General features: G+C 45.5%; 1 protein-coding gene and 1 non-coding gene across 2 annotated transcripts; one reads left to right on the forward strand and one right to left on the reverse strand.

Annotated features, from left to right (window-relative positions):
* Positions 1–5,654: 5,654 nt before the first annotated feature.
* On the reverse strand, positions 5,655–5,726 carry trnae-cuc. Its single transcript has one exon. It is a non-coding gene; the product is annotated as a tRNA-Glu (tRNA).
* A 28,300-nt stretch (positions 5,727–34,026) lies between these two features.
* tbx18 (T-box transcription factor 18) lies at positions 34,027–55,788 on the forward strand. The gene is made up of 9 exons (XM_038799290.1): positions 34,027–34,078; positions 34,410–34,631; positions 35,016–35,190; positions 35,813–35,914; positions 37,278–37,449; positions 39,853–40,020; positions 40,440–40,504; positions 51,783–51,877; positions 53,875–55,788. The coding sequence occupies exons 2-9, from the start codon at positions 34,421–34,423 to the stop codon at positions 54,588–54,590; spliced, it is 1,704 nt and encodes a 567-aa protein (XP_038655218.1). The 5' UTR covers positions 34,027–34,078; positions 34,410–34,420; the 3' UTR covers positions 54,591–55,788.
* The last annotated feature ends 16,301 nt before the right edge of the window (positions 55,789–72,089 follow it).

Genomic DNA, 72,089 nt, shown 5'->3' on the forward strand with positions numbered 1-72,089 from the left:
TGGGCGCAGCAAGGTGGCGCAGTGGTTAGCGCTGCTGCCTGATGGTGTCGAGGTCCCAGATTTGATCCTGGCCCTGGGTCACTGTCCATATGGAGTCTGCGCATTCTCCCCGTGTTTGTGCAGGATAGGTGAATTGGCCAGGCTAATTTGCCCCTTAATTGGAAAAAATGAATTGGGTCCTTCAAATTTATTTTTTAAAAGTGTCATTTGGAAAACCAGGTCTGGATTTCAGAATGCAGATCGTTAAGGGAAAGCATATTGAATTTAAGAGTGTGTTCCTGGGAGTGAAGCTTGGATACTCTCATGGGGATTCTGTGCAGAAATCCACAGACACCAACTTGGTTTAAGAGCGGAGCGCATGTATTTGACCACAGCCATCTTGTGTGCTTAAAAGGAACTTTTTGTGGCAATGAAAACATTGTAGTTTCAGGTGTACTTTGTAATCCATGTTAATGTTTACATTGTGTGCATTTGTTAAGCTAATGGGGAGTAAAGGAGTATAGTATTGTACAAAAATCCAGCTTTTCATGTTTCATAAATGGTTTTTTTTTCTTGTGAAAACAAATTGTTGGTCCGGTGAAGCTGTTCCGCCATGTTTTATTAAAGAAAAGTTTGATCTTTTGAGCCAAGGTTCCATTCTGTGGGCGTCCCGTCCAGCTAGAATATCAACTGGGATTGTAGCAATGACTGCAATGTACCACCATCTGTACTCACAGACAAGCTAAAGACTGATTCATTTTTTAAAAAGTTTTGGTGAACTTTTAACTTCTCAGCTGATCAGTATGTGATTATAACTATTTTCTGTTTTTAGTAGCTAATAAAATTATTCTTTCTTTGACTCAAGAGAGCCATGTTTAAATGTGTTCCTTTTGAAGAGTAAATACATGTGGACTGGGAAAAGGTATCCACAGGGGAAGGAATTATTTTTAAATTAACCCAGTTGCGTCCAACTAATGGGAGGCGGGGGGCTGAATAAAGGGGAGACAGCTAATTCCTCCTCACCTGGGACTATAACAAAATAGTGGTCTCATTTATGTAACAAATTAGGCAAGCTCATCCGGAGACCAGTTATCACACCACCTTGAAGGGCAAAGGCAGCAGCCACATGGGAAAACCATCACCTGGAAGTTCCCATCCAAGCCACTCATCATCCTGATTTGAAAATATATTGCCGTCCCTTCACTGTCGCTGAGTCAAAGTCCTGGAACGCCCTCCCTAACAGCACTTTGGGTGTACCTACACCAAATGGACTGTAGCAGTTCAAGAAGGCAGCTCACCACCATAGAACAATAGAACACTAGAACATTACAGTGCAGTACAGGCCCTTCGGCCCTCAATGTTGCGCCGACCTGTGAAACCAATCTAAAGCCCATCTACACTATTCCATTATCATCCATATGTTTATCCAATGACCATTTAAATGCCCTTAATGTTGGCGAGTCCACTACTGTCACAGGCAGGGCATTCCACGCCCTTACTACTCTCTGAGTAAAGAAACTACCTCTGACATCTGCCCTATATCTATCTCCCCTCAATTTAAAGCTCTGTCCCCTCGTGCTAGTCATAACCATCTGAGGAAAAAGGCTCTCACTGTCCACCCTATCTAATTCTCTGGTCATCTTGCATGCATCAATTAAGTCACCTCTTAACCTTCTTCTCTCTAACGAAAACAGCCTCAAGTCCCTCAGCCTTTCCTCATTAGATCTTCCCTCCATACCAGACAATATCCTGGTAAATCTCCTCTGCACCCTTTCCAATGCTTCCACGTCCTTCCTATAATGCGGCGACCAGAACTGCACGCAATATTCCAAATGCGGCCGCACTAGAGTTTCTCTCATGGGTAATTAAGGATGGGCAATGAGAGCTAGCCTAGCCAATGAAGCCCATGATCAAGTGTTTAAAAATATTTCCTTCCTTATTGGACTTCAGTGAAACCAAAATGGGTTATTCAGACACCCCTTGGTCACCAAAATGGAACTATCTTTTTACCCCAGATTTAATTATTCAATCACGATTCCCAAGCTATTACGATAGGATTCAAACTCACCTCCCCAGACCATTTCCATTGGATTAGTAGTCCAGTAATGTAACCACTGTGCTATCATATCCCCTCTAGTGTACTTTTGTGTTTTAATCACGCCCCACCCTGACTGGAACAAAAAAAGAAAATACTAGATAATCCCAGCAGATCTGACAGCAGCTGTTGAGAGAGAAGGGAGCTAACGTTTCGAATCTGGATGATTCTTTGCCAAAGCTGACTGGAATGTGCATTTCACTTTCTCTGAAAACTTACTAATGATAGATGGCCATTTTAATGAAATGCTGAAGGTAGCCACTGTCCATGGCAAACCCTAACATTAGTCAATGGAGAAAAGGAGAGAAGAAAGTACAGAAATTAGTTAAGAAGCCAATCTTGTGGAAACAACATGTAAAAGCTATCCCTTAAGTAGGTTTCTTTGTGCAGTTTTGAATTGCAGTTTCGTCAGACATTGTGAAATGAATAAGCAAAAAACTCAACTGGAAAAGGGAATATTTCCAACAATGTGTTTTCAATCTATGCATTTATATGTGTATATTTATATATGTGCATCATAATCAAAGTCAACTACAAACAAGAATAATAAGGTGGATCCTTTGTTTAAGGCTACGTTGACCTTTTGGACTTTTACCAATTCCACCGTTTTACTGGCTTTCTGCAAAGACAGAATTCAAGATGCTTGCTGGAGCTGTACTCTTAATCAGCTTTCGTGTTAAGAAAACAATAAAGCCCAACAGAAAATTTTACTGGATAACTGTGATTTTGTGCAAAGTATAACCAAATGGTCTAATTGTATTTTATGAGCTGTTTTGTTTCTTTATTTCCTATTTCCAAGAAGGGTGTTAAACTGGAATGCTGGAGCTGGGAATTATACTGAGTAACAAAAATTCAGGGATAAATAATTGACACGATATTCCCAACCACTTCAACTTTATTTTGGAACAGAATTATCCATTAAACACAGGGATATTGACTTAACTTTTTCCTATTGGCACAACACTGAAAATCTTACCCAATTGTCTAAAAGAAAACGACTTGTATATATTTTTAATTTACTATAAACAGCAATTACTTGCAAAAGAAACCCGTAACGAGATCCTTTTAAATACCCTGTAAACTGAAAACTGGCACAAATAGTTAAATAGGTCAAAGTGTTCTGGTTCGAGCCACTACATAGCTCAATGTTATTTGTTTAAAAAAGAGTAAATGCTGAAATTCACACCGTCTGAAAGAGGAAGGTAGGTTAGTGTTTGGTGAATGCCCTTTCATTGGAACTGGCGTGGCCAAGATGTCCTCCTTTAGAGGACTGATCAAAGCATAGAAGAGTGAAGCGAGGAATTACATTTGTGTTCTGCAGTGTATGTTGAAGTGTCTTTTCCCTGGATTGTTTTATCTTTTGTCTTAATTAATTAAAATGGATGAGACTGTTGTCAATTGTCAGAGCAATTTATTATCTTAAATGAAATTTCGATAGTTGCTTGAAAAAGAGCATTATTAAAGGGTCTGGGGAGTGAGTTGAGTGAAGAGACTAATGGATCATACTGAGAAAAATCATCCATGCCGACCTGGTAAGCCAAATACACTGGAGTGTTTTATGAATCTTTCAAGGAGCCAGCATGGGGACAGTGGTGAAACTGTGTGCAGTGCTGCACAGAGATCAGAGTGAGGGATAATGCACCATGGTCACAATAGCAGAGAATTCATTGGTTACTTTGGTTCGGGTCATGTCAATGCAAACATAAGAGGGACAAAGAGGGACTTGCAGCAAAGATAGACGCATGTTTGGGAAGTGAATCCACATTCATGCGGTTTGGAGAACAAAGATGGTTTGTGTTTTGTTATGCTCTTGACGTAGCATAAGCTGCTTCCTTGATGTGCACTCTGACAAAGGAAGGTTCAGACTTGGAGATAGCTTTAACACATTTATTAAATTGTTAACGATTCTCCTACTTGGATTTGACTCTCCTGTTAATCTTGCTATAGCTACTCAGACTGACGGACCAGTCTGCTACAATCTACGTGGTGGGTGTGATGTGTTCCAAATCAACCCTGTCTACTCACTAAGTGTCTCCACTGGAAAGAGGAAGATCATGTGTGCTGTGTCCTTTTATATGGGTTGGTGTAATGCCCCCCTGTGGTAGTGTCACCTCTGTGTGTGTCGTGAATGCCCATTGGTCGTGTCCTATCTTACTGGCCTATTGTGTGTTATGATGTCTCTGGTGCTCCCTCTAGTGTCTATCTAGTCTACGTGTATTTACATTAACCCTTGTGTATTTATAGTGATGCATATCACCACAGTTCGCAGTGTTACTATGCAACTGCCTGGCCACAATTCTTATGAAATCAGTTCCTGCTGAGAGAGTAGTCACGGAAATGTCCCATCGGCTTTCGGTATCCTCAGTACCTTCCAAGAAGACTTCACTGAGTCAAAGTAACCTGAACCGAGTTCAACTCGCTTGGCTGAATTGGAATATGAAACTGGCATTCTCACATCACCTTAAGATGGTGTTAATCAATATGAAATACTGTACTGTACTCCTGTGCTCCAGCAATTACTTTGTTGAAATTAACTATCAAATGCTTATGTGACATTCGCTCTTTAAATTAGGGCTGCCAAACCTTCAAGATTGTTTTGGAATCTCTAGCATTTACTTGTCTGGATATTGCTGCGAGCAGCCCGAGGGAATAACTTGGGCATTTAAAAAAAAAATTACACTGTCTTTTTCATTTCCTTTCAAATTATTATGGGGAACTGATAGGATGGACAGAGAGAAGCTATTGCCACTGGTTGTTTTGGGAGTCTAAGACTGGTGGAAATAGCCTTAAAATTAGAGGCAGGACTTTCTGGAATGAGGTTATAGTGTTCGAAATTTGGAACTCTCTTCCGCAACCAGCAATTGACGCTGGGCCAATTGTTAATTTTAAATCTGAGATGGTTAGATTTTTGTTAACCAAAGGTAAGGGCAGTGGGGAGGCGGTACATGGAGTTAAATTACAGATCAACCGTGATCTTTGTGATTGGCAGAATGGAGTCAAGGGTAAGTAGTCTAGTCCTGTTCCAATGTCCCTACTTTTGATTGTTATATCTGGAAATTATCGAAGGTGTTGAAGAAGAGGAGCAAGGTTGCTTGGTCAGGCAAGGGGGGGGGGGGGGGCAAGGGAGTGAATTTTCTGCCTCCCTCGCTGTGTGTTTCTTGCTGGCATACCGTCATTGGCATGGGAGTCTCCGTTCCCACCGCTAGCCAATGGGATTTCCCATTGTAGCCGCTACACGCCGCCGGGAAACCTGTGGCCAGCGGTACGCTGTTGGTGGAACAGAAAATCCCGCCTGCAAGAGTTGGCAAACATTATTATCCGTTGATATTAAATGGTTTAACACCCGTATGAAAGAAATAGAAGGAGGAACATCATGAAATGAAATGAAATGAAAATCGCTTATTGTCACGAGTAGGCTTCAATGAAGTTACTGTGAAAAGCCCCTAGTCGCCCCATTCCGGCGCCTGTTCGGGGAGGCTGGTACGGGAATTGAACCCGCACTGCTGGCCTGCCTTGGTCTGCTTTAAAAGCCAGCGATTTAGCCCAGTGTGCTAAACCAGCCCCTGAGAATAAACTTTCATTCCCTGACCGGGAATCGAACCCGGGCCGCGGCGGTGAGAGCGCCGAATCCTAACCACTGGACCACAAGGGAGGTTGGTGCAAAAGTTGTTAAACATGCATTTGCTATTATCACCAACACTTACAGATGTGTGATAGGAGGAAGTGCAATACTGTAGAGAATCTCTGTTGTCCTAGGGTGATATTCAAAAGCTGATAAAGATTTCCTCTTCCCCATAACTCTTCAAAATTGAATAAGCATTCTCAAAATGTTTCCCCCTCCCTGACTATTCAAATGAATAACATGAAGCTAATATGTCTACTTTCTATGGTCATTGCTTTATATTACATCACAATGCAATCTTCGTGATATTACTTCACCTCAATTCTAACTCGAATATATACTATATTATTCAGCTCTGTTTTTGTGAGTCAGAAGGTCATTTGTTTCCTCGGATGTATTACAGTATCATGTAGTTATACATTTGAATCAGTAACTTTCTATCAGTTCTTGCATTCCTCCACCTTTGTCACAGTTAAACTATTCAAAAAGCTGCTCAAGTTCAAAGAATAAGCGTGTAATAATGCACATTGAGAAGCTGACATTATTTACTCCCAGTCTACACCTTCAGGTTTCTCCTTCAGGCTCAAAACATTGGATTAAAATGCATTTTCTTCCATTTAGAATTTTGAAAAAAGATACATTGCCTGTAAGTCTGAAAATCTAGTAACAACTTGAGGGCAGTCGCTGGAGAAGTGAAAATGCAAAACACACAGGGCGAAATTCTCCGACCCCCACGACGGGTCGGAGAATAGCGGGAGGGCCTTCCCAACATTTTTCCCGCCCTCCCGCTATTCTACCCCCCCCCCCCCCCGCCCAACTCCCGACACGAATCGCTGCCGCCGTTTTTTTTACGGCCGGCAGCGATTCACAGCTGTTCGATGGGCCGAAGTCCCAGCCCTTTATGCTGTTTTTACGAACGGCAAACAGACCTGGGGCGCGATTCTCCCAAAACGGGAGAAATCGTAAGGCTGGCGTCAAACTCGGGTGGGTTTGACGCCAGCGCGCCCCTTCCCGACCGGGAACCGATTCTGGTCCCCGGTCGGGGCTAGCAGCCCGACGCCGCAAGCTCCGGCATCACGGGCTTAACGAATTTCGTTAAGCCCGCTTGCCGGAGTTAGCGCCGGCTGACGCGTCATATGACGTCAGCCGCGCATGCGCGGATTGGAAGACTCTAACCCGCGCATGCGCGGATGACGTCATCGCGTATTTGCGCGAAACCCGCGCATGCGCGGGCCGGGATGCCCCTCAGCCGCCCCGCGAATGGATACTGCGGGGCGGCGGAAGGACAAATAGTGCGCGGGCATCGGGCCCGCTGCCCGCGATCGGTGCCCACCGATCGTGGGCCCATGGCACCCTTGGCACGGCCGTGGTACTGCCGTGCCAATCGGTGCCATGGTTATAAAAAGCGAGTTGTTCCCGCCATTTTTACGAACGGCCAGACCAGGTCTGTTTGCCGTTCGTAAAAACAGCGTAAAGGGCTGGGACTTCGGCCCATCTATCAGCTGTGAATCGCTGCCGGCCGTAAAAAAACGGTGGCAACGATTCGTGTCGGGAGTTGGGGGGGGGGGAGAATAGCGGGAGGGCGGGAAAAATGTCGGGAAGGCCCTCCCGCTATTCTCCGACCCGTCGTGGGGGTCGGAGAATTTCGCCCCTGGTCTGGCCGTTCGTAAAAACGGCGGGAACAACTCGCTTTTTATAACCATGGCACCGATTGGCACGGCAGTACCACGGCCGTGCCAAGGGTGCCATGGGCCCGTGATCGGTGGGCACCGATCGCGGGCAGCGGGCCCCGATCGCGGGCAGCGGGCCCGATGCCCGCGCACTATTTGTCCTTCCGCCGCCCCGCAGTATCCATTCGCGGGGCGGCTGAGGGGCATCCCGGCCCGCGCATGCGCGGGTTTCGCGCAAATACGCGATGATGTCATCCACGCATGCGCGGGTTGGAGTCTTCCAATCCGCGCATGCGTGGCTGACGTCATATGACGCGTCAGCCGGCGCTAACTCCGGCAAACGGGCTTAACGAAATTCGTTAAGCCCGTGATGCCGGAGCTTGCGGCGTCGGGCTGTTAGCCCCGACCGGGGACCAGAATCGGTTCCCGGTCGGGAAGGGGCGCGCTGGCGTCAAACCCGCCCAGGTTTGACGCCAGCCTTACGATTTCTCCCGTTTTGGGAGAATCGCGCCCACAGATCTAGATTGCGAGGAAGGTGTTCCACATTATGGCCCTGATTGTGTTTGGATTGGATTGATAGACACTCGTGAAAACACTGAGGAAATTTAGACATGTTGCACTTGTGTATGTAAATCACTTGCATCCAAAATGTGGCGTCCTTCTTATACGCATTTGTGAGAACGGTTGCATAGGAAATCCTAGATCTTTTTTTTAAAAGTGTGCAGGTTCTCAGATAATCGAAACAATACAAGCTGCATATGATATACCACAGATGACAGGGTTATATTTGCACTGCAAACAAATAAACAAACTGGTCTCGCTGTAAGAATAATGCATCCAGAAAAATTTAATTAACCGGAAAGAATACAGACAGTCTGGACAGAAAATGTTTTTGCATTTTTAATTTCTATTGACTTAACAGAAATATTTACAGTGTTCACTTTAGTTTAATTTGATGTACAAACAAACTCTCTCTGCAACAAGCTGAATTATCCAATATGAAACTGGGCAGGAACAGCTACCCCCACTTTATCATTCTGTCAGTCTCTCGGTGAGCAATTTGGACACCTAACTTGCAGCATAGGAAAGCCATTAGATCGCTGATTTTACACCAACGCCAACAATATTGTGCATTGGTGTCAATGGAGAGTAAAATTAGACAGGATTTAAAACCAACATTGCCCCAATCCTGTCAACAATCCCATCCCAACAGGTGGGATGGGTTAAACGTGCCAACACTGTGCGTGCTGCGAAATTAGCATTCCACCTAATCCAGTGGGTTTCAGCTTGCATTAAAGTTATCTCTACCTTGTAAGCATTTAGGAAATCAAAGACTGGGGAAAGGTAATTTAGCTTTTTAAGCCTATCCTTGTCCCAGGACATGTACCACCTGTTCCGTCATAGATTCGATGCAATTAGTTTCCCCGTTCCTGTTGCAAAGATAAATTTTTCTGAACATAAATACAACATAAGTGCAACATAAATACATCCTGTGTCAATTGCAATTGCAGCCCAGTGATCCATTAAATGTGGTATTGTTCTATTCTTTAGGGATGAATTTAAACATACTTTTCACTCCCAGCATGTGCAAAAATCAAGACTGAAACATTTGCACATCTTCAGCCAGAAGTCTGAGTGGATGATCACTGTGGCCTCTTCCTGAGCATTATCGACGCCAATCTTCAGCCATATTGATTCACTCCAGTGGTATCAAGACTGAAGGCACTGGATACTGCAACATTCCAGCATCAGCACTGAGGACTTATGCTCCAGAACATGATATTACTCTTTCTACTCCTTTCATGCAGTGCAGATAACAGGCTGGCATCTACCTAGTAATGTGGAAAATTGCCCATATGTCCTGTCCACAAAAAGCGGGACAGATCCAGTATATTAGTGCCGCCTCTCTACTCTCAATCATCAGCATAGCGATGGAAGGTCACTCAGCTCCTGACCTCATTACAGCCTTGGTCCAAACATGGACGTAAGAGCTGAACTCAAGAGGTGAGGTGAGAGTGACTGTGACATCAAGGCAGTATTTGGCCAAGTGTGGCATCAAGGAGCCCTAGCAAAACTGAAGTCAATGTGAATCAGGCCGAAAACTCTCCCCATATCTGGCACAAAGGAAGATGATTGTTGGAGATCAATCATCTCAGTCGCAGAACATCGCTCCAGGAGTCCCTCAGGGTAGCATCCAGTCACAACCACCTTCAACTGTTTCATTACTAATAAGGTCAGAAATGGGAATCTTTATGGATGATTACACAATGTTCAGCACTATTTGCGATCCTCAGATACCAGTCCATATCCATACGCAGTAGGACATGGACAATATTCAGACTTGGACTGATAAGTGGCAAGTAACGTTCATGCCACACAAGTGCAAGGGAATGACCATCTCTGACAAGAGATAATTCAACCATCTCTCCTTAAACAATGGCATAGTGGCAGCACAGTGGCGCTGTGGGGTAGCCCTGCTGCCTCTCGGTGCCGAGGTCCCAGGTTTGATCCTGGCTCTGGGTCACTGTCCGTGTGGAATTTGCACATTCTCCCCGTGTTTGCATGTGCAGGCTAGGTGGATTGGCCACACTAAATTGCGCCTGAATTGGAAAAAATGAATTGGGTACTCTAAATTGAAAAATATATATATTCAATAGCATTATCATCACTGAATTCCCTTAGGGCAGCACGGTAGCATAGTGGTTAGCACAGTTGCTTCACAGCTCCAGGGTCCCAGGTTCGATTCCCGGATTGGGTCACTGTCTGTGCGGAGTCTGCACGTTCTCCCCGTGTGTGTGTGGGTTTCCTCCGGGTGCTCCGATTTCCTCTCACAGTCCAACGATGTGCAGGTTAGGTGGATTGGCCATGCTAAATTTCCTTTCGTGTCCAAAAAGGTTAAGTGGGGTTACTGGGTTATGGGGATAGGGTTGGGAAGGGTGGGGTAGGGTGCTCTTTCCAAGGGCCAGTGCAGACTCGATGGGCCGAATGGCCTCCTTCAGCACTGTAAATTCTATGATTCTATGTTCTGCGATCAACCTGAACGAGTATGCCACTACAGTAACTGACTTCATTAGTAAGTATGTAGAAGACTCTGTGCCAAAGAAACAAATCCGCATGTTTCCAATTGGAAACCCTGGATGAACAGGGATATCCACTGCTTGCTGAAGTCTAGGTCTGAGGCATTCAAGACAGGCGACCCTGACCTATACAAGAAAGCCAGATATGATCTAAGGAGATCCATAAAAGATGCCAAAAGACAGTACTGGACCAAGCTCGAGTCCCAGGCTAGCCACACGGACCCCGCCGCCTATGGCAAGGTCTGCAAGACATAACGGGCTACAAGATGAAGGCATGTAAAATCACCGGCTCAAACGCACCCCTCCCTGATGAGCTCAACGCATTCTATGCACGCTTTGAACAAGAGGTCAGTGAGAGCAAGCCCTCCACCCCAGAAGCCTCGGATCAACTTGTATTGATATCACCATTGCAGATGTCAGAGCAGCCTTCTCGAACGTCAACCCTCGGAAAGCCACTGGCCCGGATGGGGTACCCGGACGAGCTCTCAGGTCTTGTGCAGAGCAGCTGGCGGGGGTATTCGCAGACATCTTCAACCTCTCTTTACAACAATCTGAGGTCCCTATCTGCTTAAAGCAGACGACCTTCATCCCTGTACCAAACAAAATCCAAGCAGCGTGCCTTAATGACTATTGTCCAGTGGCTCTGACATCGATCATCATGAAGTGCTTCGAAAGGTTAGTCATGGCACGAATTAACTCCAGCCTCCCAGATTACCTTGATCCACTACAGTTCGCCTACTGCTGCAACAGGTCCACAGCAAACACCATCTCCCTGGCCCTGCACTCAACACTGGAACACCTGGATAACAAAGACACCTATGTCAGACTCCTATTTATCGACTACAGCTCAGCCTTCAACACCATCATTCCTATGAAACTCATCTCCAAACTCTGTGGCCTTGGCCTCGGCTCCTCCCTCTGTGACTGGATCCTGCACTTTCTAACCAACGGGCCACAACCATTAAGGATAAGCAACAACACCTCCTCCACAATCGTCCTCAACACCGGTCCCCCACAAGGCTGTGGTCTCAGCCCCCTACTACACTCCTTGTACACCTATGACTGTGTGGCCAAATTCCCCTCCAACTCGATTGTCAAATTTGCTGATGACACCACAGTAGTGGGTCGGATTTCAAACAGTGACGAGACAGAGTACAGGAATGAAATAGAGAATCTGGTGCGCCGACAATAATCTCTCCCTCAATGTCAACAAAATGAAGGAGGTTGTCATCGACTTCAGGAAGCGTAGTGGGAACAAAGTAGAAAGGGTCAAGAGCTTCAAGTTTTTAGGTGTCCAGATCACCAACAGCCTGTCATGGTCCCCCCATGCCGACACTATAGTTAAGAAAGCCCACCAACGACTCTACTTTTTCAGAATACTAAGGAAATTTGGCATGTCACCTACAACTCTCACCAACTTTTACAGATGCACTATGGAAAGCATTCTTTCTGGTTGTATCATAGCTTGGTATGGATCCTGCTCTACCCAAGACCGCAGGAAATTACAAAAGGTTGTGAATGTAGCCCAACCCATCACGCAAACCAGCCTCCCATCCATCGGCTCTGTCTACAATTCCCGCTGCCTCGGAAAGGCAACCAGCATAATTAAGGACCCCACGCACCCCGGACATACTCTCTTCCACCTTCTTCCGTCAGGGAAAAGATACCAAAGTTTGAGGTCACGTACCAACCAACTCAAGAACAGCTTCTTCCCTACTCCCATCAGACTTTTGAATGGACCTACCTCGTATTAAGTTGATCTTTTCTCTACACCTTGCTATAACTGTAACATTATATTCTGCAGTCTCTCCTTCCCTATGTACGGTATGCGTTGTCTGTGCAGCATGCAAGAAACAATACTTTTCACTGTATACTTATACAGATGACAATAATAAATCAAATCAATTACTCTGGTGGTCAAGGATAATTCCATTAGCCTTAATTACTGGGGCTGTACCTGCAAACTAACCTTTTGTGACTCACGCACGAGAAAGCTAGATCCCTCTGTAGCTCAGAATTCTGTTTATGTAATACTTTGCTTGTTTATTCTTCCTGCCAAAGTGAACAACATCATTTTCCCACAGTATACTCCCTCTGCTAGATTTTTACTCACTCACTCAACCTCCATCTGCAATCACCGTATGTCCCCTTCACAACATATTGTTCTGCCTATCATGGATGTGGCACATTGTCAAATCCCTTCTGAAGATCCAAGTACATATACAGGCTCCCCTTTATTCACTGGGCATGGTACTCCTTCTCAGAACTCCAATAAATTGGTGAAACAGGGAATGGGATTCTCCAGTATCTGACGGCGAAATTGCGTTCGCTGATTGGCTAGTGAATCCACGTTGGTGCCGAAATCGGGGCGGCGCCGCTTTTACGATGCTCCGCCCTCTCCAAAACAGCGTACTCTAGGACTACGCTGCATGCCGTATGGACGGCCTCAGGATGTTACCTGAGGCCTTCCCCCCGATGCTCCGCCCCCGACCAGCCGAATTCCCGACGGCGTAGGTCTCTCATGCTATTTATTTCAGGAACTCGGTGTGGCGGCTGCGGACTGAGTCTAGCATCATCACAGTTGGGGGAGAGCAGATCCATGGGCAGGGGGGCTTTGGCAGGGGCTGGCGGCACTGGTGGGGTGGTCCGGGGATGGCGAGCCTGGCCAAAGGGTGGGGGGCACTATTTGGAAGGCTGGGTCCATTTGCGGCCGGCGCCATGTTGCACAGCGCGGCTGCTGCAGACCGCTACTGTGCGCATGAAAGACCACGAACCAGGTAATTCTCCAGCTGTATCGGCCGCTAGAGACGGGGGGGGGGTTCTACGCTGTGTGTCTGCTAGCCCCCCACCAGATGGAGGATCGGCGGCCATTTTGCGCCAATTTTACGGTCATAAAACGCCATCATTCCCACACTGGCGTCAGGACATAGTCTCCACATCGGAGAATCCAGCCCATGATTTCCCTGTCACAAAACCATGCTGACTTTTCCCAATTACATTGCGTTTCTCAGCTTTAACCTCCTTAATGGTTGATTCTAACACCTTCTCAATGATGTTGACTGGCCCACAGTTTCCTGTTTTCTTCCTCTATCCCTTCTTGAATAAAGGAGTTATATTTGCTACGTTCCAGCTTGATGGAACCTCTCAAGAATTTAGTGAATTTTAGAAAATTAACTTCAACGCATCTACTTCCTTATTGGCCACCACTTTTAAGACCCTAGGATGAAGTTCATCAGGACCAAGAGATTTGTCAGCCGACAGCTCCATCAGTTTACTCAGCATCACTTTCTTAGTGAGTGCAATTTCACCAAGTTCCTCTCCTCCCTCCACCTCCTGATTTACAAATATTAATGGAATGTTTTTCTATCTTCTATACTAAAAGCAAAACCTTTGTTCAGTTGATCTGCCATTTTGTTACTATTAATAATAATAATCACTTATTGTCACAAGTAGGCTTCAATGAAGTTACTGTGAATAGCTCCTAGTCTCCACAATCCGGCGCCTGTTTGGGGAGGCTGGTACAGGAATTGAACTTGCGCTGCTGGCCTTGCTCTGCATCACAAGCCAGCTGTTTAACTCATGTGACAAAGGAGCTGTTAATAGTGCCATTAGGGACTGAAGAGTGTTAATAGTGACAAAGGTGGGATAGAAGAATGTGTTAATAGTAGAGCGGAGGTCAGTGCTCAGTGGGAGCAAAACTGAACAGCAAGTGGGGGTGGCCATGTGAGGGAGGAAGGGTTGTGTTGGGACAAGCCAGTGGAACCAAACAACAGACAACAAAAGGGGAGAGTCAAGATGGAGGGGAAAGTTCAGTCTGAAGTTGCTGAACTCAACGTTGAGTCCTGAGGGCAGTAACGTGCCGAATCGGAAGATTCTTCCAGTTTACGTTGGGCTTTCCTGGGGCATTGCAGTAGGCTGAGGAAAAACACGTGGGCATGACAGCAAGTCGCTGCTTTGATATGGCAAGCAGCCAGAAGGTCAGGATCATGCTTGCGGATGGAAGGAAGGTTTCCGCAAAATGGTCACCCAGTCTGCATTTAGTCTCCCCAATGTAGAGTAGATGGCATTGGGAACAGCGAATATAGTATACCAAATTGAAGGAGTTGCAAGTGTCTCCTGAAAGAAGTGTTTGGGGCCTCAGACAGTCAGGAGGGAGGAGGTAAAGGAATATGTGTTGCACCTTCAGTAATTGTATGGAAAGGTGCTGTGGGAAGTGGTTGAAAGGTTGGGGAGATGGAGAAGTGCATCATGGTATCACGGAGCGAATGGTGGTCCTTGTGGAATGCTGATCGGGGGAGATAAGGGGAAGATGTTTTTAGTGTTTCTTTACCCTTTTACTTTTTAAATACCTGTAGAAACACTTGCTATTTATTTTTACATATCCAGCTAGCTTCCTCTCATACTCTAATTTCTTTCTCCTGATGAATCTTTTAGTTATTTTCAGCCATTCATTATGCTCTGACCAATCATCTGGCCTGCCACTCATCTTTGTGCAATTATTAAGGCAGCACGGTGTCACAGTGGTTAGCATTGCTGCCTACGGCGCTGAGGACCTGGGTTTGAATCCCGGCCCTGGGTCACTGTCTGTGAGGAGTTTGCACATTCTCCCCGTGTCTGTGTGGGTTTCGCCCCCACAACCCAAAGATGTGCAGGTTAGGTGGATTGGCCACGTTAAATTGCCCCTTAATTGGAAAAAATAATTGGGTACTCTAAAAAAATGTTTTTAAATCTTTGTGCAATTATGTTTTTTCCTTAAGTTTCATGCATTCCTTAACTCCTTTAGGAAATTCACAGATAGTGAGTCCTCCTCCCAGACTTTCTCTTTATATCAGGAATATACTTATTTGAGTATTCTGAAATATCCCCTTAGAAATCCTCCACTTCTTCTCTATTGATCTATCCTCTAGCCTTATATCCAGATCGCCTCAGATAGCTCAGCTTTCATGCCCACATTGTTATTTAAGTTTAAAATACTAGTCTTCGATCCACTCTTCTTCCTTTCAAACTGGATGTAAAATGCAATTATATTTTGGTTGCTGCTACCTATGGTGCTTTTACTCTAAGGTCATTAATTAATCCTGTCACATAACACAATACCAAATCTAATATAACCTGCTCGCTGATTGATTCTGGAATGTGCTGCTCTAACAAACCATCTTGAATGCTATGTCTACTCATCCAGGATACTACAACCAATCTGATTTTTCCAATTCATATGTAGATTAAAATCAGCCATGGTTATTGCTGTCCTTTTGTCTTACAATGTGGTCACAGTTAGGGGGCCTGCTGACCACTCCCACACGTGACTTTTTCCCCTACTATTCCTCATCTCCACCCAAACTGATCCCACATTCTGATCTCCTGAAAGAAGGTAATCTCTAACTATTGCACCAAAGCCATCCTTGATTAACCACGTTACCCCCTCAACCTTCTTGCTTCCTATTATTGTTCAGTGTCATACACCCCTCAATATTCAGAACCCAATCCTTGTCATCCTGCAGCCACATCTCCACTGCGACTCTCTGGCCAGTTTAGCTCAGTTGGCTGGATAGCTGGTTTGTGATGCAGAATGAGGCCAACAGTGTGGGTTCAAGCCCTAAACCAGCTGAAGTTGTTTATGGAGGCTCTGCCTTTTCAACCTTGCCTGAGGTCTGATGATCCTCAGGTTAAATCACCACTAGTCAGCTCTTCCCCTCAAAGGGGAAAGCAGCCAATGGTCATCTGCAACTATGGTGACTTTGATTTTACTATTTACCTCAATGTGTGCTATCCTGAATAAATTGTCAGGATTTTCTCAGAATAAATCCAGTCTTTATCAGACCTTGCCCCTATAATAAGATCCCCACTGTGGTGAATGTGATTCACACTATATATAGTTGCCAATATCACTCCATGTATATATGTTCGTTATCTACCTGTTGTAAGATCAATGTATATAGTTGCCAATATAACTCCGTGTATATCTGTTCACAATCCACCATTGTAAGTGCAATTACACTATCCGACCACCAGGGGGAGTCTCTCTGGGAGTACGCGTGAGTTTGTACTGGGCTCCTCCCTTGGCTCCGCCCAGGACTCCTCCCCCTGGGACCGATGTATAAAGATCAGTGCCTTAGAGCCAGCCTGCAGTTCATCTGGAGTTCAACGATGAATAGGCTGGCTCTGTTGTAAGTGTATTAAAGCCTCTGTTCAGATCCAACTACACGTGTTCGCTGAATTGATGGTTCCATCCCCCACCCCATCTGGCAACCAGAGTCTCCATACAGTTCAGCCTTCAGCTTATTCTCACCTTTTTTTCATATTCTGGGTGAATTTCTCTAAGTTGCCACCCTTACATTTACACCCTTACACCCTTGCATTTCTAAGACGCAGCAGAATAAAGCATTTGAAATAAGGTTAAACATGAAACAAATCATAAAACACATGATGAGAGAAAATTGTCAAAACAGTTTAATGTGTGACATATTTAATCATATTTCACACCAGTGAAGTTTCACAAATAACTATTAAAAGCAGCATTTATATTTGGTTTATGAAAATAACAGACACCAAAATATGAAATGAATTTTCAACTGTATTTTTCTAAAGTCTGACTTTGAAAGTTAGGAATATTATAAATATTATTAATAAATAATGTTTGCTTCCTAAAATGTTGTTGTTTGTTCAATCCATTAAGATGGTATTTTATTATAGTGAATTCTATTGCAAAGAGATTAATATTATGTTTGCCGTGAAAGACAAGGAGACCTTTGGGGCAGCACGGTAGCATTGTGGATAGCACAATCGCTTCACAGCTCCAGGGTCCCAGGATCGATTCCGGCTTGGGTCACTGTCTGTGCGGAGTCTGCACATCCTCCCCGTGTGTGCGTGGGTTTCCTCCGGGTGCTCCGGTTTCCTCCCACAGTCCAAAGATGTGCGGGTTAGGTGATTGGCCATGATAAATTGCCCTTAGTATCCAAAATTGCCCTTAGTGTTGGGTGGGGTTACTGGGTAATGGGGATAGGGTGGAGGTGTTGACCTTGGATAGGGGGTAGGGTGCTCTTTCCAAGAGCCGGTGCAGACTCGATGGGCCGAATGGCCTCCTTCTGCACTGTAAATTCTATGTAATCTATGTAAACCTTCTTTTGCACCCTAAGGATATGGTCAAGATGCTTTGAAGTCACTGTTGTTATTTCTGTATAATTTTTGAAATGCTGGTTAAAAACAGTAATCTTGGCTGTTACTCTCACCCTCTATAATAAATAATAAAATGTTTGGATAAAAATCATGTGCTAACTGCTCAGTGACTTTTGAGTCAATCGTCTCTAAGGCATCTTTCTGCAATTGGCCAGCCGTTTTGCAATTAAAAACAGAATTTGCACGGTAGCACAAGTGGCTAGCACTGTGGCATCACAGCCCCAGGGTCCCAGGTTTGATTCCCTGCTGGGTTACTGTCTGTGCAGAGTCTCCACGTTCTCCCCATGTCTGCATGGATTTCCTCCGGGTGCTCCGGTTACCTCCCACTGTCCAAAGACGTGCAGGTTAGGTGGATTGGCCATGCTAAATTGCCCCTTAGTGTCCAAAAAGGTTAGGAGGGGTTATTGGGTTACGGGGATAGGTTGGAAGTGAGGGCTTCAGTGGGTCGGAGAAGACTCGATGGGCCGAATGGCCTCCTTCTGCACTGTATGTTCTATGTTCAATTTGTGACAGGTCAGTCAGAATTTGGAAGCATGAAAATGTTTGACATTTCAAATGAGTCTAATAATCAGAAATGGCATTGTCAGTCCAGAAAACTCCCAATAAAGGGTTTTACCTGAAACATTTAAACTGCTTTTCATTTCAGTCACCCCTGGGCAAGGTCTACATTTCCAACTTTTGCAAGTTTTTAAAAATTATCTCACTGTTGTGTATTGAAAGTTGCATTGTGCATTTTTTTTCCACATAAGGTTAACACACCCATATACCAGCAGAGGGAGTCTAGAAGGAGAATAAATGAATCCATGCTTTAACAGTATGTGCAGTTGTGATTCTGAATGCTTCTTACTGAATCTTATTGTTTCTTCGCAACTTTCTGCAGGCAGCATTTTAAGCTGGAGATTGAGGGAACACGCTGAGGTTGCAGCCTGTTGTTAGACACACATGAGGCACTCCAGTTCTGAATTAGCAAGAGGAAGGCCTGCACGATGTCTACACGCACACTAACCTCAAAAATACCATCCAATAAAAAGAGAAGATCATTACAGGGAAACTTATTTTTGAAAAGAATAAGATCCTGGATTGTTGATCACACATGATCACTGCATTGATGATCATTGCCTATTCCCAATCTATCTTGTTTTGATGTGCATTCGGGACCATCATCTGCATTCCCTCATTTGCAGAATTGGCTGTGATAGTTTGAAGATGCAGTGCCAGGTTTCACAATCACAGAAGACAAAAGGAAAATGGCGGTTCTTCTGTTTTCTCCATCATGGAAGTGAAGGATTGGAAGATATTTTCGAGATACATATGCCTGAGCAAAGTGACTATGACTCAGCAAAAAATGCACTAACAACCTACAACACCCCCAAGAAAATGAAATGAAATGAAATGAAAACCGCTTATTATCACAAGTAGACTTCAAATTAAGTTACTGTGAAAAGCCCTTAGTCGCCACATTCCGCCGCCTGTTCAGGGAGGCTGGTATGAGAATTGAACCGTGCTGCTGGCCTGCCTTGGTCTGCTTTAAAAGCCAGCGATTTAGCCCTGTGCTAAACCAGCCCCTTAATATAGAAAAATATAATATATGAAACAAGTCTTTTCACATACTAAGTAAGAGCCAAACAAGACAAATACCATAGAATTCCTACAGTGCAGAAGGAAGCCATTCATCCCATCTAGTCTGCACTGACCCTCTGAAAGACCATCCCACCTAGGCCGACACCCCCTCCTCATCCCCATAACCCCAACTAATCTGCACAGCTTTTGACACTAGGGGGAAATTTTATCATAGATAATCCATCTAAACTGCACATCTTTGGACTGTGGGAGGAAACCAGAGCACCCGGAAGAAACCCATGCAGATAAGGGGGGAAACTCCACACGGTAGGTCACCCAAGGCTGGAACCGAACCAGATCGCTGTGAGGTAACAGTGCTAACCACTGTGCCAATATGGCTAATATTACATGAAATTGAGGCAACTAACAACCAAATGTGTTTTTAGTAGGAACAGGGCCATCTTCCTCACGTTGCTTAATTTACTCATATCCACTGGATTCCCAAAGGAACCTTAATCCAACTGCAGGACAGGTGAACAAGGTGACATGTCAGATAAAAGTTCAAGGTTAATCATTAGCATTAGCTCCAAAGTAAATTTGAATTATAAGATAATAAAAAGGTGGAATGGTACATCTCTTTCTAATAGGAAGCCGAATGATCCAGAACTAACGTCACACACGAGTGATAGCCTTTCTCTGGTAGGGACGTCCAATCAAACAGCATGCCATGTACCCAATGAAAGTTTTCACGAGCTCTTAAAGCTATGATTGTAGAAGACACAAGAATGCACTGTACCTTGTCTCTGGTCACAAGAGGTGTCTGAAGAGGGACATAAACTTCATTGCACTTATCATTGTGTACAATGTGTTTTGCGAGTTGTCAACTGAGCCATTGCAAAGGACACCTACCTGAATATAATCAGCACTCATCTATGCTCTTTGGAAGGCATGCTGCTATCCCTTTTTTTGCTTTGACAGCTCAAATTCAGCTTAGGTCTATGGAATTTGAACTATTTTGTTTTTGCTAAACCCTGTTGCTCTATTACCTAATCCATAAACTGGGACAAACTCAGACTGTATTAAATTACTACCCACGTGTTCTGTGCTGTAAATGGGGAGAGAAATCCAGCAAGGAAGTTGAATCATGCTGAGCATTCTGTGCCTTGCAGCTGCTTTCAAGCTGACAATATGAAGTGTGTGTTTTTGCTCATGATTAAAGTAGTGCAGAAAATAAATATGTGTTTCCATGGTGCATTTTAATGGGGAACAGCTGCAAATTCAACACAACACTGAATTAGTTACTGCCATGCGGACAGGCTCCGACTTAAATCGGCATCATCTTCTGAGGCAAGAAAATGATCCTGGGCCCTTAATGTGCATCTTTGGACATTAAGTCATTCTCCCACTTGTGACTGAGGATGCTTTAGCATGAAAATGCTTATGAGGTTGTATAAATCTTTGGCCCGACTTGTCTGGGTTGCAACAATTGACGAGCAGAGGAAAGGTGATTTTCTTTTTAAAACCCCAGTTAAAAGTAAGTCAACAAGTGCTAATTCTATTTATCAGATTTACAGTGGTTATTCCTGATAATTACAGAAAGTGAGCTGTGATTTATTCTGGTGTTTGAAGCAAAATACCAATATCCTTTTGCAAGCTTAGATGTTCCAATCCATTTTAATACACATGGGGTCTTTAACACATGGCAGTATTCTTGTCTAAATCAGTAAACTCCATTAGTCAAATTAAAATGGTCATAAATTGTAAATCAGCTGCATCAGTTAGATTAAAAGAAGCGTTTTATTAGACTGTTTCCTCAGCAGTGGGTGTGAATAAGGCTTAAAACAGGCCTGTTTCACCCCAGATCACATCCTGCTGTAGCTTTATTTCTGTTACTGATTACTTCTTCCATATAAGTGCCTTCAAGGCTTAGAGGAGGTAATGGTTTTCCTCCATAGCACCTTTCAGGGATACACTCAAGGATGTCTACCACCTAGCTTTTGTGCACTCAAACATGACTTGGTGACTTCATAATACGCACAAGAATGAATTGGCAAGAAACATGTAAATCAGCACTGTATGCATTGGGGTGTATTCATCAATGCCTTTTGTTCTTTTTCTCCCAAATTTCTCATCTCCTCTTCTAACGTCACTATTTTCAGGCTAGGATATGCCAACAGTCTTCCAGCACGGCGTTGCAGTGCCCATTCTTCATGTCTGAGTTTAGACTGTGAGATTGGTTCAGTTGTCAGCATGTGAGTCGGTTCAAACCCCCCCAAAAAAGTGAGGGCCTAATTGTTCAGACACGCCAGTGTGGAATTGAGAGAGTGCTGCCCTCTACTGAAGGTGCTGTCTTTTGGCGAGATGTTAAGCTAAGGTCCTGCCCTAGGTATTAGAAGGCGGTAAATGATCCTCTGACACTATTCAGAATAGGACAGGAAATTCATCCTGCTGTTTTATGCCAATGCTTCAAACAACATTCATTTAAAAACAGATCATCCAGCAATGCTACTGCTTGTGGAGACTTGATGTGTGCAAATTAGTTGCTGTTTTATCTTCATTATCAGTGACTACATTTCAAAACTACTTTTGCAAAGCTTTGACAAAGAGTTATCCAGTCTCAAAATGTTAGCTCCCTTTTCTCTCCACAGATAATTCAGGCCTGCTGAAATTGTCCAATATTTTCTGCGTTTTGCTTCAGATTCCAGCATCTGCAGTAATTTGCTTTTATCAAAAGTATTTAATTTGCTGTAAACCAGCTTTATTCATCATAAAACGTGCAAACTGTTGGATCAAGAAAGGAAGATTTGGATTTTGTCAAAATGATCCACTGAATTTTGTAAAATTAGCTACTTTTCAAATACAAGAAAAGTCTTCACTCTGTGCAAATAACTTGCTATGACTAACAATAAGATGAATGGCCCTTAACCTGCATTTCTTTGGTAGTATTCGTTGAGGATGAAGTGTTGCCTAGCAACTGGTGGATCTCCTCATTCTTTTTCAATAGTCCCACAAGATCTTTAATATCCATTTAAAAGAACAGGACCTTGCTTTAGGACATTTCCAAAAAAGGTAAGAACTTCTGACTGGTTTTGTACAGTTTAAATAGCTGGCTATAAAATAGAAGACAGGAGAACAGTCAGGCTATGGCAAACAGTATTTTTTTCGGATCAGTTAAGATAATAACTAAGGGGAAGCACGGTAGCATGGTGGTTAGCATAAATGCTTCACAGCTCCAGGGTCCCAGGTTCAATTCCCGGCTGGGTCACTGTCTGTGCGGAGTCTGCACGTCCTCCCCGTGTGTGCGTGGGTTTCCTCCGGGTGCTCCGGTTTCCTCCCACAGTCCAAAGATGTGCGGGTTAGGTGGATTGGCCAGGCTAAATTGCCCTTAGTGTCCGAAAAAAAATAAGGTTAATGGGGGTTGTAGAGTTACTGGTGGATACGTGGGCTTGAGTAGGGTGATCATTGCTCGGCACAACATCGAGGGCCGAAGGGCCTGTTCTGTGCTGTACTGTTCTAAATTCTAAATTCTAAATAATCTTTATTAGTGTCACAAGTAGGCTTACATTAATGCTGCAATTAAGTTACTGTGAAAAGCCTCTAGTCGCCACACTCCAGCGGCTGTTTGGGTCTACGGAGAGATACTTCAGAATGTTCAATTCACCTAACAAGCATATCTTTCGGGATTTGAAGCACTAAAGGTGCTTTGATCCATATTAAATTGAATTATACAGCTGAGGTTTATTTTGTCCAAAACCGTTGATGTGTGCTTTGGTTACAGAAAATTTGCATTGACTTTATGGTTAGCATTACTTAGTTGGCTATAAAGGGCTTTGGGATGTCCTGAGTTGTGAAAGATGTTACATAAATGTATGTTACATCTCCATTTCTTTCATGCAACCATCTTATTTGCACTGACTAGTTGATCTCCATTGGTGGACAGTATTGAAGATGGGTGTAGGCCATGGTCAGTGTAGCAGCAGGCACAATGAGCATTTGAGGCTTATACATCATAAAATATAAAATACATTATACATTGCATCAGTAAAAGGCACTTTTCTGAAAAATGTATATTATGTCCTTGTGATCAGATTCCAGCTCTCTCATGCAAGCATTATGCCATTCATTATTTTTCTTATGGTCTTTATGTTTCATAAAGCAACTTTTTCAATTGTAAATTGATTTGGTCAGTAACATGGCATACATTAAATTGGTCGCATTTCATGACTTTCTCAAATTGACAGGAGCTGGACTGAACATCTTGCGTGTTTTCCATTTAAAACATTTAGGTTCATTGTCATAGCAAAGGCATGTTAACATGGTGCAAGAGAGAACTAAAATGAATGATTTGATTCATAAGAGACTTGCTGTACTTAGGGAAACTGTCATCAGGCATACAAAAAATAAAGGATGTTGGAGAACGCCCAATATGTAACAGACACATCCAATAATATACCACATCCTCAGTACTGCAATGGAGTGACAGTTTAAGTCCTGCATGCTCAAGTCTGTGGAAAATATCACTGCCAAGCTCAATATTCTCAGCGTACACATGCTTTCCAGCAGCAATCACTGAGTGACAAAAAGGTGGGAGAACACTGTCAGGGATTTCTACACCCGAGCTAGGTGTGTCATCACTGCGACCAGGTAATTCAGCACTGTTCACCCATTGAACATGAAATCTTTCTTGGGCTGTACAGCTTTCAGCCGTAGGGAATTTGCCTTTAATCATTCAAAATGATTTTCAGGAGTGTTTGGCTGGATCACTGGTGTTCCAGAGCATGGAAATCTCATGGTCTTTGAAAAATAGTGTAACCTTATTGTGCCTGCTATTTAGATAGTGCAATATAATCCAAGCAGGAAGCTGTTTTTACAATCACTTCCTGTGGTAGCCAGATTGCTGTAGTTATTTCTCCATTGTCAGTATTAATGCATTTGGTTAATGAAATAATATGTAGCTGAATGGACAGAGGTTCCAAAAAGTCAATCAAGAATTTCCTGTTACTTCAAAAGATTGTCATTGCACTTACTGATATGACCTGATGTTAGTAAGAATAAAAATATGAGCAAAAGCAAAGCATACTTTTAACAATCATTCCCTTGTTCAATTATTTCAGCTCTTGGACAAATATTACTCTACATTTTACCTGTTTATGTTGTCATGAAAAATGTGTTTCTGTTGTTACAATTTCACAAGGAATATGCTTGTGATTAAGAGATTATATGACATCAAGTGCTGGAGGTTGTATTTATTTCTGTATCAGAGGAAGGCAATTTACTTCACATTGTACCTCTAGAGGTAGAGATCAATCTATCTCCAGATAACATCTTTAAGACCCTTGGAAGTGGTGCTGGTGAGTGGGGCAAATTAAAGGTTAGATAGTTTCATGCCATTTTAGCTTAACGCCACATGCAATGTAGGTCTCAGGCACCCAAGCTTTCTAATCTTACCTGTGCTTAATTTAAATGTTCAGACGGTGTTGGAGTCCCTATCTGCACGTGCTAAGCATTTTAACCAAAGCTGTACGTGTGTGCTGAATTATCTTTTGGAATTCTCTTTTGGACAGAAGAATTGGAGTTTCAGCCAGGTCATGTAAAGGGCCACTACACACTGGAGACAACCCTGCAGTTTCTGAGCAAAAAGGTATTTCATCTCGTATTGCAGGAGTTAAGATTTCTGACATCACTACACTACAATGAACTGTAGCACCATACTTAATCTCTCTTAAGATAGCATGAGACTAGTTCAAATTCCAACTCCATTACTGTTCAGATAATAAATTGACAATAGATAACAGCTTCTTGCTTTATGTCAGTGTTCCACTTCAATCCAATCTGTAGAACTCAAGTGCTTACAAAAACTGTGTAAAATTATGACTTTGAGTTTCAATAAAATAAAAAACAGGCACTTTACTGAATGCACCCAATACTGAATAATTTGTCATGTTTGTCACCTCTTGGTTCAGTCTCGTGAAATTTATAATATACCTATGTCACCACAGAGAATAACTACCAATTCCTGCACACAGTTCCATTATATCAAACCTTTTTTCGTTGAACATCACATTCAGAAATGTACGGTTTCCTCTAGTCTTTAACAATTTGACTAGAAATGTATATTTTAACGTGCGTGATAAAAAGCACACATTTGAAAAGAGTATTCAAAATAGTGAAATAACACTTGCCATTGATAGGCACAGAGCTCGCAGATTAGCATTAAGTTACAGCACTAAGTTTCGTTTTACTGTCAAATCTTTACGAGCAGCGATTGCATAGTAGCTTCACGTTTGTGGGTCAATCAATGAATACATCGACATCTTTTTTTGAACACAGCAATACCAAATCCACCAGTTTCCAGTGTGAAACTACAACTGTGCAAATTACACTATTTAATTCGTTTGCTTTCGAATCACTGCGAGTTACGAGTTTTTTTTTGTTATTCTAATTCCAAATAAATTATTTGAGGCTTATTTCAACATAAACATAACTAGCACCGTAAAATATGTTTCCCGATCATATCGTTTGTATTAGCCCTTTTGATGTGTTTATTCTATTGATAATCAAAAGGATTCACAATTGTGCATAAAGACAACCTTGCTATCAATGGTACGGGTTATCACAAAGGGTGAATTTGAATAATAATAATAGTTAATTATCAATATGGGATTAAATACCCAGCAGCCGGGAAAAGGAAAGGGAAATATCTGTAAACCGTGATGCTTGTTTGGAGAGCTGGTGCAGACAGATGTGCTGTAACAATCTGTGATTTATTCGGGGGTAGCTATTTCCAGAGCGAATGACCTGACCAGACTGGCTCTCCGTTTCTTACTATTACACACCTCCACAACTCCACAATCTTCCACAATTCCATTCATGTTTCGGTCCGGACAAGTCTTGTCACCTTTTCCAGTGTGGGAACGTCCGTTTTTGTTTTCTGTTTTGTCTCGAAGTTTTTGTTTTATAAATTGCATTTCCACTGCTGGGCGCCGAGTTCACTGCTCAGCGCTGTCCATTTCTTCAGTGTTGTTTAGGTGTGGCTCACCATTAGAGCAAATCAGTAACCCATCATATCATACCACTGAAAAATACAAAGGGTAACCAAAATATTTCACCGCCGCTAGATTTGGGGACTGATGGATGTGTTAAGTAGGATTTTTACGTTGATGCAGCAGGAGTTCGGAAAGCGGTTTACATGTAGAAAACTTTAACCTCCACCAACAAACCAATATTATTATAAACGTTTCGAGTGAAGACAATCCCCGAGATAACAGCTTGCGTTATTCATGCAATCTAGAAAATATAAAAATCATTGAAATGAATGAGCAAGAATATTATGGCCCAAAATGATATCATTCGGTTGTCTGGTCTCAAAGGATATTCTCCAATTGTTCTCGGCCCCGGGTATTTGTATACCAGGAATCACAGGGGCAATGATGATTATGTGTTGTTAATTTAAAACAATAACACTGTTTCAAGGCTAAAATAAAAGCAAAGCACTTCGGATGCTGGGAATTTGAAATTAAAAATGAAGATGCAGGTCTGGTTATGAGACTGTGATAACAATTTGGACTAATTGGCGATGAGCCATTACCGTTGAGTAATCTGGTTTTAGATGGCTGTTTAAAAATAATAACTGGGTATTAAAGACAGAAAACTAAATAAGACTTTGATCTGAACTCCATGTTGTTTACGAATCCGGTGCGCATCTGAAGGCCTGGTTACATATTAACTAGCTGACAAGGGATGCAGACATTACAAATACAGTAGTGGTAATATACAGTCAGTTGTTATCGTTCATGGCGACTTTGTTCGAGATTAAAATGTGGCTGATTTATCGGGAAATAAGCAAGTCGCGGGTCCCCACATTTAGTTGGTGTTATTTTTTCTCTAGCTTGTTTGACACTGATTTAAAATAATTATCCACCCCCTTCCCCGTGATGAGTGATAAATACCAGTAAAGGTAAATACATAACTGGGGAGGGATAAGAGCGGGGAGATTGGGAGCTCTCCTTCATAACAATTCGTTAAATGACATTTAATGTTTCAAGTCGATGATTGAACTTCCCACGTTGCCCATCATTCAATAATCCAATTTTTATCACTGTTATCCTGAGAACAGGGTGGTTTTCTTGCAACCTTTCTTGGCCGATGTGTGTTCGGGAGGAGTAGCTCGGGGATTTCTGTGAGGAGAACTCAATTGCCATTAAATGAAATTGTCAAAATGCATTGTCGAATGGAAGAAACCAATTGAAATGAAAAAAAAAATAATGAAATGAAAATCGCTTATCGTCACAGATAGGCTTCAAATGAAGCTACTGTGAAAAGCCCCTAGTCGCCACGTTCCAGCGCTTATTCGGGGAGGCTGGTACGGGAATTGAACCGTGCTGCTGGACTGCCTTGTTTTGCTAGTTGGTGTGAAAGCTTTAAAGAGCAGTCTGTTCAGGTACATTTTTCACAAAGCGTGGAATCGTTTGTCCAAATTTTGCATCAAAGTCTCGCATTATTTGTTTAAAATGTCCTTATAGGTGACTGCAGTTATATAGTATATAATATATGTGGGTACACAACCCGGAAATCACCACTGGTCAGTTTCAGCTGAACTAGGAACTGATATGTGTGTGTTAGACATAATATTGTTAAACTGGCTGTAGTGACACGCAGGAATTCTGCATCTTAATGACTGTAACTTGTCTGCTACTCTGCAAAAGCGGGAATGTGTGGATGAGAATGTACCGCGCCTCAGTGGGTGAGCTCGGTGAAGATGGTATTATTATAACCACTGGCGCCGATGAAACAATATATTCACCCCAACATCTTTCGAATATTTTGTTACACGGCCTTCAAACGACACGGTGCAAGAAAAGTTCAGCGAAAAAAAATACACCAACATCTGGGGACCGCGTCCGAATGGAATTATTCGTTGAGCCGCAAAAAATACTGAACAAATATTTCGTTCCAGCAACTTTTCCTACTGGGGTCAGAACTGGTCGCAGGCTGTGCGCTGCTTGTCAGAGTTTAAGGCAAAATAAATGTTCAAGTGCAGGTAACGCACACCCAATTGCTAAGTACAACGAGCACCCAGTTAAAACATATATCTTTTCGTTTTCATTTTTTATTGATAGAACAGTGGCAAAAAAAAGTTAAGAGGTCAGCGATCAGAGCATCGCAGTGGTCGATAAATGTAAGACGATGTAGCAAAATAACAAAGATGCCACTTGTCTAATTCAAACTCGACTAGCGGTGTTCTGTCTGTTCCAGTCACCATGCATAGAATCAATTGTCCATTCCTCACTGATGGGCAGATGTTAAACTGCCCCCCACCCCCACGCATCAAAACCAATGTTACCACGCATTTCTGATGTAACGGTCTCTAAATACTAATGATAATATCGAAATGAGTCTCTCTTTTTAATATCAGCGATGCGTCGGCCAGAAACGTAAAGGAAAACTTCCGTTTCCTGCCCTTGCAGAGTGTTGAGCAAAGAGGATGGATGAGGTACCTGGATGCTAACAGTAGGTGGCACAATATACATGAACCCCCAGCTTCAATGTGGCCTGTTCGGGATGGGGGGGGGGGGGGGGGAGGGTGGAGAACAGCGATCAACTGGAGCAGAGTTTGCTACTTTTATGGGATTTATTATCAAAGTTGTATCGGAATGTTTTTGAATTGTTTCTTTTCAATGATGGGAAATTGTTACAATTGTCACACTGTAGAGATAAGTGCAACACTATGGAAATAACACGGAGGAATACTATTGCAGCGTGTTTAATGGGTGCTTGTCATTAGCGTTCATAATTTTATGAATCTAATATTGCAAATTCGATCTCTTGATGGGATACATTTTTTTGTAAGTTCCAATACAGAAAACAGGCCATTAGAAATGTACAAAGTTCCACTTGTGGTTGGAAAGGGTGTTTGGACCATTGGGACACAGTTAATGATACCGGCAGGGGATCCGGCAGACTGGAATGATGCTTATTACTGGAAAAGGAATTGATGGAACACTGAAGGGTTGCATTTTCACAGGGCAACTTAAAGCACAGGAGGCTTTCGCCGTGTAAAACGTGCTGTGGACTTAACTGCGGTTTAAACTGCAGGAATAAAACTGCGGTTTTTGTGATGTTTTGCTTCACATTTCTATGTGGTGGTTTTGACATTTCAGACAGTGGCGCAGAGATGCAACAGGAAGATTCATTACCAGTGAGCTACTCGCGAAAACCCCCAACTGTCACGTCTAAATCTCCTTCTCAAAGCTATTTTGTCGGGAATAACTCACATTAACACGGGGCTGGAATGTAGACAAACGCGCGAAATATGAGGTTGGAGAGCATCTATTAATTAGCGAAGCGCCCTACCAATTTCTAAAAACGGTTCGGAATAAACAGCCACGGTTACAGGGTGGCCATTCCTAAATCAGCCTTGTCGTTTCTGAAGCAGTTCTCCTTTTTAAAAAAACTGCCTTTTCTCACCTCAAACAAGACGGGCCGAATCAAAGTTTCTTCCCTAATGACTGACGGCCAGGCATGTTCATTTTGTCCAATTTCCCCGCAACAAAAGAGCCAACAAGAACTTTTTAAAAATTAAAACTGAAGCTACCCGTGTGAGCTGGTTGAAAACTTCTGGAGTCGGTTGTGCTGGTTTTTCTCCATTGAGCCTGATGCAATAGATTCCCCTTTGAACACATTAGGGACATCTATGCATTTGGGGAACAATTTTACATGAAGGATAAATGTTCGCATAAACAAATATCGCAGGCTGTCAGCCTGACGTTCAGGTCACACGCTGTGACCTCACGAAATCCCACTGCTAACGGTTCGCATTTATTGAGACTGGTACCTACCGCCATCAACGGGATTTTGATCAGAGTCTGAATGGTCAGTGAGTTGGACATACGACGGTGGACGGGGGTTCAAATACAATCCATCTGATCGCATGATTCAATCGGTAAATGAATTTAAAAGTTTTGAGGTTGCAAGGACTGTACTGCACGGGCAGCGCACTGGTTTAACAAACTCGCAGTAAATTAGAGCACAGAATATAGTGGAATGTGTGTATGTGTCACTCTGCATCTTCCAGAGTGGGGCAGGGAAGGTAAACTGCAAGACAGACAATTCGTATCGATCTATCGGGCCGAGATGATATTTCCATTTACAGATTTTGCCCCAACTGAAACATTTAACACGAATGTTAACATTCACACCCTCGACAGAATTAGCTGCATATTTCTCCAGATCGGTGTCCAACGTTAGAATCTTATAAGGTATACAAAGAAAGTGGAGATTGTGGGTATATGAGTAGCTGACAAATTGCACATGACCTGGCATATGAGAAATGTCGGGGGGGGGGGGGGGCGTTTTTGAGAATGATTTGGATTTTATACAGCTGCGTTCTAAGTTGTTCGGCAGAAAGGTAAACACATCTGTTAACGTTCGTCCATTGGTTTGATGCTGCAAAATTACTCCAGCTCCAGATCTCTGCATAGTCTGGGTTGTGTTGCTGGTGGTTTGTTTTCGTCAGGTGCCGCAACCCGGGGCCTGCCCGCAACCAGGGTGTTAACCTCGCCACGAAGCCTGGGGAAGGTGAGCTGATCGCTGTCAAGTTGTGATGGAGTTTGCAACTCGCGGGGACTGGCGGATAACAGGAGCCCAGAGGTGCTGAGGGAATGAAAGAAGGAACATGATGATGGGGGGGGGGGGGGGGGGGGGGGTGCGGAACCGGAGAGAGAGGGGAAAAATCCTGACAACTGGACTTCTTCAATTTTTGGTATTTCATTCTTATCGATCATTTTGATCCATGTGATTTAATTCTACCCAGCGAATTCAGATTTATCGAATGCTTCAATTATATCACAGGCCGCTGACGTCTGGGAGCGGGGGGCGGGTGCTCAGGAAATTAAACATGTTGGTTAAAAATGTTGGTTAAAAAATAATGAGGGTGCAAGAGACAAAGGCAGATAAGACATTCATCAAAGCATTAAACATAGCAAAAACAAAAGCTAGCCTGGTCAATAATACTTTATATTTGACTCAATTGTATCATTTTTCTTGAGCTTTATTTTAACTTAAAAAGGCATCTGTGTGAGCTGTCCCTTTTGACAAGCATTGAAAAGCGAGGAACGTGTCAGTAAGGAGGGGGGTTGGTGAAGAGGGGGTCAGAGAGGGGGGTGGTCAGTGAAGAATGGGCAGTAAAGGGTGACTCGGTGAAGAGGAGGATTTGAGAAGAGGGCCTCAGTACAGAGGTGGGGTTAGTGAAGAGAGGGATCAGTGAAGAGGGGGTTAGAGAAAAGGGCCTCGGTACAGAGGGGGGGTTAGTAAAGAGATGGGCCAGTGACGAGGGGGTTAGTGAAGAGGGTCTCAGGGAAGAAGGGGGGTTAGTGAAGAGCGGAGTCAGTGATGAGAGACTCACAGAGTCTCGGCTTAGCTGGATCAGCATCAGAGTGAATAGACGGGTTAGGATAGATTTCCTTCGACGGAAAGTTAGTGGAGCAGGCGACGCTTTGTCAGATTTGGAAATGGTTGGCAACGAAATTGTGTTTTTTATTTGAGAATATACTATACATACTTACAGCAGATAAATCTGCGAGGTTGTTGGAGGAGAGCTGGGCAGTGAGACTCATTTGGAAATACTTTAGCAAAGAGTCAGCAATCACCATAGTCATATCGCCTTTTATGTGCCTAGGTATAAGGCAACTGGAGATGTATTGCGAAAACAGGAAAATGTTTCTACCCTGATCACATGTTCGGATACTAACTGACATGCTGAATTAAATTCTAGTATACCTGTTATTTGCAACAAGGACATTACTTGGGGTTCGACAATAGCGTTTCAAAGTTAACTTCTGGGAATGCCTTTATTGACACTGTTCCTACGAGTTGCAGCACTTCAGGCTGAGTCGCCAATTGGATACAGTGAGGTTTGTAAATGTCTGAGTGTCAACGCTGTTTTCTTCTGTTTTTATCTGGGTGGAGTGTTTTGTCGGTATTTGGTTTAAACAACTCGACATTCAGCGCTTTAAAAATCCTCGGCAAACGCGCTGTTTACTGGTTTTAATTTAAACCATTACGCATTTATATTATATTTAAAGCTCGTTTCCCATCGTAATGAACACTCGAAAGCCTGTTAGGTGTGTGTGTCTGTGTTTTTCCAAGAACTATGACTGGCTTCGATTTATAATTTACCAAAAGATTGTTGTGTTAATCACTTCGACGTATTTCCCTGCTGACCGTCTAACCACTGGTATTTATTGCCTCTCATACTAGAACTTGTTGACATATTTGGAAACATTATGTTATTCTATCAAGATGTCTTGCCATGCATCTGTCTATGATTTAACTACTATCTGCAATATATTTGCTCCTCACCCCATTTACGTCTGCAATTACAAATCGGCCTACTGGCTGGCACCAATACTGATTGGACATGTGATTTCTCGGAGGGTCAAATCCTTTGTAACACTTTACCTGTGTGTTAGTTTACCGCAATGCCGATCATTTGACAACACCTAAATGCCACCTCTCCCGCGGAGAGATCAGGAATGATTTGCCCACAGCTCTTAACTGTTAACCACTGAATGGCTAATAAACATTCCCCACTCTCTCTGAGCCTAGTCAGAAGCCCTACTCCTGACATTGGGAGTGATTGAAAACTTCTCTACGATGTGATATTATTTTGTGTTGACCTGTTTGTCCACGGTTTGATGACCCGGATCAGCTTCTCTCATTGGCACAGACTGAAATGGGATGGGGTGGGAGAAGGGGGGTAGTGGAGAGAATACAGCTTCCCAACATTGCTAAAACTGGGGTGGCACACTCCAAGAAGGGCCAGTGTTACAGTAGCATGCTGGTTGGTCCCATATTGAGCAGAAACCTGGCCAGTCTCATATTGCAGCAGAAACCTGGCCAGTCCCATATTGCTGCAGAAACCTGGCCAGTCCCATATTGCAGCAGAAACCTTGCTAGTCCCATATTGCAGCAGAAACCTGGCCAGTCCCATATTGCAGCAGAAACCTGGCCAGTCCCATATTGCAGCAGAAACCTGGCCAGTCCCATATTGCAGCAGAAACCTGGCTAGTCTCATATTGTAACAGAAACCTGGCCAGTCTCATATTGCAGCAGAAACCTGGCCAGTCCCATATTGCAGCAGAAACCTGGCCAGTCCCATATTGCAGCAGAAACCTGGCCAGTCCCATATTGTAGCAGAAACCTGGCCAGTCCCATATTGCAGCAGAAACCTGGCCAGTCCCATATTGTAGCAGAAACCTGGCCAGTCCCATATTGCAGCAGAAACCTGGCTAGTCCCATATTGCAGCAGAAACCTGGCCAGTCCCATATTGTAGCAGAAACCTGGCTAGTCCCATATTGCAGCAGAAACCTGGCCAGTCCCATATTGCAGCAGGAACCTGGCCAGTCCCATATTGCAGCAGAAACCTGGCTAGTCCCATATTGCAGCAGAAACCTGGCCAGTCCCATATTGCAGCAGAAACCTGGCCAGTCCCATATTGCAGCAGGAACCTGACTAGTCCCATATTGCAGCAGAAACCTGGCCAGTCCCATATTGCAGCAGAAACCTGGCTAGTCCCATATTGCAGCAGAAACCTGGCCAGTCCCATATTGTAGCAGAAACCTGGCCAGTCCCATACTGCAGCAGAAACCTGGCCAGTCCCATATTGTAGCAGAAACCTGGCCAGTCCCAAAGGCTCTGTTCCATATTCGGCCAAGGAAGACATGTTAATAAGGGAGGTCTGTTGCTCACATTGGTCTATTAGGACAATCGCCGGCCGCTGATAGGGCGCAGTGGGTGTGATTGACAGCTCTCCCCCTGCCCACACGCCCCGCCCTTGGCCGCCTGGAACTGACACGCGTGGAGCTGGCCGGCTGAAGTATGTCCAGCGCTTTCCTGCTTGTAAGTGCTGACAGATCAAGGCAACAAAATTCAATTACCAACCCTAATTGCGCTCAGAGCGTCCACCCGCGGCGTCTCCACTCCATGTCAGTCCAACTGGCCCATTGGACGAGACGGAGCCCCCTTTTTCCTCCCTCTCCCTCACTCTCTCTCTCTCTTTCCTCCTTGCCACTCTCTAAAACTTTTTCCTCTTCTCCAGGAATATCCTGCGCACTGGATTCCATCTGGACGTTTGGGAAGGTGGAAAGGGCGGCGGGGAGAGGGGGGGGGGGGGGCAGGGGGAGGAAGAAAAACTGAACTTTCTCAGAAACTGAACTTGTAACACACACAGCCCAGCGTGGAATGGCCGAGAAAAGGAGGTCGCCGTCCACGATGAGTTTGAAAGCTCACGCCTTTTCTGTGGAAGCGCTAATCGGGGCGGAGAAGAAAAGGAGACTGGGCGACAATGGTGCCGAGGTGAAGGATCTGAGGATAAGCCAGACCGTGAACGTGCCGAGCACCGACAGCAACCCGGAGGGCGACAGAGACGGCGGCGCTAACAGCGAGAGGCCGGGTGAGTGTGTGCCAAGCAGGATCCTCAACTCTCCTGTCCCAACTGACCCTCTGGGGGTGGGGGGTGATATTCCGGGATGTGGCCTGGGCACACTCTACAGGTTCAATTTTAATCGATCAAAAACTCCTTCTCTCCTTTTCCAACCACAGGTTTCAAATGATAACATTTGTGACGTGAGCTGGCAAATAAATGAAATATATTTTGCATTTCACGCCTCTGTGAAGATAGTAGAAATGATATATCTGCATTTAAAATAGCCTTGGGTCTGTGTTTGTGTGTGTGAATGTATCCAATTAAAGTTTCACGGTCTGGTCTTTATTGGGGAACTGCAGCCTGCAATCGGGACGCTTTTATGTGTTTCGTTTTGTTCCTCGAATGCTCCAGTCCTGAACGGGGACGATGCCCTGGAGAACCCGAGCCCCGCAGTGGTCAGTAAGGCCTACGTCGCGCCCAAAGGTGGCACCTCTCGGGAGGACATTCAAGTCGAGCTTCAAGGCGCTGACCTGTGGAAGAGGTTCCACGATATCGGCACCGAGATGATCATAACGAAAGCAGGCAGGTCAGTCTGACTGTGTGTGTATGTGTGTGTGTGTGCCGCAACACCAGCCGCTCAAGGTGCACTTTGCCTTTCTCTGCAGTTGGCTACAAGTTAAATATGAAATGCCCTTCAGCCGGTGTGTCTGGTCGCCGCTTGCCCATCATGCCGTTGCGCCCACGGTGGCTCTGCAGCTTTGCCAAAAGAGCGAGAAACCTTCTCCCACTCGCCTACTTTTAAACTAACGCCCACCCGTTTGCAAATGCTCCAAAATAACTTCGCTGTGGAATCACATGGACAAACCTCACCCCAGTTACAGAAATGTACACATTTTAGACCTTTTTCGGTGATTAAATCCAAAGACTTCACGATGTAATTATTATCCAGCACAATGAGTTACCCGGGTATGTTTAAAGGGCAGATTTACCGTATTTTGCGGCTGCTGGCTCCTTCTGACTCTTTCTTATAGTTTGGTTGGAAAGTAGTTGGTCCTCAGTATTTCTTCGACACCAGATCGGGGCGAGATGGAGCGGGGTCTGGCTGCCTTACCGGTTGCCAGGTGCAATACTTCAGATTTTACTTTCTGTTCTCGAAGCTGCTTTCTTCATTTTTATGTGTTTATTCTGCTTTTTGTTTCCATGTAAAGGAGGATGTTTCCGGCGATGCGGGTGAAGATCAGTGGCCTGGATCCTCACCAGCAGTACTATATCGCCATGGATATTATACCGGTGGACAACAAACGTTACAGGTAAAGAGTCGGAGCGCACAGAGGAACACAAACGGATATAAATAGGACAGGAGAGTTGGGGCTTCGTCTGGGAGAGTTAGGACGGGCCGAATGGTATTTTGTCGCTATTTTCCTGTGCATTCATCAGAGCAATTAAATTGTGGGAAAGGAGGCATCTCCCGGATTTCCAAATTTGAAAAGTAGGTCACCCCCCCCCCCCCCCCCCCCCACACACACACAATCCTTGGTTCTGGCCACCGTGTAACACCCACCATCTCCACATGGGCAGCACGGTAGCATGGTGGTTAGCGGTTAGCATAAATGCTTCACAGCTCCAGGGTCCCAGTTTCGATTCCCGGCTGGGTCACTGTCTGTGTGGAGTCTGCACGTCCTCCCCGTGTCTGCATGGGTTTCCTCCGGGTGCTCCGGTTTCCTCCCACAGTCCAAAGATGTGCGGGTTAGGTGGATTGGTCATGCTAAATTGCCCGTAGTGTCCTAAAAAGTAAGGTTGGGGGGGGGGGGGGGGGGGTTGGGTTGCGGGTGTGGGGTGGATTTGTGGGTTTGAGTAGGGTGATCATTGCTCGGCACAACATTGAGGGCCGAAGGGCCTGTTCTGTGCTGTACTGTTCTATGTACCGGATTCAATCGTGTGTAACTAGCGACAGTCCAGAACTATGCGGGGAGATCTCCCCCCGCCAACAATTCCTATCCTCCGCCATCAGGATGTACCCCCCCCCCCCCACCACTCCCCAGGAACGGCCTCAGTAGGAATGGCAGGTCTCCCAAGAGTGTGGGCTTCCCACCGCGTCGTATCTCGCATGGTCCCAGTCTGCTCATTGGCACCGCAACCAGGTAATGCAGTCGGAATCCAATGTTTAGTGTGCGAATCTCGGTTCCTGGTACATATATGTAGTATATATGCACAGCTCCTTTCCAGAGATCCCCGCAGAGCCACACACCTTTGCAACCGTTCATCTATCCCAGCTATTAAAGTTTAATCTCTTATCGTTTGCACTCCCGGCTGCAATGCCTGCCTGCCCCCTTTACAATCATCCCGTATCTCTTTAAAATTAGGCGATGAAAACTGATTCGCAAAATCCGATTCACCTCAAAATTACGGAAGCAGCCTTTGCAGTTTTGAAAGCTTTGGGAGTAATACATTTTCCAGTAATCTGGTAGAATTTATATTCCCTCCCCAATGCTTATTCCTGGATTTCTTGAATTTCCAAAACGACTTAATGTGGATTGCAAACAGAAAAGCGGGTATTGTGATTATGTTTCAACGGGGAAGGTGTTTGGTTGTCACATGCTTTATTTTTTATATATGAAGTGTTGCCGTTTCTGGAAGTGCTCAGCTGGTTAGTGCTATCTCCTCTTGCCGCAGGTATGTGTACCACAGCTCCAAATGGATGGTGGCTGGGAATGCGGATTCGCCAGTTCCTCCTCGGGTTTACATCCACCCGGACTCTCCCGCCTCCGGAGATACCTGGATGCGACAGGTCATCAGCTTCGACAAGCTCAAACTCACCAACAACGAGCTGGACGACCAGGGACATGTGAGTGTCCGGCGCCCATTCATTCATTCATTCATTCCCCCTTTTGTCATTTCACTCCATCACCTCCTCCCAACCGTGTAACCGCAGCCAAGAGGCCTGGCTACTTTCCATCGTGTAGGCCACTCCAAAACCATCAGGATTCACTTGTACGACTATTTCAGAATTGATGTCCTCATTCCCAGTCCAGTTAGTGCAAATATCTCTTTGCAATGTTCTTCTTTAAAAATCTCCAGTAAAGGAGTCTGACACACGCTATGGGCTGTGTCCCTGACGCCTCTCCTCGGCGGAGTCTTGTTTAAAAATACTCCAAACTTTACGAGACGGCCGCAGATTAGTTAACATGTTTATTTAAACAAGGCAAGGGTCATTAAATGGACAACGGGACTTTTTCTTTTAAAAAGATAGATGATTATTTGGGGGCATCATTGGGAGTTTTCAAGAATGTTTCCCATGCGGGAGATCAAGCGGAAATAAACGCAAAGGACAACTTAATCTGGCGCATAGAGAATCAATAAGTAAATATTTAAAGGCGGGCTCTACATAAAGTGGTTGTGTGAATTATATCATTGACCTTGAGTTGATGCTGTCTTTATAAAGAGATAATACATTATTGTGGGAATGTGCGATTGGGTTTTAAATTTCCCAAGTTTTTATATTCTATCCCGACTTTTTGTAAAAAGGTTACTACGGTCCAAAGAGGTTGCAACAATTGCTGTGTTTTGCCGGTCAGTTCGGTATGGGTGTGCAGATGTGACGAGTCACATTGTGTCCTGAGCGGATGAAGCTAGTTGTCGAGCGACGGTTAGGAACGGGGGTGAGATAGAGGGAATGGCTGGGAAGGGAAAAGGCCCGGGGGGGGGGGGGGGGGGGGGGGTGATTGTAAACAGGTAATACAGACCTAAATACTAAGTAATTGTACTGTTGAATGCCGGTTAACGGGCTTTTGGTTTTAGTTCAGAATTAAAGTTGTTCAAATGAAACAGAAAGTTTGAGTATTCTGCCATTAATCCTACATTTGTAGCGAATGTGCTTTCCTTGAACCGCTGCTGTCCTGTATATAATGCTTCGCCTACTTCAGGGAGTGGTGAAGAATCAACCTCACGAAGGCCACACTGGGTGAGGGCGGCAGTTCCTAGCCCCCTCCTCAGCTCCCCCCCTCCCCATTCCAAAGGACAAGCCCAGTGTTTACAACAATTGATAAACAACCTCTTAATTTCTAGATTTAAAACAAATATGTGTCCAGATTTTCAACGCGCCAAGATGTTCTCTGGGTTAGTAGTGCTGGCCTCAGGATCACTGCTTTGTATCAATGTGGACTTTTCGAAAGGATTACATTTAAATGTTACAGATATATCTCTGGGCTCCTTTTGCAATTCCCCACGCCAAGCAGAACCCCCGTCCAGGTTCATCATTCAAATGGCCCGTTCACCTCCTTATTGCTCTAACTGGAGCAGATACTCTTTCCTGAGATGTTAACCTTTATCGAGGATTCATCAGTATTTCTGTTCCCCGTATGTTTCTGCACAAGTGGCCTGCCATGCGGGCTCCCCACACCGCAGAGAGTTACTGTATAAATGTGATTGATAAAAGATCCCCGCTTCGACTCCAACAGTTTAGTTGAAGTTGACTTGGTAATGAGGACATGTAACGTTGAGCCCACTTGAACCTCTCCCTTCCCATTAGGTGCCCGGCTGCAGTGCTGTTTCCGGGGTTAACTCGCCGGCCGTCGCGTCCCACACACTGGGGGAGAGTCCGTTGTTTGAGAAGTGGGCGAGTAAAGTTGCGAGATGATTTGAATCTTTCATCCTTCGGGAAGAAAGCTTGGAGAAGGCGCGGCGTTGGAACTGGGAGCGTAAAGGTCGCGTGGAGAAAAATTCAATTTCACAATGATTTCAATGTGTTATCGAAAACGGGAAAGGGAACCCATTGCAATGCAGTAACCGAATAAAGACAGGGCAGTCGTTCTTTAAAGACAACACACTCACACCCCGGGTGTGTGGCTTGAACGTGTCAAACCATGGTAATTTGTAATTTGCACTGTTATCAGTCTGATCTCCCAAAACGTACAGATTTACCGGCGCTAGGGAAGGGAAACGTGTAGAATTGAACAGGGAGGCAGGGAGGAATAATTGCATCGACTTTTCCCACAAAAGGCACATTGATCTGTGTATAGAAAACAAGCTGGGAGAGGTCAGCAGTACGCTCTTATAGTTCAGGAAATGGTGCAGGCGAAAGGGGCATTGCTTTGCCCTCACATGGTGGGAGCTGCCCATTTATCAGCTTTGGCCAGCGATCCCGCAGTCTAGCACCACCCAGCCGGCTCCAGAATGAAACAGCTGGACCCTGTGAGGAGACTGTGCTCTTTAGATAACCATCTGGATTGTTTGTTTGTTTGTGGGACAGATTATACTGCACTCCATGCACAAATATCAGCCCCGGGTCCATGTCATCCGCAAGGAGTGTGGAGAGGAGCTTTCACCCATCAAAGCCATCCCGGGAGGGGACGGGGTGAAGCATTTCTCTTTCCCGGAGACCGTCTTCACAACAGTGACCGCCTACCAGAACCAGCAGGTAAGACACTACAGCGCCTCCGCCGGGCTAGAGTAACCCTCCCCTCCTCACCCTGCACTTCACACACTTACACTTCAGCCAAACACAACTCTTTGTAGAGCGGTGGTTTAAATCGGGCACACACACATTTAACAAACAACATCCCGCGGATTGCTCAACGCTAATATCATTTACCCGGTCCACTGAGTTGCTGAGCTTTCGGTTAAACAACTGTTGCATTTTACAATGAATTTCTATTTTTTTGTTTAAATCGAGACGTTGATCTGGAGGGGGTTAAACTTGGCAGATCAGTCAATAGGCAGGAGGGCTGTTGGAAATTGTCTACTTCCCCGGGACCATGCATGAATGGAAGAGTTACAGTCAGGAACCAGTTTGAAGCCAGCCGCAGTCCTCTAATGTCAATTCCGCTTCTGTCTCAGATCACCAGGTTGAAGATCGACAGAAACCCATTTGCCAAAGGGTTCCGGGATTCAGGGCGCAACAGGTAATCATTTAGTTCCCCTTTTGACGGAGAACTTGTCTCAAACCTCAGCGCCTACATTGTAAATCTCTCTCACACACACATAAATGACAACCTTCTTCGCGCCCAAATACACTTCCCTCAACCTCACACCTCCCTCGCCTCACTTAACTGGAAATAATTGGTGCTTGTACCTCGCACACCCTCCCGGCGGCCAGGGAAAAGGGACAGATGCAGAGATTAATGGGTCTCTCCACCCCCCCCCCCCCCCCCCCCCCCCCACACACACACAGTCGGACCCCTGCATTGCCCATAAAGTTTAAAAAGCAGAAAGGGGCAAACACTGGCCTCATAGAAAATACAGGAAAACACAACTCGATCTGCTAAACAAACTCAGCCAGTTGATAGCGCAAGCGCGGCAAGTGATAAAATGGGAAAAGTTCAAGGCATCTTGTGTAAATTATCGCCTTAGCAACATCTCTCCGGGAGGCAACTTTTATCTTGACTGAAACCCAAAAGTTCCTATTACTGGGAAAATGAAGCCATGATTTTTGAGCCCGAGTCTAGCCAATAAATATTTTATTATAGCTTCCTGCAAAATGCCTATGATCCCCTGTAAAGTCAGTGTGAAAGTCATTATATCTGAACTTCATGTCGGCTAGCAAACAACAAGCAGAACTTCACATTTTTTGTTACCTGGTCTCCATGAATTTTCCCGACTGCGAGTTATTTCTTTAATAAATGTAAGTCAATTATAATGATGTGCTTTCCTTCCTGGCAAATCCACAAAGAGACTGATGCAGCAAGTGTAGGATAATATGGTTAGTGCCAAAGCACTGGTAGATAACCAATGTTATGCCAATGTTTTAGGAAGGGTGGGAGAACGTGTCCAGGCGAATAAAAAAAACGATTCAGCTCAACACCAGCAAGATGGCAAATCCCTAGAAAATGAGAAAACACCTCCTGGGGACCAAAGATATAATCATAGAATTTACAGTGCACAAGCAGGCTATTCGGCCCATGGAGTCTGCACCGGCCCTTGGAAAGAGCACCTTAATTAAGCCCATGCCTCCATCCTATCCCCATAACCCAGTAACCCTACCTAACCTTTTGGACACTAAGGGCCAATATATCACGGCCAATCCACCTAACCTGCACATCTTTGGACTGTGGGAGGAAACCGGAGCACCCAGAGGAAACGCACGCAGACACAGGGAGAAAGTGGAAACTCTACACAGACAGTCACCCGAGGCCGGAATTGAACCCAGGTCCCTGGAGCTGTGAGGCAGCAGTGCGAGCCACTGTGCCACCGTGCTATGAATAGTCTACATGAATTTCAAAGGGAATGTGTCACTTGGCCAGCTTATGTCCAGAGGGATAGAATTGAAAAGTAGAGAAGTTATACAAAACCTGTATTGAAAGTTAGTCCACACTTGGAATACTGTATATAATGGGTGTGTAAGTGTAAGTGATGATGGCACAGTGGTGACTTCACTGAACTAGCCCGTTCAAATCCCACCTCAGCAGCTGGTAGAATTTAAATTTAATTCAGAAATTTGGAATGTAATTCTAGTCATGGTGCCCACGACAACTATCACCAAATGTTGTGGCAACAACCCCCCCCACCAAACAAATATGGTTCACTAAGTCCCTTGAGGAAAGGAAGTCTGCCGTCCTTATATAACCTGGCCTACATGTGACTCCAGACCCACAACAATGTGGGTGACTCTTAGCTGCCCTCTGAAAAGACCTCGCAAGCCCTTCAGTTCGAAGGCAGTTCGGGATTGACAACAAATGCTGGCTCTGCCAGCAACACCCACATCCCATGTAAGAATAAAAAAAAATTCTGGTCTTCTTACAATAAAAAATATCTTGTGGCACTGAAGAGGGTGCAAAAAAAGATTTACAAAAATGTTACCAGAATGTCAAGGTTATAATTATCAGCAAATATATACTCTTAAAAAAGCTGAAGAATCACCTAATAGAGAGAAATCATGATATCATGGACAAGAACATGACAAGAGGTTATCAATATAAGACAGTCACCAAGAAACCAAATAGGAAATTTAGAAAAAACCTCTTTACCCCCAAATGGTGACCATGTTAAACTCACTGCGACAGGAAGCTTTTGAGGTGAATAGTATAAATTAAGGAGAGACTGGATAAGCACAAGAGGGAGGGGAATAGCTGGTTAGGAAGGTCTGCAGTCCTGCTACATCCAGCGGTGAATGGTAGTGGACAATTAACTCACTGGAGGAGGAGGCTCCACAAATATCCCCATCCGGAATGATGGAGGAGCCCAGCACATCAATGCAGAAGATAAGGCTGAAGCATTCGCAACAATCTTCAGCTATAAATGCCAATTGGATGATCCAATCCAGCCTCCTCCGGAAGTCTCCAGTATCACAGAAACCAGTTTTCAGCCAATTTGATTCACTCCGCATGATATCAAGAAATGGCTGAAGGCACTGGATACTGAAAAAGCTGCGGACTCTGACAATACTCCAGCAATAATACTGAAGACTTGTGCTCCAGAATTTGCTACACCCTAGCTAAACTGTTCCAACACAGCTACAACACTGGCATCTATCTGGAAATGTAGAACATTGCCCAGGTATGCCCTATACACAAAGAGCAGGTCAAATCAAACCTGGCCAATTTTACCCAATCAATCTATTCTCAGTCATCAGTAAAGTGATGGAAAGCGTCATTAATAGTGCTACTTAGTGGCACTTTCTTAGCAAAGTCATGTTCACACATTCAGGTTGAGTTCCGCCAAGGTCACCCAGCTACTGACCTCATTACAGTTTTTGTTGCAACATGGGCAAAAGAGCTCTAGAGGTGAGAGTGACTGCCCTTGACATAAAGGTAATATTTGACCAAGTATAGCGACAAGGAGCCCGAGTAAAATTGGAGTCAGTGGGAATCAGGGGAAAATCCTCTGCTGCCTGGCACAAAGGAAGATGGTTGTGGTTGTTGGAGGTCAATCACCTCATTTCCAGGACGTCACTGCAGGAGTTCCTCAGGGTAGTGTCCTAGGCCCAACCACCTCCAGCTGTTTCATCAATGACCTTGCTTCCATCATAAGATCAGAAGTGGGGATGTTCATTGATGACTTCACAATGTTCAGCACCATTTGTGACTCTTCCGATACTGAAGCAGTCCATGCCCAAATGCAACAAGACCTGGATAATATCCAGGCTTGGACTAACAAGTAGCAAGTAACATTCGCACCAGACAAAAGTCAGGCAATGACCACTTCCAACAAAAACATCGACCCTTGACATTCAACGGCATTACCGTAGTTGAATTCCACACTACCAACATTATGGAAGTTACCATTGACCAGTAACTGACTGGACTAGCCATCTAAATAGTGTGGCAATAAGAGCAGGTCAACGGCTCAGAATCATGTGGCAAGTAACTCACCCCCTGACTCCCCAAAGCCTGTCCACAACCTACAAGGCACGCGCCAGGAGTGTGACACAATACTCTCCACTTGCTCCAACAACACTCAAGATGCTTGGCACCATCAAAGACAAAGCAGCCCACTTGATTGGCACCCCATCCACGCAATTCACCCCATTCATCACCGACACACAGTATCAGCATTATGTTACATGTACAAGATGCACTGCAGTAACTCATCAAGGCTCCTCAGACAGCACTTTCCATACCTACAGCTACTACTATCTAGAAGAACAAGGGCAGCAGACACAAGAAAACACCATCGTTGGGAGTTGCTGGGTCAAAATCTGGAACTTCATCCCTGAAGTAAATGGCATAGGGGAGCCCGAAGAGTTCATAAGAAAGACGTTTATTCAGCATAACAGCAGTATTTACACAGGCCCCAGTTACACATCTCAAGGTCCTCACTCCTTCCTGTCAGCTGCTACATAAGCTGGCCTGTTATACTGGTTAACTCACAGCTCAATCAGCACTAAGGAACAATCATCCCCAGCTGGACGAGTCCCATGCAGGGTTATAACAATCCCGAACAGCACTGTGGAGTAGCTCTGGAGTTGCATTAGGAATGGGTAATAAATGCTGACCTAATCAGCAATGCTGACATCTTATCAATGATACGAAAATGCTGATAAAGTCATAGAGTTGGTACAAAAGCTTTGTTTATTCATTCAAGGATGTGGGTGATGCTAGTAAGGCTGGCATTTATTGCCCATCACTAATTGCTCTTGAAGTTATGATGAGTCAACTTCATGAATACAGCCTCTTGTTGCCAATGGTTTGCTAGGCTATTTAAGAGCGCAGTTGTGTGTTAAGTCATCTGGTTCAGAGTCACATTTAGTAATGATGTCAAATTTCCTTTCCTAGAGGGCATTTGGGAACCAGATGGGGTTTTACGACAATATTGGAGTTTCATGCTCTCCATTACTGATACTAACTTTTATTCTAGATTTTGTTCAATGGATTGAATCTATTTTCCCCAACAGTTGTGGTGGGATTTCAGCTCATTTTACTAGTCAGTAACATAACCACCATGCTTTCATAATTCTCTGCCGTCTGAAAAAGAGTTACCCAGTTGAATCAACACTTATCACCTCTTGGTCAATTATCTTGTAGGTTACAGCATTTCAAGTGCATATCCAAGTACTTACTTTATAGGCAACAATAATTTTTATCTCTAACATCCTTTCAAGCAGTGAGTTCTGGACCTACATCCTTTGTGTGGAAAAGTTTCTCCTCAACTGCCTCTAATCGTTCTATCAATTACTTTAAATCCAAGCCCCCTTGCTAATCAACCTCTCTGCTAAGGGGAATAGATCCTTTCTATGCACACTTTCTAGGTCTCTCATAATTTTATAAATCATGCCTCCTCTGTTCCAAAGAAAATGACACCTTCTGTCAAATCCTTCTTCATAGCTAAAAGTCACATTGCAGCAACATATTTGCAGATCTCCTCTGCATCCACTCTTACACAGTGATCTAGCCTAATTAGTGTTTTATACAGTTCCAGCATAACCTCCCTCATTTTGTATTCCACACTTGGTTAACAAAGAAATGTATCCTGTACAGCTTCTTATCTACCTGTGGACATGTACTCCAAGGTCACTCTGTTGTTCAGTAAGAAGTCTTACAACACCAGGTTAAAGTCCAACAGGTTTGTTTCAAACACTAGCTTTCAGAGCACTGCTCCTTCCTCAGGTGAAGCAGTGCTCCGGAAGCTAGTGTTTGAAATAAACCTGTTGGGACTTTAACCTGGTGTTGCAAGACTTCTTACTGTGTTCACCCCAGTCCAACGCCGGCATCTCCACATCACTCTGTTGTTCAAAACTTCTCAGAAACGTAATATTTATTGTGTATTCCCTTGCCTTGTTTGTCCTCCCCTAATACATTACCTCTTACTTCTCTGGATTGAATCCTACCTACTTGACCAGACATTGATATCTTCCGATAGCTTTTTTCCTCCCTATTAACCATCTGGCTAAATGTTACATTATCACAGCCCTACATTTAAGTCTACATTATTGATACATCCTATGAAAAGAAAGGCACTCAGTACCGAGCCCTGCGGAACCCCATTGGAAGCAGTCTCTGATTCACATAAATCATCCATTGACCATTATCCTTTTCTTCCTGCCACAGAATCAATTTTGCACCTGATTTGTAACATTTCCTTGGATACCAGGGGTGGGATTCTCCATCCTGCCAGCCCCATTTTCCGGCACAACGTGCCCTGCCGGCAGCGGGATCCTCCATTCCGGCAGCTGGCCAATGGGGTTTCCCACGCTGTCGGGAAACCTGCTGGCATGGGTGTGCTGCCGGCAAAATGAAAGATCCCGCTGACGGAGAATCCCGCAGCTTGTGTTTTGACTTTTCTGATGGGCAACACAGTAGCATAGTGGTAAGCACAGTTGCTTCACAGCTCCCGGGTCCCAGGTCCGATTCCTGGCTTGGGTCACTGTTTGTGCGGAGTCTGCACGTTCTCCCTGTGTGTGCGTGGGATTCCTCCTGGTGCTCCAGTTTCCTCCCACTGTCCAAAGATGTGCAGGTTCGGGATTGGCTATGCTAAATTGCCCTTTGTGTCCAAAAAAGGTTAGGTGGGGTTACGGGGATAGGGTGGAGTTGTGGGGGTAGGGTGGAGTTGTGGGGGTAGGGTGGAGATATGGGGTTAGATAGGGTGCTCTTTCTAAGAGCCGGTGCGACCCGCTGGACTGAATGGCCTCCTTCTGCACTGTAAATTCTATGATTCTATGACTCTGCCATGTGGGACTTTGTCAAAAGCCTTGTTAAAACCATGTAGACAACATTAGTTGCACTGTACTCATTGATCCTTCTTGTTAACTTAAAAAAAAACAAGCATGTCAGACAGACATGACCTTCCCTTAACAAATCCATACTTACAGTCCTTAATTGATCTGTATCCTTTCTAATGGACAACTAATACTGACCATCATAGGCGGCACAGTGACACAGTTGTTAGCACTGCTGCCTCATGTCGCCGAGGACTCGGGTTTGAACCCAGTGTTTGCGTGGGCCTCACTCCCACAACCCCAAAGGTGTGCAAGGTAGATGGATTGGCCATGCTAACATTGCCCCTTAATTGAAAAAAAGAATTAGGTGCTCTAAATCAAAATACTCTTCAAACTGCTAACACCATGTTTATTTCAATTAGTTGAGAAGGGATGGGAGGAGTCTCAATTGGAACATTAATGTCAGTATTGATTGATTCATATTTAATTGATATTTATTGTCACATCTACCGAAGTACAATAAAATTATTTTTCTGCGGCCAAGGGAACATACACAGTACGTACATAGTAGACAAAAGAATAATCGACAGAGTACATTGACAATGGTACATCTAAAAATAGTGATAGGCTACAGTGCGGAACAAGGGCCAAACAAGAGCAGCACAGGGCATTGTGAATAGTGTTCTTACGGGGAACAGATCAGTCTGAGGGGGAGTCGCTGAGGAGTCTAGAAGCTGTGGGGAAGAAGCTGTTCTTATGTTTGGATATGCGGGTCTTCAGACTTCTGCATCTTCTGCCTGATGGAAGGGTCTGGAAGAAGGCAATGCCTGGGTGGGAGGGGTCTCTGATAATGCTGTCTGCCTTTCTGAGGCAGCGGGAGGTGTATACAGAATCAATGGGAGGATGGCAAGCTTGTGCGTTGCGTTGGGCTGAGTTCACCAAATTCTGCAGTTTCTTGCGATCTTAGGCCGAGCAGATGCCATACCAAGTTGTATTGCAGCCGGATGGGATGCTCTCTAGGCCCCACCTGTAGAAGTTTGTGAGTGTTGATGCAGGCATGCCGAATTTCTTTAACGTCCGTAGGAAGTAGAGATGTTGTTGGGCTTTCTTGATTGTTGCATCAATGTGAGTGGACCAGGATAGACTGTTGGTGATGGTGACCCCCAGGGACTTAAAGCTATCGACCATCTCTACTTCGGAGGCATTGATGTAGACGGGGAGGTGTGTAGTCTACGCTTCCTGAAGTCGATGATCAGTTCCTTGGTCTTTCCAACATTGAGAGAGAGGTTGCTCGCCATGCAACCAAGTGACCTATCTCCCTTCTGTAGTCTGATTTGTTGTTGGATTGTTTGGGTTGAGTGGTCTGTTACTGCATTCTATATAACGCTCTGACTACAACTGAATATAATGTATGTATCCATGGTTGAGCAAGGCAGCCCATTAATGCGACTTGCTTGGGCATGTTCAGGTTTTATAATCATTTGCCCACAATGTTGGAGTAAGTGCAAGCTGATAATGCTGCACAAAGGCAGCATGAAATCTGGTGAGCAATGGGACAAATGGTACCTTAAAGCTTAAACAATAAGATCAAGGGATTGAGAAATCAAGAAAAGTGAAGGGCATCTAAGGGGAAAAATTCAAGTGAATTCAATGCCAATTCAACTACAGAGAGAGAAAAGAAAAGATTGGATTCAGCATGAGAGAGAGAGAGAGAGGACAAAAGGAAAAAGTAAGAAAAAAAAGTCACATTATATATTTTTAATAATATGAACATACAAAAATAGTAGCAGAAGCAACCCACTTGACCCCTTGAGCCTTCTCCTCCATTTAATAAGACCTTGACTGATCTGTTTGTGTTTCGAATTCCACATTCTCATCTACCTCCGATAATCTTTGTTTCCTTTATCTAACAAGGATGATCCATATCCACCGCCTTAAAAGTATTCAATGACCCCATCCCTGCTGCCTTCTGAGACAGTGGGTTAGTCGCACAACCCTGTGAGAGTAAAAGATCTCTTCAAATCTCTGTCCTAAAAGGGCAAGTCATAATTTTAAAACAGTGCCCCCTGCTTCTGGACTCACCCACAAGAGGAAACATCCTTTACACGTCTGCCCTGTCAAACAAATTATACATAATCATCCAAAACAATTCACAACCTGAAGGAATGAGACTCTTAGAACTATAACAGTTCACTTCTTTGCCAGCTAGGTTGACTGCCAGTCAATCACAAATATTACCTTTTATAAAGTATACTTGGATTGTTAATTACTGCACTCCTGTGGTGAGGTTAATCGGCAAGTAACATGGAAAAGGACCAACTTCATGAAATTATGGGTAATTTCCTTGAAGGTAATGGTGCAGTTGTATTTTATCCTCACCACAAGCTATATAATAATTATTGCTTATTGTCACGAGTAGGCTTCAATGAAGTTTACTGTGAAAAGCCTCTAGTCGCCACATTCCGGCGCCTGTTCGGGGAGGACGTTACGGGAATTGAAATCGTGCTGCTGGCCTTGATCTGCAGTAGAAGCCAGCTGTTTAGCCCACTGTGCTAAACCAGCCTCTCTGTTGGCTGATTTATGCACTATTGACAGTTCATTAAGATCTTGCTCTTTTCAGAAAAATCTTACCCAATGTTTACCTATTTGGACCAATATTGAATGCTCAATGAGCACATATTAATTTCAATATTAACAAAAATAAGTTTACATTTGTTTTAACACTCCAGTGCAGATAAAACAATGAAATTCTCAGGAATACCTCAGGGGAAAACAAGCATCACAAAGGAAATTGGTATCCTTGGGCAACAACAAAAAAAATTAAACAATTGGCTTCTGCTAGGATGGCATGATAACACAGTGGTTAGCATAGCTGCCTCACAGCGCCAGGGACCCGGGTTCAATTCCGGCCTTGGTGACTGTGTGGAGTTTGCACACTCTCCCCATGTCTGCGCGGGTTTCTGCCGGATGCTCCGGTTTCCTCCCACAGTCAAAAGATGTGCAGATTCGGCGGGGTTATGCGGATGGGGCAGAGGAGTGGGCCGAGGAGTGGTGCTCTTTTGGGGGATCATGCAGACTTAATGGGCTGAATGGCATCCTTCTGCATTGTAGGGATTCTATGGGAATATTTCCTGTTGAAAATCAGTTTCGTGATTGGTCCACCATTGTGGATATTTTTCATAGTCCCTTACTGGCTCCAATACACATTTCATTCACATTATTTACTTAACTTACATTAGCAAACCTATGATCGGTCAAGACTAATCAATATATATTTTTAAAATCCAGAATTTGACTTACTAGTTTCCTTATGAAACAATACAGCAGTTATTCTTTCTGTGATGTTGAAACCATTCCTTTCGTGCCGCATCAAGATGGATCTAAAATTACTGGCCTAGAATGGAAAACTTAAAAATGATTCATACTCATTTTAGATTTGAGAAAGAAAAGTCCAAATAATTCTGTTCCATTCTATTGTTGAGATAGACAGATATGTTGTCCCAAAGGCTGGATTGCATCCAAGGAAACATGCAATTATTTAATTTCAGTGACTTCATTCAAAACTAAGCCTGGTTGGATGAAATAGTAACAATATGTTCACAAATGCATGTAAATATTTGGAATATGCAACCATGGAATTAATTAACATATCTACATTAAAGATTATTCCAGTCGTAGACCGAGTGCCAAACAAAAGCTTTCAAGAATGAAAGATGCTCTTTGAAAAAGGCAACACATCGGGAAGTAATGAAAATGAATGAAATTCACCAGAAAATTGCTTGGTTCTGAGCAAACATTTGTTCCCATGAAAAAAACCCAAAATACTGTGGATACTAGAAACCTGAAATAAAACATCAAAATACTGGCAACCTCTGTGCCTCAGGTCTGAGGGGAAGTAGATGAATCAGTACTTGGTTTCTTACAACATTACCCCTCCCTTTGCCTTTTGCTCCATCATGTTTTTGTTATGAAATCTCTCCCTTCACCTTTATTTCCACCTTCCTCTCCCCTGGCCTTTCAATGGCATCAAACCCATCACATAGGGGAGGCGGTGGCATTCTGGTATTTTCACTGGACTTGTCATGCAGAGACCCAGCGTAATGTTCTGGGCACTGGGGTTCAAATCCTGCTATGGCAGATGGTGACATTTGAATTAAATAAAAATCTGGAATTACAAGTCCAGCGATGACCATGAAACCAAAAGCCCATGTGGTTTAAATTCACTGATTCCCCCTTCAGGGAAGGAAATCTGCTGTCCTTACCTGGTCTGGTCTCAGTATAACTCCAGAACCGCAGCAATGGCTTTAAATGGCATTGCAAGCCGCTCAGTTCAAGGTCTGAGGCAATTAAGGATGGGTAATGAATGCTGGCCCAGCCAGCAATGCCACATCCCATGGAAGAATTTTAAAAAGTCAGTTCCAAAGAAGACTTGAAACATTAACTCTGTTTCTCTCTCCAGTGGAACTGTCAGACCCACTTTAGTTTTTCCAGCACTTTTTGTTTTCATTTTTGTTCATTCTCTCAGTTGTAAATGTCCACAGACTCTGGGAATGAAAATCTCCATGATTGGAACAATCAGCCATATGAGGAGCCATTTGACTGAAAATAGAAAATAAAGCAAAACGTCACCGAATAATTATAGGACTGTCCCTTTGTCTTCCCTGACAGAGCTACAGTCGTTATTAGAAACTTACAAACGTTATTTATTTTCTCGGATAACCTATGCAGATTTGGAAAAGTTGAAAGCGATTTGGCATACAGAGTTAATTAATAATCGTTATCTTCACTCTAGAATGTCACCCCACTGAATAAACAGGAATTCTATTTTGTTTGCATAACAAATGATGGGCTTTGCACTAAATACATACAACTTCACTCTATAGAACTGGCACTGTAATCAGATACTCTATTATTGAATTCATCATTATAACATTACGGATATTCACCATTACTGTGACATTTCAAATATTTGAGAAATAACATTTTCCAAATTTGTGTAATGAAATATTTATCAACATGCATTTTCATTTACATAGATAGTTAATAAATGGAGAGCAAGTGATTTATGAAGTATAATTTTCTTGATTTAGAATGGGTTTAGAGGCTATTGTGGAATCCTACGCATTCTGGCGGCCGTCTTTGCGGACACTCAGCTTTGAAGATATACCTGGGATTCATAAACAAGGTATTGCCCCAGTTTGTTGTTGAACCATTATTTTTGTTAGAGCAAGGTGCAAAGTGACCGGCAATAAAAAAATGTGAAAAAACATGACCTTCAACATATAATGATGGGGTTTATACTAATTGCACTAATATCATAAAATGAAGAACAAAAATGTTCTGTTTGTTTTCAGACTAATACTTTAATACAGTGAAACCATTTTAATGTGAAAGATTATTATCCACAAATGCCATTTTAACTGTGTAAGACTGCTTATTTCATGTCCACCAGTGTCCATATAAGCTTATTATGTATAATCATCCTTTTAGAATTAGCATTCTTGTTGACCGCGATTTTCTGGGCTTGTTTACCATGGGCACAAATCCCGCTATGGCTGCCGACTCTTGTGAGAGGGTCATAACGGGACTTGCGCCGGCGAGATCTCACTTTGCGATCTTCCCCACCCCCACTGGCAACATAATCAGTTTCACTCTCATTTCAATATTCAAAACTGCTCAACGCCGTTGCTTCTGGGGGTCATCAGATGTGTGTGCCCCCCCCCCCCCCCCACTGGCCAGATGTTACGTCGGTGTGAATCACTACCGGTTTCCAAAAAACAGAAACCAGCCGTGATGGCCATGCCAGGAATTGGAGGTAAATATAGCCCCAGGGTAGTGAGGGACATGGCTAGGCAGTGCCCTGGTACAAGGGTCGTGCTGGGGGTGGAGCCTCCATTATGTGCGGTGGTACGGCAATGATGGGAGAGATGCAGGCCCGACACTGATCCCGATGATGAGGGAGGGGATCAGGTCACCCTGATGCCTGTGTTGGGGGGGTGGGGTTTATCGGACTGTTGAGTGGCAGGGGGGCGCGGTTGGCCATCTGTGTTGGAGAGTCAGGGGTGTTCCACTTGTCTGCTGAGTGTCCTGATCTCTGGAGTTGGGGGCCTTCAATTTTACTTTGAGATCAGAACACTCTTTAAAAAGAGGCCCCGATCTCTGACTCCCAGCTTTGCCGGCGCCCTAGCCCCCTAGCTGGCCAAGACTTTAACATTGCAGAGTGCTGTTTCCATCAAGTTTCCAGCACTCTGCACAATGTTGCCTGTTGAGTTTCCTGCTGTACCATCGAAAGCAAGGATCTGACTGCAAGACCAGATCATACAAAGTTGGTGCAGCATGAGGTAACTCCAGTACACCTAGTTCTTGGTGCACGTCCAATACGAGACTGTGCAAGCATTTAAACTGAATGTGTGTGTGGCTGGGGACATAAACCACATATACCCATTTTGCTTTTGAAAGAAACCAAAGTACAAGGTCCGTTTGACATGAGAAGCAACAAATTGTTCTGTGCTGCTTTAATACTCTGAACAGAAACATAGCAGTGTTTTGTGTGTGAATATATATCTTTTGGTAGTTTTCCTTGTTTCCTGAAACCCACTGAGCTAATATTCCATAGTCTCTTAAATGGTAATTTTCACACATGAGGCAGAACAGCGAGAGTCAGTGTGTAATTTGTCCAAGGTGGGTTTAGTATTGTCTTCACTTCACATCCGCATAACTGCATTTCCAGCAAGGCTGTTGGGTGGCAGTCACTGGAAAGAGTCCTCACTGATTCTCCACTTGCATAGCCAGTGGGGCAAGGGGGGGAACTGTAGTATCCATGGTAGCTACAGATGAGGGATCCAACAGGAGACCTTCCTGGCTTGTTTGACTTATTTGACTAAATTCATTGACCGATTAAGGGTGCAACTGTGCCTCTTTTCAATGCCGATTGGCATTGTGGTTTGGCACATGATTTTGCCACACCAGACTTAAAATGTAAAGGGCCTGCGGAGAATATGGAATCATTAGATATGTAAGCCAACCATCCACTGGAAATAGTTTAACATGAAAACATGTAACTTTCATTTTGGAGTTTGCAGAGGCAGCCAATGTTGTAATAGTCAATGAGAGATATAGTAAAGTGAAAAACAGCCATATGCTACAACAAACTTTGCCAAGAGACTGTGTTTTTCTCAATAGGTGGTACAATGTCCTCATCTGTCCATCAGAGTCCAGGAAATGGTGCCCCAACACATCTTCTACCCGGCTCTTCCTGCTCTTCTCCAGCTTTCCACCTGGCACCAAATAGTGGGCAGCTCTGCAACTTGAGTCCAGCAGACTTCACAACCTGCAACCGCACGGGCTTGTCCTTTAACAGATACAGCAGCAGTCTTGCTGAAACCTACAATCGTCTGACCAACCCTGGCAGTGAGCCCTTTGCATCCCAGAGGACCCCCTCCTACATTGGAGTAGCAAACACAGCAAGTGTGAACATGTCAATATCCAACAGTGAAGGAGAGGCATTCAACTGCCATCAGGCCGGGTTGTCAGTGCCGATCTCTGGGATATCATCTCCTCAGCTCCAGTACATCATGCCTTCACCATCAAATAATGCCTTTGCTGCCAATCAGACCCATCAGGGCGCCTACAGTACTTTCAGATTGCACAGCCCGTATGGTTTATATGGATATAATTTCTCCACTTCCCCCAGACTGGCAGCCAGCCCTGAGAAAATCATTTCTTCCCAAGGAGGTTTCCTGGGTTCATCTCCCAGTGGTACTATGACGGATCGGCAGATCCTGCCCACCATGGAGGGAGTGCCTTTGCTCAATAGCAGCCAACAAAGCTTGTTCGACACAAGGCAGTTAGGGAGTTTGACAGCTTCACCGTCCCAGATTCCAGCGCATTTGGTTTGACAAAATAGCTGAACTTGAGTGAAAATCTGTGCTCTTGCATTATGAAATATTGGTGGAGTTTTTCTATTTATCAACCTGTTCACCGCTATCAAATATGCTATTCAGTTGTGGCACTGGTAGGGTGTGGACTGAACGTGCAGGAGGTTGGGACATAGCTGGACATTCCATCTGGTTGCGGTATAGGAGGGTTCCTCGGGATGCAGTATTTGTTCCGACAGCAGGTATGGTATGTCAGGTGATATGAGGCTCTAGTTGTGATCTCAAATGGAACTTCAAAAGACCCTGTAATTCAGGCAAGAAATGGAGAAGAAGGTCAACTGTTGCAAAAAGCGTTATCATTGACTATGTATCTTTTATAATGATGTTATCTTCTGGATTGACTAACTGTAGCACACAGTGAATGGACTTGATTACAATGTGAAGTCAAGACATTTGGATACAAATGCCTGCCTTGCAATAATGACAATTAACCTCACATAAACCTCGAAACACAATCCTTTGGTCCATCCGGAGACTTATCCTTTCTTGCCTCTAGTTTTCTCTTTTACTTTCCTAAGATTGCGGACAAACAGCAGCATATTGATCTATAAACCTTGGCAACCTTTCAATCCTTGGTCAAACAGTCTTATTTCATGTGAGAGTCTGAACGCTGGATGTCAATTGATTTTGAATGACGTGGGTGCCACCAAAGGCTGATTCTGCCTGCACCCAATAGTCTTGTAAGAGCACTTTCCACAGCAAAGTATTAGATTAATAGAGATCAAGTGTACAAACGTACAAACAATATTATCTGGATGATTTCCACTCTTCCTAAACTGGGGTTCAATGATAGCAGCCCCACTACTACCCAATTCAGAGTCTCAAACTCAGCAAAGACTGGAGAATGTGGTTCTTAGTCTAAAGCTTATATTTCCACCCACTCAAGCCAGCCAACTTAAAGATTTGACTCACTTCCCTTCATGATGTTAACGGTAACATTTTGTTTCAGAAAGGTGTAAGGCTACACCATATTCTAAAGTAACATAATAAATGCCAGCAGCCATGACTAATTCAAAATTTACAAAACAATGAAAAATGGGGGAATGTGGTAAACATGCTTCCACTGTAATTGGCAGGTAAACATCAAATCATTTATTCAATTCTATTCATGGTTAGCTATTGAGTCATGGCAAAATTGTATAAAATAAAAACTTCTTGATAACATGCTGCAAGCTTTCATTCATTGCCTGTAAGTTAATCATAGAGCCAAACCATGATTCGTAAGATAATGGGTGCGATTTAACTAAATGGTAACAAAGTTCCATAGCGAGCGCGTTTAGCTGCGTGCCACGTGGAGCTTACAGTGCTGAGAAACCAAGGCTGTAAAACGCAACTCGCATTTGATAAAGGGCCTCAACGGGGACCAGGTGGAATGGCACTCATGGGGGTTCTCCGGGGGGATTGGAGGCCCCCAGGTGCATGCCATTTGGGCAGGGTGGCACCATGGCACTGCCAGCTTGCCACCCTGGCAGTGCCACCTGGACCACACATAGTTCCATTTTCTGCACTGAGGAGTTCCAGTGAACCATTTTGAAATGGCATCCCAATCTCCGAGGCCCTGAAACAGCCCCCAAACCCCCTCCCCCATGCAGGGCTCCCCCAGCCTGATTGTACCCATGCAGAAAACACCACCCCTGCCATCTGGCAGTGCTGCCTAGATGCCTTGGCAGTGCCAGGCTGGTACCAAGGAGGTCATGCCATGGTGACAAGCTGGCAGTGCCAGGGTGCCATCCTGAACAAATGGCATCCACGTGGGGGCCTCCAATCCCCTCAGAGACCCCCATGAGTGCCATTCTGCTTGGCCCCCATTTGTGGAGACCAGTACTGAACAGTGCTTCCTGAGGTCTTCAAGGCAAAGGAGATAGATCCCACACCTCGGGTAATTCCGGAATCTGCACATTAAATTGAGACTAGCTCTCTCGCTTTAATATGCAGATTTGTTAAAAAGTGATCCCGCCCACTGATCACATTGCAATGTCTCCGGGTACTCTGGAATATTATCGGCCACACTGCGCCGCAACTTGCTGCTTTTTGGGCACAGCATGGCCATTACATTGGGCTCAATAGTTCCCACGGTTTCTATAGTGAAAAGGTAACACAAATTAAGAATCAGAAGTGCACTTGCGCAGTCGTACAAGTATCTGCAGTATCTCGAAGTTTAATTCTCAAATTATTGCTATTGGAAATGCAAAACACTAATGTATAACGCCAAAAAAAAGTCATTAAATACTGATGTTTGAGATTCATCAGTTAAAACATATTCAGCAATATTCCCTCAGAATTTACATTTAATGCTCTTTCTTAGTTTTAATTTTTTCCCCCCAATTATGGGGCAATTTAGTGTGGCCAATACACCTATCCTGCACATCTTTGGGCTGTGCGGGTGAGACCCATGCAGACACAGGGAGAATGTGCAAACTCTACTCAGACAGTGACCCAGTGCTGGGATTGAACCCAGGTCCTCAGTGCCGTGAGGCAGCAGTGCTAACCACTGCACCACTGTGCCGCCCGTAATGCTCTTCCCTGCAGAGTGGGGTCACATAAACCACAAAAAAGACTACTGTGGATAAATTCAAAGACAAGTAAGGTCATTTGGAAAAATACACTCTTTAAAATATATTCACCGGTAAAAAGTGTTATCTATAATTGAACATTGATATATTTTGTTGAAATTGTTCCAGGTCAAGAGACTGATCATGCTTCTGTGAGGACGTTACTAAAATAAAAATAGATCTGAACCAAACTCCAATGTCCGAGTAAATGATGCCAAAGTGCCTGGAAATACAATGCCTCTCAGAAATAGAAGCACTTGAAATCACTATAATAAATGATAATTCACAAAGTGTATGCCTGCAAAGTTTGGTCCGACTGGGAAGATGTGTCGCAAGTATCTTGGGATTATGTAAGCAATACAAGTGAGATATCTTCCAAGCTGGTATTACCATGCGATGTTTGCTTTGGGGAAATATAGACATTCTGAAGCAACTTTGCCAGTTGAAATGTTGCATGATAAGGCGTAGTATCAATTGTAAAAGCAAAGTGGTTTTTCACTTCTTAACTTGGGTAAGATTGTGTTCTTATCCGTAGGGAACATTACCAGCCTCAAACCACAAGGACTACAGTCTTTTCACTCCCTCTTTGAACTGCATCATACCGTAAGTGCCAAACATTCTTGTCGCATTTTGTTACTTAATAGTGAGGAACTATGTCTAAATTATCAAGCCTCATGTACATGAATAGCCCTGTCAAAATATTGTGAAAACTGTACTTTCAAATTGTTTAAATGTGTAAATATGTAACTGTTAACACAAAATTTTACTGGCAATAAAGAAGGTAGACTTTATATAAGTACATGCCTGAAGAGCCTTTATTACAGTGTAAGCTAATAGGGCAAGGGAAATTCTAGACCCTCTTGGCTGGGTGTTTATTCTTAGCTCATTCACCATGGAAACAAAAACGATAGAGAATGTACTGTTGACGTATTGAAAATATCATGCAACTACACACTTTATTTGTATGCATACAGTAAAGTAATACAGCTACTAATAGCTCACCTGATACGATTATAGTTCATCTTTCTGGATGGTCACTCCAGATTAACGTCGCTGCCCTCACTGAGACCCACCTTCCTGTGGAGGGGCAGCTGAAGGAACAAACAGGCGAATACACCTTCTACTGAAAAGGAGAGGCTGACAGCCACCCTCTTGTCCATGGAGTTGGTTTTGCTGTCCAAAATAGGATCTTGGATGCACTGCTAGAACTCCCCAGTTGTACAAATGAAAGACTCATGCCACTTGACCTACAGTCATCCATAAATAATACGTTCAGGGCAGCACGGTAGCACAAGTGTATAGCACTGTGGCTTCACAGTGCCAGGATGCGAGGTGCGATTCCCAGCTGGGTCATTGCCTGTGTGGAGTCTGCACGTTCTCCCCGTGTCTGCGTGGGTTTCCTCCGGGTGCTCCGGTTTCCTCCCACAGTCCAAAGACGTGCAGGTTAGGTGGATTGGCCGTGATAAATTGCCCTTAGTGTCCAGAATGGTTAGGAGGAGTTAGTGGGTTACGGGGATAGGGTGGAAGTGAGGGCTTAAGTGGGTCGGTGCAGACTTGATGGGCCAAATGGCCTCCTTCTGCACTGTATGTTGTATGTCAACAATGGTTATGTCCTGACCGTTGACTCTGATATAAGATGTTGAGGAAAAGTTCTATTCGGACCTTGATGAAGTCTTCATTGCCGCCGCAAAAAAAGTAAAGATCATCCTTCTCGGGGACCTTAACGTCGGTACTGGCCATGACCTTGATGTCTGGAGCAAAGAAACTGGGAAAATCGGGATGGGAAAACTCAATGCAAACTGCATCCTCCTGCTGGCAAAGTGTATTCAGCATGGTCTCATTATAATAAACACCCTCTTCCACCAGAAGGACAAATTTAAAAACCACAAAGAGGCAACATGGAGCAAAATATTGGCACCATCTAGATTATGTCATTGTTCAGGTTAAGGATCTAAGCGATGTCTGTATTACTTGATCCAAGCATGGAACAGATCATCAACATTTTTGATTGGTGATGAACATCTACTTTGTACCAAGAAATCGTACGACACAAAAGTCTAAGAAAAGAAGACCAGTGTCTCAGCATAAAAGCAGCCCAACTGAGGAGAGAAATTCTAAGGGCAGCTTGTGACCAATTTGGAAAACCTTCACAGATCCAACTCAATTTCAGAACAGTGGGATCAAATAAGGTCAGCTGTAGTGGACTCCTGTGTCCAGACCTTTGGGTTTGAGCATTGTCAACACGAGGAGTGGTTCAATGAAAATGATACAGCAATATGTGACCTCCACTAACAAAAACAAGCAGCCTTTATTCCCTGGCAGAACAACCCATGGTCACTAGTCAAGAAGCCAGCATTGCAACAGCTCAAGGCTGTTCCACAAAGCCAATTCCTGAAGATAATGAACATGTGGTGGGAAGAGAGTCTGAGGTATCTAACCACATGATGACCATCAGGACATGTGATTTTTGTTTGAAGCCTCCAAGGCAATCTATAGACCAAGGCCAAATGGACAAAATCTCATTTACTCACAGGATGGCGTTCCTCTTATTAAGGATGGCAATGACATCCGTCAATGATGGAAAGAATATTTTGAACAATTCCTCATGCAAGAGTCCATAGTGGTAGCTGGTGCTCTCTAGGCTTCCCAGTATCCGGTGGTAGAATCCATGGATGCACCATCATGGTTTGGAGAGCTGCAATAGGCAAGCAAATGGATGAAATACAACATTTGTATCTATGATTGTATACCAACTGAGATCTTCAAAGCTGGTGGAGCTTTGCTCATATCAAGTCTCCATGCACACACCCTATGGTTTTGGAAGGAAAATGATCTTGCCTGTCCCAATGTCAGGAATGGGTCCATTGTAACTATCTTCAAGAAGGGAGATAAGTGATGCTGTGGAACCTATCATGGTATTTCCCACTTTTCCATAGCAGGAAAAAATCCCAACCTGCATTCTCTTGCATCACTTACTTACTGTGGCTGAGGAAATTCTCCCAGTGACACAGAGGCACCTCTGACATAAACTTAGTTGCCAAACAAAATCTAAAAAAGGTATTGAAAACAACAGCAGCAGGAACTCTTAATTGCAAAATTGACCAAAGCATTTGACTCAGAAAGTTGTGAGATTCTGTGGCTCCTAAGATGTGGTTGTCCAAGAAACTTCATTACAATCCTGCAATTGCTTTTTGATGATATACATTCAACTGTCTTGAATGGGAGATCTGAAACAGATGTCTTCAAAATTCGCACATGGGGTCAAGCAAGGCTGTATGACAACCTCCACACTATTTAACAATCTACCTGACAGTGGCTATTTACCACAACAAAGATCAATTTCCCTCTGGCGTCAGTATTAAATACTGTTAAGAATCTCGATGGAAAACTCTTTAACCTCAGTCACCTCCATGTCAAAACTGAACTGACCACCACTGACTGTACACACAATCCACAGATTGACTGCAGTGTAATTTCCCACTCTGCTGCAGATTTGAAAGCCACACTTGATCTCTCTAATGCTACATACAAAAACTCGGCCTGTCCTTGAATGTTGCCAAAACAAGACTCATATAATCTGGTCAGCCAAATGTTCCACCTCCAATATATATCGAGGGAGAGACTCCCATGCCTTGGCAGCCACCTCTCTCAAAATGCCACCATGGACAAAGAGCTCCAACACTGGATCAGCTGTGTCAGCTCAGCCTTTTATAAACTACAGCAGTGAGTCTTTGACAGAATAGACTTCTGCAAGTCAAAAAATGTCTGAAAAGCAATTGCCTTCATCACACTCCTGCACTGTAGAGAGACTTGGAATGTGCCTCTGCGACACCTAAGTGCTTTAGAAACTTCCATCAGCAATGCACCCACCACATCCTCCGGATTCAACAGGAGGACCATTGAACAAATGCTAATGTCCTTCTTGAAGCCAGCTCCACAAGCCCCAACTCCCACCACCCTCTGGGAAAGAAAGGTTTTCCTCACATCCCCACGAAACCTCCTGCCCCTCACCTTAAATCTATGTCCCCTAGTCATTGATCCCGCCACCAAGGGGAAAGGTTTCTTCCTGTCTACTCTCTCTATGCCCTTTATAATTTTACACATGTCAAACATGTCCTCCTTAGTGTCATCTGCTCCAAGGAAAACAATCCAAGTCTATCCAATCTCTCTTCATTACCAACACTCTCCAGCCCAGGCAACATTTGGGGCAGCACGGTAGCATTGCGGATAGCACAATCGCTTCACAGCTCCAGGGTCCCAGGTTCGATTCTGGCTTGGGTGACTGTCTGTGCGGAGTCTGCACATCCTCCCCGTGTGTGCGTGGGTTTCCTCCGGGTGCTCCAGTTTCCTCCCACAGTCCAAAGATATGCGGGTTAGGTGGATTGTCCATGATAAATTGCCCTTAGTGTCCAAAATTGCCCTTAGTGTTGGGTGGGATTACTGGGTTATGGGGATGGGGTGGAGGTGTTGACCTTGGATAGGGTGCTCTTTCCAAGAGCCGGTACAGACTCGATGGGCCGAATGGCCTCCTTCTGCACTGTAAAATCTACTATGAAAACATCCTGGTAAATTTCTTTTACACCCTTTCCAGTGCTATCTAGCTGTGGCCTAACCAATGCTCGGCATATAAAGGCAAGTATATCATATGCCATCTGAATTACTGTATCCAGCTGCTCTGCTACCTCAAGGGTACAGGCACACCAAGATCCCTCTGATCTTCGGTGCTTCCTTGTTTGTCCTGCCCAAGTGCATCGCCTCACACTTATCTGGATTGAATTCCATTTGCCATTGATCAGCCCATCTGACCAGCCCGTCCATATCCTCCTGTAATCTTAGGCCAACTTCCTCACTATTTACCACCCACCAATTTTCGGATCATCTGCAAACTTACTGATCACCCCTCCTACATTCATATCTAAATCATTTATATAAACCACAAACAGCAAGGGCTGGGAATCGACCCGATCAGTCATATGAAGACTCCTGGCAGAAATGCATGGCTCTGATCAGATATCATCCGCAAATCAAAGAACAAAAAACAATACAGCACAGGAACAGGCCCTTCGGCCCTCCAAGCCTGTGCTTGTCATGATACCAACCTTTGTCAAAACCCTCAGCACTTCCTTGTGCCGTATCCCTCTATATCCATCCTATCCATGTGGTTGTCAAGAAGCATCTTGGATGCCGTTAATGTATCTGCTTCCACAACCTCCCCGGCAACGCGTTCCAGGCACTCACCACCCTTTGTGTCAAAAACCTGCCTAGCAAATCTCCTCTAAATTTTGCCCCATGACCTTAAACCTATGCTGGCTGGTGACTGACCCCTCCACCCTGGGAAAGAGTGCCTACCCATCCACCCTATCCATGCCCCTCATAATCTTGTAGACCTCTATCAGGTCACCCTTCAACTCTGTCTTTCTAATGAAAACAGTCCGAGCCTATTCAGCCTCTTCACATAGCTAACACCCTCCAGACCAGGCAACATCTGGTAAACTTCCTCTGCACCCTTTCCAAAGCCTCCACATCCTTCTGTTAGTGTGGCGACCAGAATTGTGCGCAATATTCCAAGTGCGGCCTTACCAAAGTTCCATACAACTGTAGCATGACTTGCCAGTTTTTATACCCGATGCCCTGTCCAATGAAGGCAAGCATTCCGTTTTGTTTTCTTGGTCACCTTGTCCGCTTATGTTGCCACCTTCAAAGATCTGCGGACCTGCACTCCCAGAGATCTCTTTGACTTTCTATATTCCTAAGAGTTTTGCCATTTACGGTATATTTCCCCTCGATGTTAGACCTACCAAAATGCATTGCCTCACATTTGTCCGGATTAAACTCCATTTGCCATTTCTCTGCCCAAGCCTCCAACCTATCTATGTCCTGCTGTATCCTCTGACAATCCTCAACATTATCTGCCACTCCACCAACCTTGGTGTCATCCGCAAACTTACTAATTAGATCAGCTACATTTGCCTCCAAATCGTTTATGCATACTACAAACAATAGAGGCCGCATCACAGATCCCTGTGGAACACCACTAGTCACGAAATCGGGACCAGTGCCGGTTCCCCGATTCTCCGGGCCCCAAAAAGCGGCTTACTCTCCGAGTACGCCGCACCGCGTACCCCTACCTGAGGCCATTGCCGGAGGCCCACCCTGCCATTCTCCACCCCTGACCGGCCGAAGTCCCGATGGCGTGGATCCAATGTGATCCTGCCAGTCGGGATACTAGTGTAGTGGCTGTGGACTCATTCTGCGGCCGCCATTGTTGGGGGCGGACCGATAGGAGGGCAGGGGGGGACCTTATATGGCACCGGACTAATTTTGGAAGGTCCAGCTCCGCGGTCTGAGTCCGCCATGGAGCACGGTGCAGACGCTGGAGGCCACTGCCGTGCACATGCGCGGCCTCTGACCCGGAAGTGCAGTGGCCCGTATCTGCAGCAAAAGCTGCAAGCTTTCCGACGGTTCACTGCTAGCCCCTTGCAGGGCTATGAATCTGTGGTCCTTTCACACCGGTTTTTCTGTCGTGAAAGGCCACAGTTTTTACGACGACGTGGGTACATAGTCCCAAAAACAGAGAATCCAGCCCCAGTTGTTTGGGAGCAAAGTTGATATTTTCCCAAATGGCTGGAGAAAAGGTATGCCAAGGCCATTTCACAGATCATGAGTTGAAAGTTCCACTGAATTATTTGAAAAGTGGTTGTTCTTTTTAAATTTCAGGGCCAACAGCTATCAGCTCAGGTCCTTGGTAACTCCACTGAAGGAACCGGGAAGAAATTTGTTGGCAGAATTTAATGCTCCCACCAGAAGCATATTGGGAGGTGGGAGGAATCAGCCATATAAACAGTCTGACTTGAGGTGTAGGTCAGAAGCTTGGAATTCTGTGGTCAGTAACTCATCTCCTAACTCCCCAAATATTTTCAATGTCTATAAGGCTCAAGTCAGGAGTGTGATGTAATGCTCTCACTTGCCTGGCTGAGTGAAGCTTTAACAATCCTCAAGAGGCTAGACACCACACTGAACAAAGCAGCCCACTTGGCTGACACCCTACCACCAGGGCAGGCTCAAGGCACCGGCAACTCGGGCAGTCGCCCGGGGCGCCATGTGCTAGGGGGCGCCAGAGACTCGGGTCCCGCGCATGCGCAGTTGGGCCGGTGCCAACCAGCGCATGCGCAGTGGCCGCCCTCCCCCTCGGTCCGCCCCCCCCGCTCGGTCCGCTCCCCCTGCCCACCCCCCTCGGGTCCGCCCCCCCGCCCCGCCCTCAGGTCCGCCCCCCCGCCCCGCCCTCGGGTCCGCCCCCCCGCCCCCCTCGCCCCCCCCTCGGCTCGGCCCCGCCCCCCCCTCGCCCCCCCCTCGCCACCCCCCCCCCCCGGCCCCACCCCCCCTCGCCTCCCCCCCCCCCCAAGGGCGCCGAAGTTCACCTTGCCCGGGGCGCCGGCGCTGCCTACCACTGCCTAAAGCATTTACTCTGCATCATTGCTATACAGTGGCAGCGGTATATAATTTGCAAGATATACTGCTGGCACTCACCAAGGCTTCTTCAAAAGCATTTTCCAGTATGACTGTCTACCATGTGGAGCAACAAGGGCAGCTGATGCATGGGAATCCCTGCAAGTTCCTATTCAAGTCAAGAAAGCAGTTCACCACCACCTATTCAAAGGCAATTAGGAATTTGCAATACATACTACTACTACTACTATTAATCATAGAATTTACAGTGCACCGGCTCTTGGAAAGAGCACCCTATCCAAGTTCAACACCTCCACCCTATCCCAATAACCCAGTAACCCCACCCAACACTAAGGGCAATTTTGGACACTATGGGCAATTTATTATGGCCAATCCACCTAACCCGCACATCTTTGGACTGTGGGAGGAAACCGGAGCACCCGGAGGAAACCCACGCACACACGGGGAGGATGTGCAGACTCCGCACAGACAGTGACCCAAGCTGGAATCGAACCTGGGACCATGGAGCTGTGAAGCCATTGTGCTATCCACAATGCTACCGTGCTGCCCACAATGCTACCGTGCTGCCCACAATGCTACCGTGCTGCCGTGCTAAAGATTAATAATCATCTTTATTGTCACAAGTAGATTTATATTAGGGGCTGGGTTAGCACAGCGGGATAAGACAGCTGGCCTGTAATGCAGAACAAGACCAGTAGCACGGATTCAATTCCTGTACCAGCCTCCCTGAACAGGCGCCGGAATATTGCGACTAAGGGCTTTTCACTAAGGGCTTTTCACAATAACTTCATTGAAGCCTACTTGTGACACTAAGTGATTATTATATTAACATTGCAATTAAGTTACTGTAAAAGCCCCTAGTCGCCATATTCTGGCGCCTGTTCGAGTACACTGAGGGAGAATTCAAAATGTCCAATTCACTTGACAGCACGTCTTTAGGGACTTGTGGGAGGAAACCGGAGCTGCCGGTGGGAACAGCACGGGAACACTGCGGGGGCGGCCTGTGGGGGGGGGGGGGAGGGGGGATTGAGCACCGGGGGAGCTCTCAAAAGGGGTCTGGCCCACGATCGGTGCCCACCGACCGGCGGGCCGGCCTATCTGAAGGACGCACTCCTTTCCTCCGCCGATCCGCAAGATCACTCCGACATTTCTTGCGGGGCGCCCGCGGGGAGGTCGGCAACCGCGCATGCACGGGTGACGTAATTTACGCGGTGCCAGCCGCGTAATTTACGTGCCGCCAAGGCCCGGCGTGCGTAAATGATGCGGCGCCGCTCCTAGCCCCCGGGGGTGGGAGAATAGGGGGCGAGGAGCGGCGTCCGACGCTGGAGTGAAACACTCCGGTTTTCACTCTGGCGTTGGCACTTAGTCTCCCGCTGGGAGAATCCCGCCCAGGGAGTTTGTGCAGACTCCGCACAGACCGTGACCGAAGCCGGGAATTGAACCTGGGACCCTGGCTCTGTGAGGCAACAGTGCTAACCACTGTGCTACCGTGCCACCCTATTACTAGCCTCGTCAATGATGCCTACACCTGGTGAATGAATAAATAAAAAGAAATTACAGGTCTGAAACTGCCTATTCCCCTGGTTGGTTCCTGAACATGAAACTGAATATACTTTATGAACTCATCCTCTAGGCTACTTTTGCCAATCTGATCCATCCACTCTATATGAAGATTAAAATTTTACACAATTATTGCAGTAACTTTCTTATTTTTTGATTTATACTCTGTTCTATGGTTTATCTCATGGGCGGCATTCTCCCCTACCCGGCGTGACGGAGGGTCCCGGCGTAGGGGAGTGGCGCCAACCACTCAGGGGTCGGGCCTCCCCAAAGGTGGGGAATTCTCCCCACCTTTGGGGGCCAGCCCCGCGCCGGAGCGGTTGGCACCAGAAGACTGGCGCAAAAAACCAGCGCCCCCTGCAGCGGGGCTGGCCGAAAGGCTTTCGCCGGTCCGCGCATGCGCCGGCAGTGACGTCAGCGGCAGCTGGCCGCTGACGTCACTGCCGGTGCATGCGCGATGTGGGGTTCTCTTCCGCTTCTGCCATGGCGGCCGCGGAAGGAGAAATAGTGCACCTAGGGCACTGGCCCGGAGTCTGACCGGGGGGCCCCGATCGCGGGCCTGGCCACCGTGGGGGCACCCCCCGGGGTTCGATCACCCCCTGCCCCCCCCCCCCCAGGACCTTGGGGCCCGCTCGCGCTGCTGATCCCGCCGTTCCAGAGGTGGTTCAAACCTCAGCGGTGGGAGAGACTTCCCAGCAGCGGGACTTCGGCCCATCGCGGGCCGGAGAATCGCCGCAGGGGCTTCTCCCATCGGAGTGGCGAGATTCCGCCGCCGCCACTTCCCGGGTGGCGGAGAATCTCTGCCACGGCGGGGGCGGGATTTTAGGCGGCCCCAGGCAATTCTCTGACCCTGCGGGGGGGCGGAGAATTTCGCCCCATGTTAGTGAGTCTATAAACTACTCCCATCAGTGACTTATTTCTTTGGCTATTTCTTATTTCCACATCCTGACCTTCTGAACCAAAAGAGCACAAGATCTTCTGTCACTACTGCTGCAATCTCATCCTTTAATAACAGAGCTACCCCTCCTTTTCCATTAGGAGAACAGAGCTGGGAGGATAAAGGAGCATGAGAAAGAGAGAGACTGAGAGCGGAGCGTGAGTATAAAAGAGCGCAAGGAAGAGAGAGAGACTGAGAGTGGAACTGGGAGAATAAAAGAGTGCGAGAAGGAGTAGGAATGTGAGCAGAGCCGGAGGTAAAAGAGTACGGGATTGGGTAAGCCTGAGAGCGGAGCCGAGGAGATAAAAGAGCACAATAAAAAGCGAGTCTGAGTGCAGTTGGGAGGATTGTAGAGCGCAAAAAAAGAGCAAGACTGAGAGTGGAGCCAGGAGGATAAAAGGGCACAAGAAAGAACGAGACTGAGAGATGTGCTGGGACGAAAAAGGAGCGTAAGAAAGAGCGAGACTGAGAGCGGAGCCGGGAGATAAAAGAGCGCTGAATGCTAGTTTGGAGCTCCTGAGGTGACGTCAGGATGCAAAAGTGATGTGGGGCAAGTGGAAGCAGATGAGTGGGTGGGTACAGTCAGGTACATATTTACTACTTTTATCGCTCATAGATTGTAAAGCCTATATATTGTAGCCTATAGTTTGCAAGGACTGTATTCTAAAATAAGGAAGACCGGGGAGTAATGCCCTTGAGTAAATGATATAATTTGATTTTCAGCATCATCCAAAAGGTTGAAATCAAAGGAGTAATTCATGGCAGAAGAGATCAAAGCCGTGGTGTGCTCCTCCTGACCTAGGTGGGAAGCCAGGAACATTTTCAGTGCCTGGGGCCATCATGTGAGCAGGAAGTGTTTCCAGCTGCAACTCCTGGAAGCCTGTGCTTTGGAGCTCGAGCGGTGGCTGGGGACACTGTGAAGCATCTGTGAGTTGGAGGGTAGCCTAGATGGAATGTATAGAGAGATGGACACATCACAGGAAGTGAATGGGTGACCACCAGGCTGAGCAAAAGGACTCGGCAGGCAGTGCAGGAATCTCCTGTGGCCATTCTCCTGTAAAACAGATATACCACTTTGGATACTGTTGGGAGGAATAGCCTCTCAGGGAAATCAACAACAGCCAAATTTGTTGCAACATGGTTGGCTCCACTGCACAGGAGAGGAATAAAACGTTTTGGAATGCAATAGTTATAGGGAATTCATTTTTTTAAAAAAATATTTGTATTAAGGCATTTATATGAATAGTAAATACAAACCATCACAAGTGGAAGAACATACAGGAACCTCATAATAAATAAATAACTAGCCAATCCCCCAACTCCCCCTGCCATTCCCCTCCTCTCATCCTGCCTTCCCCATTTTAGCCCCTTTTATCCCCCTCCCCTTGTTGACTCCTTAATTCTCCTTGAAGAAGTTGATGAACGGGCAAGCCCATTAACCAACCCTCTGAAGATGAATGATTTTCTCCAGCCTCAGGAAGTCCGCCAGGTCACTCATCCACACGCCCAGTTCCAGTGGCTCCGAATCCCTCCACTCCAACAAAATCCGTCTCCGGGCTACCAGGGAGGCAAAGGCCAGAACATCAGCCTCTCTCACCCCCTGGACTCCCAGGTCTTCCGACACTACAAATATTGCCACTTCTGGACTAAGACCACCTTCACCCTCAGCATCTCGGACATTACGTCCACGGACGCCTGCCAGAACCCCCTTCAGTTTCAGACATGCCCAAAACATGTGAACAAGGTTCGCGTGCCTCCCCACGCACTGCCCACACCTATGCTCTAACCCGTCAAAAATCCTGCTCATCCTAGCCACCGTCATGTGCGTCCTATGAGTTACCTTAAACTGGATAAGGCTGAGCCTTGCGCACGACGAGGATGCATTCACACTCCTCAAACCTCCTTCCACAACCCTGACTCCATTCCCCCCCTCTAGTTCCTCCTCCCATTTCCGCTTGACTTCCCCTATCGGGGCTCCCTCCCAGTCCATTAGCTCCATATAGATCCCGACACCTTGCCCTCACCCACTCCTTCCCTCAATAACGCCTTATCTTGTAATCCCGAGGGCGGCAAATCAGGAAAAGATGGCACCTGCTTCCTCTCAAAGTCCCGGACCTGTCCGTATCTGAACCCGTTCCCAGTGGGCAGCTCATATTCCTCCTCCAAGTCCTCTAAGGGGGGGATTCAATTGTAAGGGAATGGATAGGTGTTTCTGTTGCCACAAACAGGATGGTATATTGCCTTCCAGGTGCCAGGGCCAGTGATGTCGCAGTGCGGCCACAGGACATTCTGGAGGTGGAGGGTGAGCAGTCAGTGGTCTTGGTACACATTGATACAAATGATATAGAAGACATAGGTAGAAAAAAGAATGAGGCCTTAAAAGCAGAATATAGGTAGATAGGAAGTAAGTAGAAAAGCAGGACCTCAAAGGTTGCGTTAAGATCCTGGACCAGAACCCAACATTTGTTAGGACACTGGACAAAAACTCCAAACACGTTTTAAATTTTAAAAACTGTGAGGAAAGGATACTTTACTCCAAGAGTGTGGTGATCCAACCACTGTAGATATGTGTGCTTGCAGTATGGGGACGTATGGCCGTACCTGTATTACAAGTTTCTCCTGTAAGCCCCTGCCAGCTAGCTCCGCCCACAGGGATCTTGTGTATAAATATTCGTAAGTTTCACTGAGATGCCATTCTACAGCTGCCGCCGGAGGAATAGCATCTCACTGTAATAAAGCCTCTCTTGTACTTCACTCGAGCCTTTGTGTACAATTGTTAGCGCCACAATTTATTACAGTGAGATTTTCCTTACACCATGGACATCAGGATTAAACCTGACCGCCTGCAGCTGGATCCGCAGTCGCCCCACTTCAGGAAAGACTTAGTTCACTGGCTTGCAGTTTTCGAGGCCTACATCTCTTCAGCGGACCCTCCACCTTCGGAGGCTCTTTACTCAAGCTTCTTTACTCAAGACTCAGCTCCAGCATGTTTCCGCTAGTTCGAGACGTGCCTGACTACGCTCGGGCCATGGAACTGCTCAAGGAGAACTACGCTCAGTCAACGAACACCCTGTTTGCGAGACATCTACTCTCTACTCGCGTCCAACAGCCGGGTGAGTCGATTGAGGACTTCTGGAGGGCCCTTATACCTCTAGTACGAGACTGCGACTGCCAGGGCCTCACGGCCACGGAACACTCTGACTTACTCATGCGGGATGCCTTTGTTACGGGTATTGCATCGGACCCCATCCGGCAACGACTGCTGGAAGGGGCCACTCTTGATCTCGGGGCTACAAAGACTCTGGCGCTATCAATGACAGCCGCCTCCTGTTGTGCGCGATCCTACCCCGCTAGCCACTCGGCCCACCCATCCTACCCCTCGTGGACCCCGCAAATGGCCCCCCCGGCCCACCCTTCCTACCCCTCATGGATCCCGCAACCAGCCCCCCCCCAGCAGCCGCCCCCATGCACTATACCTGCGCTGCTCGCCGCACCGCGCACCCTGGGGGTCCCCGCTGCTACTTCTGTGGTTAGCAGAAGCATCCCTGCCAGCGCTGCCTAGCCCGCACCGCGACCTGCAAAGCTCGTGTCAAGAAAGGCCGCTTTGCAGCGGTGTGCAGCGGACAGTCACCAGAGACTGCCAGGTCTGTGCGGAGTGCAAGCCGCACTTCTACCAGCCAGACCGTGCGGTTACCGCTATCGCGCCCGCATTCCCCCCCTCGCCTCAGCCGATCGCACAATGGGCCCTGACGTCCACTGCCCCCGATCCCACGTGCGATCTGTGGGCGCCGCCATCTTTCGCCGCCCCCGCCATGTGCGCACCATGGGCGCCGCCATCTTCTTCCTCACAGGTACTCCAGACGCCGCCATTTTGTCCTCCCCTCGGGACGGGACCACGGGACTCGGGTCGCTGCCGCTACCCGTCGGACTCGTCAGACTCGTCGGCCGATCACCCGCTACTCGCCTCCGTGACGCTCGACCAGTCCCGTCCTCGCACTCTGGCACCCTCTTCCACCACGGTGCTCGTCAACGATGGCGCGACCTCCTGCCTCATTGACTCTGGGAGCACCGAGAGGTTCATTCACCTGGACACGGTAAGGCGCTACTCCTTTGAGGTCCATCCTGCAAACCGGCAGATCTCCCTAGCCTCCGGTTCCCACTCTGTCCCGATCCGGGGCTTCTGCCTGGTTAAACTCACTGTACAGGGTGTGGAATTCGACCGTTTCCACCTGTACATTCTCCCCAACCTCTAGAACATAGAACATAGAACAGTACAGCACAGAACAGGCCCTTCGGCCCTCAATGTTGTGCCGAGCCATGATCACCCTACTCAAACCCACGTATCCACCCTATACCCGTAACCCAACAACCCCCCCCATTAACCTTACTAACCTTACTTTTTTTAGGACACTACGGGCAATTTAGCATGGCCAATCCACCTAACCCGCACATCTTTGGACTGTGGGAGGAAACCGGAGCACCCGGAGGAAACCCACGCACACACGGGGAGGACGTGCAGACTCCACACAGACAGTGACCCAGCCGGGAATCGAAACTGGGACCCTGGAGCTGTGAAGCATTTATGCTAACCACCATGCTACCCTGCTGCCCCCCATGCTGCCCTGCTGCCCCCCATGCTACCCTGCTGCCTCACTGCGCATCACTATTACTAGGCCTGGATTTTCAATGCAACCTCCAGAGCCTCACCCTCAAATTCGGCGGACCCCTACCTCCCCTCACCGTTTGTGGCCTCGCGACCCTCAAGGTTGAGTCTCCCTCCCTCTTTGCCAATCTGAACGCAGATTGCAAGCCCGTCGCCACCAGGAGCAAACGGTACAGCACCCAGGACAAGACCTTCATCAGGTCCGAAGTCCAGCGGCTGCTTCGGGAGGGTATTATCGAGGCCAGCAACAGTCCCTGGAGAGCCCAGGTGGTAGGGGTTAA

This window comes from Scyliorhinus canicula, chromosome 6 (genome assembly GCF_902713615.1).
Source record: "Scyliorhinus canicula chromosome 6, sScyCan1.1, whole genome shotgun sequence".
Classification (NCBI taxonomy): Eukaryota; Metazoa; Chordata; class Chondrichthyes; order Carcharhiniformes; family Scyliorhinidae; genus Scyliorhinus; species Scyliorhinus canicula.

Excerpts from the sequence above, each read along its gene's own strand:
- tbx18 (XM_038799290.1), top strand. The coding sequence starts at position 34,421 with ATGGCCGAGAAAAGGAGGTCGCCGTCCACGATGAGTTTGAAAGCTCAC. Across the intron at positions 35,915-37,277 it reads GTGGACAACAAACGTTACAG|GTATGTGTACCACAGCTCCA; the intron begins GTAAAGAGTCGG and ends CTCTTGCCGCAG. Across the intron at positions 37,450-39,852 it reads AGCTGGACGACCAGGGACAT|ATTATACTGCACTCCATGCA; the intron begins GTGAGTGTCCGG and ends TTTGTGGGACAG.